The sequence below is a fragment of the Oryctolagus cuniculus genome, chromosome 19 (genome assembly GCF_051225735.1).
Source record: "Oryctolagus cuniculus isolate XC-2025 breed Fujian yellow rabbit chromosome 19, ASM5122573v1, whole genome shotgun sequence".
NCBI classification, from domain to species: Eukaryota; Metazoa; Chordata; class Mammalia; order Lagomorpha; family Leporidae; genus Oryctolagus; species Oryctolagus cuniculus.
In genome coordinates, this window is record NC_142885.1 from 2,318,528 (window position 1) to 2,389,774 (window position 71,247).

At 51.4% G+C, this 71,247-nt stretch overlaps 1 protein-coding gene across 1 annotated transcript; it reads left to right on the top strand.

The window, feature by feature from the left end:
• Positions 1-25,633: 25,633 nt before the first annotated feature.
• LOC149120295 (golgin subfamily A member 2-like) lies at positions 25,634-40,265 on the top strand (the record flags this gene model as incomplete). Its single annotated transcript, XM_089321937.1, is given in 13 exon segments — positions 25,634-25,702; positions 27,027-27,149; positions 27,995-28,067; positions 28,568-28,575; positions 35,892-35,999; positions 36,270-36,313; positions 36,434-36,497; positions 37,157-37,212; positions 37,374-37,452; positions 38,372-38,459; positions 38,813-39,141; positions 39,389-39,502; positions 40,008-40,265. Coding segments are annotated over 13 exon segments (1,413 nt in total), but the record flags the coding sequence as incomplete, so codon positions are not given.
• Between the last annotated feature and the right edge of the window lie 30,982 nt (positions 40,266-71,247).

Consider the following 71,247-nt stretch of genomic DNA (forward strand, 5'->3'; position numbering starts at 1 on the left):
TTGGGTCTTTTCTCTCTCTTGATGGCTAGTGGGAAAAATGTTTTGCCATTTTTGTTTATTGCATGAAAAAACAGCTCTTTGTTTTGCTTTTGTATTTTTTGTTTGAATTTTATGGATTTCCTCTCACTTTAATTTTTTTTCCTATTAGTTTTGAGTTTGGTTTCCTGCTGTTTTTCTAGGTACTTGAGATGCATTGACAGCTCATTTACTTGGTGTATACACCAATTGCTATAAACTTTCCTCTTAACACTTCTTTTGCTAAATCCCATAAGTTTTGGTATGTTGTATTGTCATCATCATTTGCTTTCAGAATTTTTTTTACTTCTTATTTTTTAAACTTTTATTTAACAGATATGAATTTTCAAAGTACAGCTTTTGGATTACAGTGGCTTTTTCCCCCCATAACTTCCCTCCCACCCGCAACCCTCCCATCTCCTGCTCCCTCTCCCATTCCATTCACATCAAGATTCATTTTCAATTCTCTTTATATACAGAAGATCAATTTAGTATATACTAAGTAAAGATTTCAACAGTTTGTACCCACACAGAAACACAAAGTGTAAAGTACTGTTTGAGTACTAGTTATAGCATTAATTCACATTGTACAACACATTAAGGAAAGAGATCCTACATGAGGAGTAAGTACACAGTGACTCCTGTTGTTGACTTCATAAATTGACACTCTTGTTTATAGTGTCAGTAATCACTCTAGGCTCTTGTCATGAGTTGCCAAGGCTATGGAAGCCTTTTGAGTTCGTCGACTTCGATCTTATTTAGACAAGGTCGTAGTCCAAGTGGAAGTTCTCGCCTCCCTTCAGAGAAAGGTACCTCCTTCTTTGATGGCCCGTTCTTTCCACTGGGATCTCACTTGCAGAGATCTTTCATTTAGTTTTTTTTTTCTTTTTTTTTTTTTTTGCCAGAGTGTCTTGGCTTTCCATGCCTAAAATACTCTCATGGGCTCTTCAGCCAGATCTGAATGCCTTACAGCTGATTCTGAGGCTATTTAGGACATCTGCCATTCTATGAGTCTGCTGTGTATCCTGCTTCCCATGTTGGATCATTCTCTTTTTTAATGTTATCAGTTAGTATTAGCAGACACTAGGCTTGTTTATGTGATCATTTTGACTCTTAATCCTATCATTATGATTGATTGTGAACTGAAACTGATCACTTTGACTAGTGAGATGGCATTGGTACATGCCACCTTGATGGGATTGAGTTGAAATCCCTTGGCACGTTTCTAACTCCACCATTTGGGGCAAGCCAGCTTGTGCATTTCCCAAATTGTACATCTCCTCCCTCTCTTATTCCCACTCTTATATTTTAAAGGGATGACTTTTCAGTTAAGTTTCAACACTTAAGAATAATTGTGTGTTAATTAAAGAGTTCAACCAATAGTATTAAGTATTAAGTAGAACAAAAAAAACTAAAAGGGATAAAGTATTAAGTTGTTCCCCGACAGTCAGGACAAGGGCTGATCAAGTCACTGTTTCTCATAGTGTCCATTTCACTTCAACAGGTTTCCTTTTTGGTGCTCAGTCAAAATCTCTTGATTTCTTCTGTGATCCACTGTTCATTCAGGAGCATGGTGTTCAGTCTCCATGTGATTGCATACGTTCTAGAGATTACTGAGTTGCTGAATTCCAGTTTCATTCCATGATGGTCCGAGAAGATGCATGGTATGATGATGACTTTTTGGAACTTGTGAGACTTGCTTTATTGCCTAGCATGTGGCTGATACTAGAGAAAGTTTCATACACTGGAGAGAGAGATCTGTTAGGTCCATTGGTCTATAGTATCAATAACCTCTTCTGTTTCCTTGCTGATTTTCTGTCTGGTTCATCTATCCATTGCTTAAGTGTGGTGTGAAGTGCCCCATTAATATTGCATTTGAGTCTATGTCTCCATTTAGATTCCTTAACATTTATTTAAATAGCCAGCTACCCTGAAATTGGGTGCATATACGTTTATAATAGTCACATCTTCCTATTGAATTGATCCCTTAATCATTACACAGTGCCCTTCTTTGTCTCTTAAGTTTTTTTGTTAAGGTCTATTTTGTCTAATATTAGGATGCCTACACAAGTTCTTTTTTGGTTTCTGTTAACATGGAATATCTTTTTCTATCCTTTCACTTTCAGTCTGTATGCCTCTTTGTTGGTGAGATGTATTTCTTGTAGGCAGCAAATAGATGAGTTTTGTTTTTTAATCCATTCAGCCAGTGTGTGTCTTTTAACTGGAGAGTTGAGGCCATTTACATTCAAGGTGATTATGGATAGGTAACAACTTTGCTCTGCCATTTTTCCAAAAATATTCCTGTTTTTTACTTTGGATTTTTTTGTACATTTACTGGGATATTTTCTCTTGTAGAGATGACTGTGTTTCTATGTTTCTGTGTGCAGCGCATTGTTAAGCATCTTTTGCAGGGCTGGATGGTTGGTGACAAATTCTTTCAGTTTCTGTTTGTTATGGAAGGTCTTTATTGCACCTTCATTCATAAATGAGAGAGTTTTGCTGAGTATAGTGTTCTGGGTTGACAGTTTTCTTATTACTTGGAATATATCTTGTCATTGTCTCTTATCCTCTGGGGTTTCTGATGAGAAGTCCACTGTGAGTCTAAGTAGAGATCCTCTGAAAGTAATATTGGCATTTCTCTTGCACATTTTAGTACATTTTCTTTATTTTACTGTGGAGAGTTTGATTACAATGCCATGGTAAGGATCTTTTCTGGTCATGTACATTAGTTCTGTGTGCTTCCTGTACTTGGAAGTCCCTTTCTTTTTCCTAATTAGGGACATTTTTTGTTACTATTTCACTAAACAGGTCTTCCAATCCTTTCTTTCTATGCCTTCAGGAACTCATAGAACTCATATTTTGGGTCATTTGATAGTATCCTGTAGATTTCCAACAGTGTCTTTTAGTTTTCTAACTTTCTCTTGTTTTTTGTCTGACTGTATAATTTCTTGTGATTTGTCTGCTAAGTTGGCTATTGTTACTTCTGCTTTTCCAATTCTGTTAAAGCTCTCCACTGCATTTTTATTTGTTCTATTGAATTCTTTTTTTTTTTTTGACAGGCAGAGCTAGACAGTGAGAGAGAGACAGGTCTTCCTTCTGTTGGTTCACCCCCTAAATGGCCACTACGACTGGTGCGCTGCGCTGATCCAAAGCCAGGAGCCAGGTGCTTCCTCCTGGTCCCCCATGCAGGTGCAGTGCCCAAGCACTTGGCCCATCCTCCACTGCCTTCCCGGGCCACAGCAGGGAGCTGGAATGGAAGAGGAGCAACCAAGACTAGAACCCAGAGTGCCAGCACTGCAGGCAGAGGATTAGCCTAGTCAGCCATGGTGCTGGCTCTATTGAATTCTTAATTTCATTTTGATTTCTCTTTTAAGGTATCAATTTCATGGGAGAAATTTTCTTTCATGTCATGTATGAATTTCAGTAGTTTATGCATTTGCTTCTGATTCTTTCAGAGTAATCAATTTTTGAATTCCATTTCTGGCATTTCTTCAGTATTATCATCTTCACAATCTAGTATTCAAGTGTTGTTTCATTTAGGTGTGTTGTTTTCTTCCTTACTGTTTCCTTTGGTGCATTTGTTAAATGGCATTTGTGGAGATGCCCAGTGGTTTCTTTTTTTTTCACTGTGGTGGCTTTTGTCTTTGTATTATGCCTCTGTAGATTAGTGGAGTATCTGCTTTCAATGAATAGATAGAGGCAGGTGGTAGGTGTGGCCAGGGAACTCTGTCAGTTCTCCATGATGAAGAGCATGTCTATGGTGACACACCTGGATTTGACTTGGTAAATTTGCTCTTTATCAGGAGAGAGGTTTATTCTACTTAGCTGAACTCCTCTCCTCAAAGGAGACTGGTGTCTGAGCGCTAGCCCCTGGGAGTATTATATTCATCCACTCTGCCACAGTGACCACACAAAGGATCTGTGCAGTCCTCAGAGTAAGCTCAGATTCTGCAGCAATGTCCCTCACCAGGTAACCAGGGAGTCCTAAGCCTGTGGGTTCTCCCACAGTGACATCCCAAAGTCCCAGCCACACCCTGAGCCCTCTCATGCACACATCTCAGCACACAAGCCTCCCGCAGTCACGAACACCCAGCTCCCTGTTAGCTCTCCCCACCAGACTCTGGAGTCTCTACTTGGCTGGTTCTGGCACTGAAAAGCTGGTGCAGCTATTGGGTATGTCTGAAATGGTGCCTGCTCTATCATCTTGTACAGGACACAGTTGCAGTGTGGTGGGGAGAGAAAAATGTGCCCTCCCTTTTTCTTCCTCTCCTCTAGTTTTGCAGGTATACTATTCCCCATGGAGCTCCAAGAAGGGTTCCCTCTAGGCTCTTCATGTAGCTTTATCATCAGTGACTTGGGATGTTGGTCATCTTAATCTAAAAGCAGATGCTATATATTCATCGATTAATTTCTGGGATCTGTATTCCACTCCATTGTGCTATATATATTTTCTTTACCAATACTGTGTAATTTTAATATATATGGCTTTGTAATATGTTTTGTAGGCAGGTCTTGTGATGCCTGCAGGTTGACTGACCCTGCCCCCCAAATCCCCATATACACCTTTGGCTAATCTGGGTCTTTTTTTTATCTCATGAATTTCAGGATCACTTTTCTAATTCTGTAAACAATGTTCTTGATATTTTGATAGTTACTGTGTTGAATCTGTAGACTGCTTTATGTAGTGTAAGTATTTTAATGATATTGACTCTTCTGATCCATAAGCAGAGGTAACTTCCCAGGTTTTTGTTTCCTTGTTGATTGCCTTCATGAGTGATCTGCAGTTTGCATCGTAGAAATCTTCCACTTCTTTGGTTAAATTTATTCTTATCCATTTGATTTTTGTAGGTATTGTGAATGATCTTTTTTTCTTGAATTCTCTTTCAAGGAGTTCATCCTTAGTGTATAAAAAAGCTAATTTCTTTCTCCTCCCTAAATGGTCTTGCTAATACTTCCTGTACCCTATTAAAGAAGTGTGGTGTAAGTGGACATTATTATCTTGGTCCAGATCTGATGGGAAGTGTTTTCAACTTTTTCTCATTCAGGATGTCATATACAGCCTTCATAATGATGAGTTATGTTTCTTTTTTAAAAAAGATTTATTTTATTTATTTGAAAAACAGAGTTACAGAGAGGTAGAGACAGAGAGAGAGAGAGGTCTTCCATCCACTGGCTCACTCCCCAGCTGCAATGGCTGGAGCTGTGCTGATCCAAAGTCAGGAGCCAAGAGCTTCTTCCAGGTCTCCCACCTGGTCAGGGCCCCAAGGACTTGCGCAGACCCTATGTTTCTTCTATATCTAATTTGTGTATTTTCTTAAACATGAAAAGGTGTTGAATCTTATCCAACATTGTCTTTGCCTCTATTGAGGTGGCCATATGCTTTTTTATTTTTTAGTTCTTGTGATTTATGTTGTTTATTGACTTGCTATTGTTGAAACACTCTTCATTCTTGGGATAAACTGAAGTTGATCATGATGTCTGATTTTTTTTATGTGGATTTTAATTGAGTTTTTTGAGAATCTCTGCATCTTTGTTCAATAAAGATATAGGTCTGTTTTCTTATTGTTTTGTCTTTTTTGTTTTTGATAAGAGTGACACTGGCCTTGTAAAGTCAGTTTAGTAGGGTTCCATCCCATTTAATATTTTGAAATGGTTTGAATATTACTGGAATAAGTTCCTATTCAAATGTTTAATAGAATTCAGTAGCAAATCCATCGTGTTTTCAATTTTTACTGGAAGGCAGATGTTTAATTACTGCTGCAATCTTGTTTCTTTTTATTCTTGTAGTTAGATTTATATCATCTTGATTTAATCTTGATAGGCTCTAAGAATCCTCATTTATCCACTTTCTCGAGGTTTGCCAGTTTATGTGCACATGCTTGTTCATAGTAGTTTCTTAGCATCCTCTGTTTCAGTTCAAATGTCTGCTTTTTCATCTCTAATGTTATTTGAATGTTTCTCTTCTTTTCTTTGCAAGTCTGGCTAAAGGAAAATCTATTACATTAATCAGCTCAAATATCTTTTTGTTTTATTGATCCTTTGCTTTTTTAAGTTTCAATTTCATTTGTTTCTGCTTTGGACATCATGATTTCTCACCTCTTTCTGGTTTTGCATTTGGTTTCCTCCTGTGTTTCTGTGTCTTTGAGATGCATCACTGGATCTTTGAGACCATTCTGTATTTTAATGTAAGTTAATGCTATCAACTTCCCTTTAAAACTGCTTTGGCTGTATCCCATAGATGTTGATAAGTTATGATTTCATTTTATCTCAAAGTTTACAATTTTACTTTTTTCAGTAACTCCTATATTGTTAGGGAACCATTCACAGAGAAAGTAATTGTAGCACCGTTTGAAGCAAAGTAACTGTAGCACCCTTTGAAAGAAAGTAACTGCACAGCTGCAGTGACACACAGCTTGAAGGAAAAGTAGAGTAGTAGCCACCCTAGCTGGTAAGATTTGAAAATGGATGGCCTAACTAGATGGCCTAACCACAAACTGTCATTGCCATGATGACAGGACCCTGGGGGGTGGGAATGTGGGCGGGGCTAGCCTCTAGAAACTGTATATAAGGGGACCCTCAGACGCTGTAAACCAGAGGTTGCTCAGTCTCTTTTCCCGGTCCCTCGTGCCTAGTGCCCACAGGGAGAAGCTCCTGGTCCATAGTGCCTAGTGCCTGCAGGAGTAGGCTTGAGTGATCTCTCCTCCTAGTCCCCTAGAGTATCCATAAAGTGTGTTTAGCTTGACCTTCCTCAGTCTCCTCAACTCTTCCTTCGTGGTAACCTGGCCAGTTCCCGAAGAGGGGAGATCCTGACAGCTGGTGCCCGAACAGGGACCTGAAGTCAGATGGTGGTGAGGAGACGAGCCCTTGAGGAATCGTCAAAAGGGTGAGTAGTGGTGGTTGAAAGAGACCATGATGGGTGGGACGTCCCAGTCAAAAGAATATAGACAGGCGCTAGTGAGTATAGAGAAGGTGAAGATCCTTCCAGGCCAGCCAACAAGATGCAAGAAAGTGAAGTGCTACTCACCAGGAAATGTAACATGGGCTTGTAAGCTGGCAGCAGCTTGTACAGGATGGGACCTCCAAGATCTGCAGACCTTGGAAGAGGTACAAAACCTCCTGGAGGAATTTCTACAAAAAGGAGAAGGCGCCACAACAGGGAAAGACTATAAATGTGCAGTAGACACCCTTAAGGTGTTAATTTGTTGTGGCAAGGAATTAAATCCAAAAAATACAGGAGATGCCAGTAAGCTCTATGATGCCATAGCAGAATGTAGGGAAAAACCTCAGGTTGTTCCCAGGGAGTTAAGCAAGGAAGAAAAAGCAAAAGAACAGTCAGCTTACCTGATAATGTTAAGAGGTGGTAGATGAGAATATGAGTCTGTGGGACGTGGACTAATAGCCGCTTGGCTTAAACAAGTTCAGGAAAATTGTCTCTTACACCCGGCTACCATCACTTATTTTGCAGTAATTTCAGTGAACTTTACATCGGTAGACATCAATATGCTACTGAATGTAACTCCTGGCTTTGCAGCAGAGAAACAGCTAGTCATAGATAAGATAAAAGAGAAGGCGATGCTATGGGATGAGATGCATCCCCCTCCCCCAGCCGACGCGGCTGGATTAGTGCCACTAACATCAGATCAGATAAGGGGAATTGGATTATCACCAGAAGAAGCAGCTGGCTCTAGATTTGCTGATGCCAGAACCCTCTATAGAACATGGGTTCTTGAGGCGCTTCAAGAATGCCAGAGAACTATCAGTGGGGCCCCTAAAGCAGTTAGCATCAGACAAGGGCCCAAAGAACCCTACCCTGAGTTTATTAATCGATTATTTACTCAGATTGATATGGAAACATCTAGAGAGGATTTGAGAACATATTTAAAGGACACCATGAGCATTCAAAATGCTAATGAAGAATGTAAAAAGTTGCTTAGAAATTTAAGACCAGGAGATTCATTAGAAGAAAAAATGTATGCCTGTAGGGAATTTGGGTCCACCTCCTATAAGATGGCCATGCTGGCAGAGGTCTTAAAGGCTGGAGATAGACAGCAAGGGTCAAGAAGTTTTCAGGGAACTTGTTACAGATGCGGAAAAAAGGGGCATATGGCAAGAAATTGTAGGAGTGGAGAAAAACTCCGCTAAAATGCTATAATTGTGGGAGAACAGGACATATTGCAAAAGTATGCAAACAGCCAAAAAAACGGGAAAGCAGGGGGCAATGCCCCCCGGACCATGATGGCATCTTCCCAGAATATCCACTCATCTATCCCACCATCAGCCCCACCCCTGGGGGAAGCACAGACAGAAGCCCCTGCGACAGCGATCTACCCAAAACTACCAAAGTAGAATTAAAACAAAGACCTACCTTAAAGGTAAACCTGGGGGGGAGATATAATAGGACTGTTAGACACAGGGGCTGATTTAACTATAATAAGGGAACAAGAGGCTAAAGGAATAAAAGAAGGGATAACAGAAGGATGGAAAAATATAGAGGGGGTGGGAGGGTGCTCTAAATTACAAAAAATATCACAGATTACACTGAAAGACAAAAAAGGAAGGAAGACAAAGACATCCATTCTAATATCCCCAGATATTCCCATCAATATATTTGGAAGGGATATCTTAACGAAGTTTGGGGTAGCCCTAATTATGGCGCAACTCTCTACCCAAATCACCCCAATAAAGATAAAAAGGAAAGATCCTAATAAAGGTCCCTTGATTCCCCAATGGCCTTTAACCAAAGAAAAATTAGAAGGAATTAAGGAAATAACAAAAAGTCTACTAGAGGAAGGGAAGATATCTCCAGCAGACCCAGATAATCCCTGGAACACCCCAATATTTGTGATAAGGAAGAAATCAGGCAAGTGGTGAATGTTAATAGATTTTAGAGAACTTAATAAATTAGTAGACAAGGGAAGAGAAGTTCAGTTAGGTATTCCACACCCTGGAGGATTACAAAGAAGAAACCAGGTTACTCTTTTGGATATAGGGGATGCTTATTTTACCATCCCTCTGGATAAGGACTTCAGGCAGTGCACTGCCTTTACCATCCCAGAGGTTAATAATCAAGGTCCAGGCCATAGGTATGTTCGGAATTGCCTCCCACAAGGTTTTGTATTAAGTCCCTTGATTTACCAAAGTATACTAAGGGACATACTAGAGCCCTGGAGACAACAACACCCAGAAGTAGATCTTTATCAATATATGGATGATATATATATTGGGTCCGATCATTCCATAGAAAAACTCAGAAAAATGCTTTTAGAAAAGGGATTCGAGACACCAAATGAGAAATTACAAGAACAATATTCCTATTCATGGATGGGGTACTTGTTGCACCCAAATAAATGGACATTGCAAAAACTAGAGTTGCCAGAACTTCAGAGAAGCCCACCCTAAATGAACTACAAAAGTTAGTAGGACTCCTTAATTGGATGACCCAAGCTGTTCCCGGAATTAAGACAAAACCTTTTACTCTTATGATGAAGGGAAACCAAGAGTTAAATAGTATCAGGGAATGGACCCCCAAAGCAAGACAGGAGTTAGGGACTATAAGGAGGCTATTACAAGAACACAAACCTTTAAGCTACTGGTACCCCAGCAAGGAAGTTTACTGTACAGTTATGATGGGAGGTAACACCATAAATTATAAAGTGCACCAAGGATCTGATATTCTTTGGGTAGGTAGACAGGAATTTCCAAAGGTATTAGCAGCATCTCCTCTAACTAGAGCCCTAAAATGTCTACATAAAATCAGACAAGAATGCATTATTCAAATAGGGCAAGAACCTATATATAGGTTACCTATTAAAAAAGAGGATTTAGATGTTATGATTCAGGAAGACCCCTACTTGCATTGGGTACCACAGATTGGATGTATCCATGTGCCTTTAATGCTTAGAAGGGTGCTAAGCAGTCTTCAAGGTCATCCCGTGCCAGGACCTACTTACTATGTTGATGGAGGAAGCAAACAGGGGCAAGGAAAATATGGCTTTTGGAGATCAGATGGAGTTAAACTAGTTAAGGAGAGTGAGGGAAGTAATCAAGAATTAGAAAAAAGAGCCATGTTACTAGCCTTTCAAGAAGGACCCCCAATAATGAATATAGTTACAGATTCTCAATATGTATATACATTAATTGAGGCCATACCCCTACCTGTAAATATTGAAGAACCCTTGCTTAGAACCATACTAGAAGCTATGGAAAGTAAAGAAGAGATTCATATCCAATGGGTGCCTGGACATAAGGGAATCCCAGGCAAAGAAAATATTGACAAATTAGTTTCACAAATAAATACAACTCAAATAAACCTGGTAGTACAAGGTGGCCACATTAAGGAAAAAGAACCAGAACAGATTGGATACTCCATAAGTGCCCCCAAAAGATCTGGTACTTATGCCAAAGGTAATAGAGACCCTTAACCTTCAAACACAAATTACCATAATCCCAGGACAGTGAGGGTGGATAACAGAAACATCAGAGATGACTGAGGCCAAAGTAAGGGTAGTTGGAGGTTTCATCAGCCCAGGAGATCAAAATCCTTTAAAGATAAGATTGGTTAACCCATCCCAAAAAAATAGTATATGTAAAAGCAGGACAACAGTAGCTGTTATTTTTAATGCCTGTCCTCCATGACATAAGTAAGGCACCAAACATCTTTTTTCTAGAACATATAGAGACAGCCACGGATGATCATGCTAAATGGCATAGTGATGTGTCATACTTGAGACAACAATTCAGCTTACCAAAAATTGTAGCAGAACAAACAATAAAGAACTGCCCCAAGTGTGTACATAAAAGAGGAACTACTCCTCATATTAGTAGATCAGGGTCAGGACTGTGGCAAATGGATGTGACCCACTATGAGGCCCAGCTAATTCTGGTAGCCATTGAGACATCTACTGGCCTTCTATGGGCTAAGCTAATTCCTAAGGAGACTGCTCAGGAAACAGTATGAGGAATATTAGAACTACAGAATCTATTTCATATCCAAGCACTCCCTACAGATAATGGCCTAACTTCACAGCAGAAAGGGTCATGAGACTGTTCCAATATTTAAATATTGATCATACCACAGGCACACCCTATAATCCACAGTCACAAGGAATGGTTGAGAGAGCCAATCAATCCTTAAATCAAGAAATGGATAAATTTGCCAATGTAGTTCAAACCATTGAAGCACGGCTACAATTGGCTCTTTTCACCCTTAATCAAAAGAAAAGGGGAGGAATAGGGGGCTATACCCCTACTGAAAGATATATTCATCAGAGATGGCAAGAACTAGAGCAAATGCTCCAACTCCAGAAATTTAAAGATAAAAAACTCTTGCTTTTATAGATTACCAAACAGTAAAGACTGGAAAGGGCCCACAACCATCCTTTGGAAAGGAGAAGGAACAGTAGTGATCGACACACTTGAAAAGGGGATTATTAGCTTGCCCCAAAGACATGTTAGGATGGTTCCAGCCCCAGGACCTCAAGACTTGGGAATTTCCAATTAGGCACTAATGGAATATCAATTGCAATTATCCTGTCAAAAGAACTCATATGTTTGTAAGATGCTTTTTACAGAAAGAATTAGGGATTTCATATTCCAGAGCTAGGACTAAAGAACTCCAGAAATGGCAGCAGCAGCAGCAAACGGAGATGGGACCCAGATAAAGGTAAGTTAATTGAAGGTGAGCAAATGCTTAAACAATTTAAAATATTAGGTAATTTAATGAGATTGTGGGAATCATCTTAATTATATTGCCAAGGATAAAAACAGAACAAGTGTTAGGCCTAGTAGAAAACCTACCAGCCTATACATATCCTGATATTAATAATTTGCTTTTATTTGTAAAAATGGCTCAGAGCAAAGATATACTATAGGTAGACCTCCAAGTAGCAATCAGTCAACACATTGTTTTTGGCAGGCAGGATATGAAATGTTTCACAAACATTTTGTAAAAATTCCAGTAAGGGAAGACCCAGGAAATTGGACAGGTAGAACAGAAGGGGAAGTATTGTATGCTAGATGCACACACTCATTAGATTCTAAAAAGGAGCTTGGTTGCTATATAAGAGGCCTGAAATGGGAAGAGAGAATGATAACATTCTTGGCTCCATATATGGTGGTAAAGGCAACTCCCTTCACATATGTACCAGTAAATATGTCTGATTTGACTATACCAATAAAACCTATGCACAAAAAAAGAGACTTTGGAGTAACAGCAGCTATTGTCACTATAGCAGTGTCAGCAGCCACAGTAGCTGGCGCTGTGACTGGAGCACTGGCTCTAAGCACTACCCAACTACAGGGAGATTCCTTGGAGTCCCTCCTGAAGGTAATTCAGGAGCAGCGGGCTCAGCTAGGTGACCAGTCAACACTGCTTAAGACACATGCTGGCCGGCGCCATGGCTCACAGGGCTAATCCTCCGCCTAGCGGCACCGGCACACCAGGTTCTAGTCCCGGTTGGGGCGCCGGATTCTGTCCCGGTTGCCCCTCTTCCAGGCCAGCTCTCTGCTGTGGCCAGGGAGTGCAGTGGAGGATGGCCCAGATGCTTGGGCCCTGCACCCCATGGGAGACCAGGAAAAGCACCTGGCTCCTGGCTCCTGCCATCGGATCAGCGCGGTGCGCCGGCCGCAGCGTGCCGGCCGCGGCGGCCATTGGAGGGTGAACCAACGGCAAAGGAAGACCTTTCTCTCTGTCTCTCTCTCTCACTGTCCACTCTGCCTGTCAAAAAAAAAAAAGACACATGCTATAGGGCTCCAGATGCTCGAAGCACGCACAGTACAAATAGAACAGATAATTACTATACTAGCTTTGGAAAGAGAACTCAAGTGTGAAGTGATTGGAAGAGTTTGCATTACTGTCGCTCCCCCATTCGTGGAGGAATGACACTAAACCCTGTACTGTTCTTTTGTCTGCTCGGCCCTTCCCGGGTTTGCTGCTGGTCCTTCCCAGGTTGGCTGCCGACCCCTCCACCTCTGTGGAGGGGCGGCTCCCCTGCCACTTTCCCCACTTCCGCGGAGGAGTGGCACACCACTGGCCGGCACTCTCGGGGGCTGCTCAGATGTTATCCGGATGTTCCCAGTGCATGTTGTCTCTCTCCTCCTTTATAGTCCTCTTCCACCAATCCCAACTCTGCTACCCACACGCCGAGCACGCTGCTCTCCTCCAATCAGGAGCAGGATCAGCTACTGCAGCTTGTCAAACTGATGAGGCAGCTGCGTAGAGGTTGTTTGGTCTCTTTCTCTCAGCGCCATATTGTGGGAGAGCAGATGCATAGAATAAGTCTTAATTCCAGTAACTTAGTCTAGTCTCAGTTGCTCCCCACACATTACCACCATTCTGTGGAACAATCTATCCATTCCTAACGCAACGCAACTACCTGATATGTTCAAACACAACCATTCTACCTGGCTAGAGTGGGTAAACGCAACAGCTCATCTTGAGGCTAACATTACTGAGAGCGCTCTACAGATAATACAGCTTCAACATATAGTGGCATTTAAGATAGGTCAAGTCAGAACAGTGGAACAGACAATAAATACTCTGACTGACACAGTTTCCTCTTGGCTCCCATCCTGGAAATGGTTTAAAATAGGAGCAATATTTTGTATGGTTCTTGTATGCTTGCCTATCTTACAGTACCTCTTCTCAATTGGACAGAATTTCGTGAAGGGATACCTAGCCCTCCGAAAGGAACCCAGCCTGCCAGAAATAGAAGAGGAAAAGGAAGATCCCGAATCTGGAAATCAATCTGGAATATGCTCAAGAATGTTCATCCCCTTGGCCCAGCGGCTCAATGGGCTTTGCAGGGCTACGAGCACATTTAAAGAAAAGAAAAGGGAGGACTGTTAGGGAACCATTCATGGAGAAAGTAATTGTAGCACCATTTGAAACAAAGTAACTATAGCACCCTTTGAAAGAAAGTAACTGTGCAGCCGCAGTCGCAGTTGCGCCCAGCTTGAAGGAAAAGTAGAGTAGTAGCCACCCTAGCTGGTAAGATTTGAAAATGGACGGCCTAGAAGGCCTAACCACAAACTGTCATTGCCATGATGACGGGACCCTGGGGGGTGGGAATGTGGGCGGGGCTAGCCTCTAGAAACTGTATATAAGGGGACCCTGAGATGCTGTAAACCAGAGGTTGCTCAGTCTCTCTCCCAAGTCCCTCGTGCCTAGTGCCCGCAGGGAGAAGCTCCTGGTCCATAGTGCCTAGTGCCTGCAGGAGTAGGCTTGAGTGATCTCTCCTCCTAGTCCCCTAGAGTATCCATAAAGTGTGTTTAGCTTGACCTTCCTCAGTCTCCTCGACTCTTCCTTCGTGGTAACCTGGCCAGTTCCTGAAGGGGGAGATCCTGACACAAAGGAAGCTCCTGGTTCCTGGCTTCAGATCAGCACAGCTCTGGCCATTGTGGCCATCTTGGGGTGAGAGAGCGGATGAAGACCTCTCTGTCTCTACCTATTTCAAATAACTAAATCATAAAAAAGAATCACTATGGTACATTGTGCACCTCCCTGTGTGCCACTCACCAGACAGCTGGCTGGGGAGTTTTGGATTCCACCCAAAGACTCTTCTTCTAGGTGTAACAATAGATTATTCCTAGAAACCAAAGAAACAATCTTCCTTCCCCAGAGAAGCTACTGTATCATTGCAACTAGATTTGGTTAGACAGGTCCCAGGGGAGCATGAACAATTTAGCTCCTCGATTCCAAGAGTATCTCACTGAAGCTGTGACCATGGATCTAATCTGGGATGAGAACACACTAGTACATCATCACCACTAGCAGTTCAGCCATCAGACAGAGAGCTTGGACAAACTATTTCAGCACCGTGCAGGGCATTTTGCAAGGAGAGAATCTAATGCCTGGCCAGACCCACAGGCTCAGGCAAGGCTGAAATGTGTTGAGATCTTGGGCTCATCACGGTTCAGGGGTCTACCCAGGTGTGGCTGATGGACATCCAACGTGGAGGAATCAGCTCATCTAAGGAAAAACCAGGGTGTCTTACTGCTCCTACCGATCCCGGAAACAGGTGAGTTAATTTCATTCTGACCACAATTGGCCCCATTGTGGATTACACAGGCACACATTTCAACTGTGCTCCTGTTCTGTGAGACAAAGTATCTCCCTGTGCTCTACTTTGATTTGTTCTTTGTCTTCTTAGGTGAGTTTGCTTTATCTACCCACCAAGCTTGTGCGTTCAGGGTACACTGCTGTTTCTTTCATCTTTACAAAACCACACTGCCTGACACCTTAGCATAATTCAGATCCTCAAGATTTCTGTGGAAATTAACCAGAAATGCCAATGTAAGTAGAAACAACAGAATGCAGAAGTCTCCATGTATGCATCTGTTGAATCTATTTAACCATCCATTCATCCCTCTATGTATCTGGCATTTGCCTGTATTGGCAAAGAAAGATGCATTATACAGCTACTGACACTCCTGAGCCATTTGGGGAGGATCCCAGGGACCAACATGTCCATGTCCCCATCTGGAGACCCAGGAGAGCCATTCATTCAATTCTAGGACACTATCAGAGTATTAGTTATCTAAGGCACTAAGGTAGGAGGGTCTGCTCCTGCTCATGGACTGAGTAGCCCTTTTGCTCCACTCAAACCTCACCAGGAAGGGCGATTTCCCTGACAAAGTCTACAGATGTTAAACCTAGCCAGAAGTACCCACACAGAAACATCAAATTTATGCCTGGCCAAATGTGTGGGCACTTGGTGGCCCCATTCAGTCATTACATAAAATCACCTTTCATACTAGGATCAAACATGAAATGAAACACCAGGAGTAAGGCAGGCCTTTGCATTCACAGCCATAACAGTTGATATGCATAGGCAGACAGGAGGAGGAGGGCTGGAGGGGAGAAGGGGTGAAAAAGACAGGCAAGGGGAGGGGCTCACTGGAGGACAGGAAGATGGAGAGTTTGGAAACACCAGGAATCAGAAGACAAGACAGGGCTGGCGCTGTGCTGCAGCGGCTTAATGCCCTGGCCTGAAGGGCCATATGGGCACTGGTTCAAGACCCGGCTGCTCTGTCGCTCCCCCTATTCACGGAGGAATGACACAGGACCCTGCGCTGTTCTTTTGTCTGCTCAGCCCTTCCCGGGTTTGCTGCTGGTTCTTCCCGGGTTGGCTGCCATCCTTCCACCTCCATGGAAGGGCGGTGCCCCCTGCCACTTTCCCCACTTCCACGGGGGAGCAGCACACCACCGGCCGGCTTTCTTGGGGGCTGCTCAGATGTTCCTCAGGTGTTCCTGGTGCATGTTGTCTCTCTCCTCCTTTATAGTCCTCTTCCACCAATCCCAACTCTGCTACCCACACGCCGAGTACGCTGCTCTCCTCCAATCAGGAGCAGGATCAGCTCCTGCAGCTCATCACTCAAGTTGGTGAGAGGCAGCTGCGTAGAAGCTGTTTACTCCTCTCCCAGTGCCATATTGTGGGAGAGCAGATGCATAGAATAAGTCTTAATTCGAGTAACTTAGTCTAGTCCGAGTTGCTCCCCACATGCTCCACTTCTGATCCAGCTCTCTGCTATGGCCTGGGAAAGCAGAGGAAGATGGCCCAAGTCCTGGAGGAAGCTCCTGGCTTCAGGATCGGCACAGCTCCAGCCGTTGCGGCCAATTGCAGATGGAAGACCTGTGTGTGTGTGTGTGTGTGTGTGTGTGTAAAACTCTGACTTTCAAATAAATAAATCTTCAAAAAAAAAAAAAGCACAACAATGTCATAAGGATGAACAGCACTGTGGCATAGCAGGTAAAGCCGCCACCTGCAGTGCCGGCATCCCATATGGGTGCCAGTTCAAGACCTGACTGCTCCACTTCTGATCCAGCTCTCTACTAACGCCTGGGAAAGCAGTAGAAGCTGGCCCAAGTCCTTGGGCCCCTATACCTGCATGGGAGACTCAGAAGAAGCTCCCGACTCCTGGCTTCAGATCAGCACAGTTCTGGCCATTATGACCAACTGGGGAGTGAACCAGTGGATGGAAGACTGACATCTCCCTCTCTGTCTCTGCCTGTCTCTCTATCTCTGCCTCTCTCTCTCTCTCTGCCTCTCTCTGCCTTTCCTTCTCTGTGTAACTCTTTCAAATACATAATAAATCTTTAATTTAAAAAAAGGCATCAGCAGAAAGAGTAAAACTTCAGACTGAGCACAGCTCCCTGAAGCGGAGCCCTGAGCTCCAGCTCAGTCCCTCACCCTCACCCCATCATGACCAGCACTGCAACCAGGGCCAAGTTTCCTGAACTCAGGAAGCAGCTAGCAGAGATGTGCAGCTATCTCCAAACAACCCTCTCATGTGGGCAAAATGTATGCTTTCATGGGCATCACCTCAGTTCCCACAGCAAGAAAACTGCGGTCCCTGCCTTCTCTCATCCCTGGGGGTCTTTGAAGCTCAGGACAGCCCAGGAAACCACAGGCACGTAATGAAGGCAAGGCCACGCATGTTTGCCTCTCAGGGAACACACACACTCACCACGGGCAGCCCTCCATTGGCTGACAGATGATTCCTAAAGCTTGGTCTGTGTGAGAAACAGCCTCACCCATCCACTCAAGCGATGGACTCGACTCAGTGAGTGCAACAAGAGCAAGACACGACTTCCGATCTTGCAACGCCTTGTGCCAGCACACCAGGAGCAGGTTCCAGAAAGCTATTTATTTCCTAGCAAGCAGATCCCTCCCCCAGTTCCTCATTGGCTGAGTAACAACAGCGTGACAATCTTCCTGGCATTTGCTTCAGCTGTTTGGCCACAACCTTCCTGGGTCCCTAAAAACTCAGGTGCATGGAATCTACCATTCTTACTTTGAAAATGCACCAAGTGTTTACTTCTCACAGGGAGGAATAGTGGTGAGGAGTTCTTGGGCAAGGCACCTTTGTGCAGAGCAGTGTGTATGAGGGGTGAACAAGGGCTTGTCTAGGAGAAGATATACTATATTGGCTAACACAAATCTGCACTCATGTAGAAAACTCACACTCTCATCTGTGGGAAATCACTAACCTCTCCCACTCCTGAATATGGCCCGGAAAGGGTCTATTGTAAACTGCCTGCATGTCTGTATCCTCTGGCAAATTACAAATTCCCAAACACACCCCCAACAGTCTTAGCCTAGTACTTCTCCCAGTGGTGGCACAGATTCCCAGAAGTAACTTGGGAGTTTTGCCCCCACATGCTTGAAACAATGGGATTCAGACTCATTTCTGTGCCTTGGTTGTCAGCTTCTAAGCAGCTGTGTTTCCAGCTCCCATTCCATGACAAGCAAAGTCCCCTATCATCCATGCCCACCCACACTCCAACACTGGAGCCCACAAAGAACTGTGGGCTGTGTTTTGGGCCCTTGTGAGACTTGCTGTCTCCCACAGTGCACATCAGGAGGAAGCTGAAATCAGGACTGGACCAGATGTAAGCACAGGAAATCCTATGTGGGATGTAGACGCCAGGAGGTGACTTATTGCTGCCCCAGGAATCCACCTTTTACTCCTATAACACTTAAGAGGGAATTACATAAAATTATACACAGGCAAGTTTGTGCACACAAGGCATGACTATGTTATCAATAACAAGAAAAGCAGTATTGGACCAAGGCACACAGGAGCAGAATTTGTGTATGCTATTGTAGGTGGCATCGACTCAGACTAAGGGGCTATATATTTAGGATGCTGTATGTGATCTCAGTATCAACATATTTGATAATCTTTTAGAGATTTATTTTTATTTATTTGAAAGGCAGAGTTATAGGGAGAGGGGGGGAGAGAGGCAGATCTTCTATCCACTGGTTCACTACCCAAATGGCCTCATGGCTGAAGCTGGCCCTGACCAAAGTCAAGAACCAGGAACCAGGAGCTTCTTCCAGATCTCACATGGCTGCAGGGGCCCAAACCCTTGTGCCATCCTCCACTAATTTGCCAGGTGCATTAGCAAGGAGCTGGACTGGAAGTGGAGCAGCCAGGACTTGAACTGGTGCCCATATGGGATGCTGGCATCACAGGCAGCAGCATTACCTGCTACATCACAAACACCAGCCCCTAGATAATTTCTGTGTACATGGAGGACAAGTTCAAGGGCATTTAACTAGCTGTGAGCCAAAGCTGCACCAAGGGTGCTCGAGGCTGGCCAGGACGCCACACGGCCCCTCAGGGCTCAGGCTGCGAGCACCTCCAGGCAGCAGTGGAGGTCAGGGCACATCAGAACGAACTTTGAAAAATGGATTTGAGGGGCCAGTACCATGGTGTAGCAAGTTAAGACTCTGCCTACAGCACCGGCATCCCATATGGGCGCCAGTTCAAATCCCAGCTGCTGCACTTTTGATCCAGCTCTCTGCTGATGCACCTGGGAAAGCAGCAGAGGATGGCCTAAGAAATGGAAATGCAACAAACACAACAATGCACCTCAAGGACCGCAAAAAGCAAGAAAATCCCAGAGTTAGAAGACAGAAATATCAGAACTGAAACATGAAATAAAATTTTTTTAAAAAGATGAGTTGCAGGCGTGCACCTTCCGGATAGGTTAATGCCGGAGAGACCTCGGAGAAACCAGACGCGTTTATCGGCTTTTCAGCTTCCACTTTATTTTTTAGCAGACTCGGGTTACATGTCGCAAACGCCCGCTGTCTTCGCCTCCTCCAACCCTCTTATATATCCCCCTCCCACCGTCCACCTGTTTATATATGATTCACGGAAAACATGTTACCAAATCAGCAAGAAACAAAACTTAGTAAATGTGGGAAACATGCAATAACAGGATGCTTAAAGTCAAAACAGGATCTTGCGGTTAGCAACGGGCAGGGTGGAAAAAGCCCAGCACTAAACTTCTTGTGCTTGTACATGTCGGGAGGGGCACAGCTGGCCAGGCTGTCCCATTCCCCGACATCTCCCCCTTATTTCTTTGCAAAATGGAGTGGTACTGTGCCTGTCTTAGGTGACCAACAGCATCTATCGGGCTTACCCGTCATTGGCACATGAACATGAGGTGTGGAGGGAGCGTTCATGCCCTGTCTTAGGTTGCCTTGAAGACCTCTCAGAACTTACCCATCTTTGACTACCGGTCCAGCAGATTCAGCCACACCTGAATCTGTCCATTTTGCATGGGGTACTGGTTATTGAATGTTAGCATGGCTTATTTAACCACCATTTGTGTATTACGCTGACGCCTGAACAGCCCTTGCAAGATCCGAACAATAATTGATCCTGTTATAAGCACAAGAGCCAGCCCTATAATAGCGGCCCATTGTTCAATTGGATTCCAACTACCATTTAACATGCTACCCAAAAGATGGGACTGATTAGCGGCAAATGAAAAGTGGTTGTAGGGGTAGGCGGTAACACAAACTGCAGTAGATCGAATAACACAGGGTATGCCAGCCAGGCCTGATCTTGCAATAAATCCGTTCATTGAGTTAACAGCTGAATAGCAGTATATCATCAAGTTCCTGGGCGGTAGATCTTGTGATGCTATCAAGTGTGGACAGTGTGGAGGTTTGGCTCACGGCCATGCCAATAGCGGCCACACCAGCTGATAATGCCGCAATTACTGCAAAGATGACCGCGGTGACTCCGAAGTCTCTCCTGTGTCGAACAGCCATTGAGAAGTCCTTCTCAGGCACCGCAACTGGTACAGGAACCCAAATGGGAATCTGCGCAACCACCAGTGTTTCCACTTCATTTAATTTTCCTTTAACACATGAGGAAATAACTCCTGTAGTGCAAGTATTATTAGTAGCATTACAGCAATACCAAAAGAAGGGAGGCTGAAGGCAAACAGGGGATGATACATGGGTTTCGTTGGGTGATGAAAAGGCAAATCAAGAAGGTGCAAAGAAATTAACATTAAGGAGCAACAGGGAATTGATCAGAGGTGGACAGGCATCTGGAGAATTGGGGGTGCCTGAGGAGTGCAAGAAGGAAGTGGATTGGTAGGAGGGTAAGGAGCAAATGGTCTGTGACACTCCTGGCACCTGAGAGGTAGCGACTCAGATCGAAAGGCTATAAGTTCCCCTGTAATATTGGCTGTGTAAGAACTACCTGACTCATTCCAGTTGATAACATCTCCCATGGAATAAGTGGCCAAATTAATACATGGCGTAGGAAAGCCAGTATAATTATAACCACAAAGATCTGCACCAAACTTGGGCTTATGGAAGCATAGCGCTCCCAAAAGGTGGATGGGTAAGTTAACCTGGCCCTGATGGGAAGAATTGACAAGACTGTTGTAAGGCACTCCGAATCTTTCACCTATGGTAGAGTTATGCAAATACACAACTGGCAGAAGGTTAGAAGAATTAGAAACAGGTAGAAGGAGAGGTAGGGCTCTCAAGAGACCCCAATACTCATCCAGCTTGGCCATCATTGGTGACAGTTGCGTCATTATTAGTAGGAGTAGAATCACGATCATCTTGCCACTCTATTGTTCTTGTCCGTCTTTCTGGAGTCCAGATTGGATTTTTTTCTTCCTGTGGGAGAAAACAAACAGCACCTCATACCCTTCTTATTAATGGGTATGGGCCTTTCCATTTGTTATCTTGTGGGTCTTTCCACATAATCATTTTTCTAATGGGTGGCTGAGCTTCTGTTGGTTCATGGGGTTTATTACTATTGGGGGTCTGTTTCGAGATTACATAACGTTCTGCCGGGGTGAGACCATCATCTTTTTTATTTAAAAAATTTATGGTAAGTAAGGCGAGGTTGAGAATGTCTTTAAGGGGAACGGGATAGTGCCCCTATTCCCCCTTTTTGTTTTAATACAAAATTTTTCAGATACAGATTAGTGCGTTCCACAACGGCTTGTCCAGTAGGGTTATATGGGATGCCGGTTAAATGAGAAATATGAAAAGTTGCTAAAAACTCAGCAAAAGCCTTAGAAGTATAAGCAGGTCCATTATCAGTTTTTATTATATTAGGAATTCCCCAAGAAGCAAAACATTGTAACATATGTTGCATTACATGGGAGGCAGACTCTTTGGCGGCGGCGGTAGCCATAACTACTCCTGAGTAAGTATCCACCATAACATGGACACAGGATAGCTTGCCAAAGGCAGGGATATGCGTTACATCCATTTGCCAAATGTGACATGGATAAAGGCCCCGGGGATTAGCTCCAGTGGGCATAGTAACAGGCTGATGAATAACACATTTTTCACAATTTTGGACAATAGATTTAACTTTACGAATATGGATATTAAACCTCATACTTAAGGTCTTACTATTAACATGCCAAAGTTTGTGATATTCCGTTGCCTATTCCATGGCAGTGCAAGCTAAAAGGAAGCGGGAATGTTGATCGGCAAGGGCGTTTCCCGCGATGAGAGGACCTGGCAGAGAGGTATGTGCTCTAATATGGGTGATAAAAATGGGATCTGATCTCCTAAATAAAGCGTGCTGAACAAGCTCAAAATAAGGAAACACTGTAGAACTTTTGGATATTAGCGAAGGGGAGCCTAGCCTCTTAACAGCATTAACAACATATAAGCTATCAGAAACGATATTAAGAGGACCCTCAACCATATTTTTTAATTTTTTAATTATTTTTTAACTTTTATTTAATGAATATAAATTTCCAAAGTACGACTTATGGATTACAATGGCTTCCCCCCCATACCATCCCTCCCACCAACAACCCTCCCCTTTCCCGCTCCCTCTCCCCTTCCATTCACATCAAGATTCATTTTCGATTATCTTAATATACAGAAGATCAGCTTAGTATACATTAAGTAAGGATTTCAACAGTTTGCTCCCACACAGAAACATAAAGTGAAAAATAATAGATGATTTTTTTAAATGATGATGAAATCAGATCAGACCTATTGTCATGTTTAATCCCAGTGAGAGTCAAGTTGGGAATTGATAATTTCTTTCTTTTTTTTTTTTACAGAAGATCAGTTTAGTATGCATTAAGTAAAGATTTCAACAGTTTGCACCCCCATAGAAACACAAAGTGAAATATACTGTTTGAGTACTCATTATAGCATTAAATCTCAATGCACAGCACATTAAGGACAGAGATCCTACATGAGGAGTAAGTGCACAGTGACTCCTGTTGTTGACTTTACCAATTGACACTCCTGTCTATGGCATCAGTAATCTCCCTATGCTCCAGTCATGAGTTTCCAAGGCTATGGAAGCCCTCTGAGTTCTCCGACTCTTATCTTGTTTAGACAAGGTCATAGTCAAAGTGGAGGTTCTCTCCTCCCTTCAGAGAAAGGTACCTCCTTCTTTGATGACCTGTTCTTTCCACTGGGATCTCACTCACAGAGATCTATTGCCAGAGTGTCTTGGCTTTCCATGCCTGAAATACTCTCATGGGCTTTTCAGCCAGATCCGAATGCCTTTAGGGCTGATTCTGAGGCCAGAGTGCTATTTAGGACATCTGCCATTCTATGAGTCTGCTGAGTATCTCACTTCCCATGTTGGATCACTCTCCCCTTTATTTATTCTATCGGTTGGTGTTAGCAGATACTAGACTTGTTTATGTGCTCCCTTTGACTCTTAGTCCTTTCATTATGATCAATTGTGAACTGAAATTGATCACTTGGAGTAGTGAGATGGCATTGGCACATGCCACCTTGATGGGATTGAATTGGAATCCCCTGGTATGTTTCCAACTCTACCAATTGGGGCAAGTCAGCTTGAGCATGTCCCAAATTATACATCTCTTCCCTCTCTTATTCCCACTCTTATGTTTAACAGGGATCACATTTCAGTTAATTTTCAACACTTAAGAATAACTGTGTATTAATTACAGAATTAAACCGGTCATATTAAGTAGAACAGACAAAAACCTACTAAGAGGGATAATGTATTAAGTTGTTCATTAACAGTCAGGGCTATGCTGATCAAGTCACCGTTTCCCATAGTGTCCATTTCACTTCAACAGGTTTCCTTTTGTCTCCTCAGGAAGACTGAGGAAGGCCCACCTGTGGGCTGTGGTTGGGGTGGGGGAGGGCTGGGGGTAGTCATGATGCCACTGTGTGTGGGGGGCACGCAGACATCCTCCCCACATTGGGTGGGCTCAGAAATCCTCACGGGATGGAGGGCGTTGGCACCCACACAGAATTGGGGGTGCTGGCACACTCACGGATTGGAGGCCACTGGCAACTTCATGCGTCGGGGGCACGGGCTCCCTCATGGGTCGGGGGGCACGGGCATTCTCACAGTGTTGGGGGCCCAGGCACACTCACAGGGTTGGGGTGCTGGCATCTTCTCTGATCGGCGGATGCTGGCACCCTCATAGGTCGAGGGGCCCAGGCAACCTCAAGAGGTCGGGGGTGCAGCCCCCCCATGGGGTTGGGAGGCGCTGGCACCCTCATGGGGTTGGGAGGTGCTGGCACCCTCACAGGGTTGATGTCTACTGCAGCCCCCCGCACGGGGTTGGGGTCCGCAGCCATGCTCACGGCTCGGTGGCCTGGACATCCTCACTGGTCGGGGGTCTCAGGCACACTCATGGGGTTGGGGGGCGTAGACTTCCTCACAGGTCGGGGGGCGCAGGCCCCCTCACGGTTCGGGAGGCACAGAAATCCTCACAGGGTCTGGGGGCTTTGGCACATGCACGGAGTCAGGGGGCGCAGGCACCCCCACTGGTTGGGGGCGCAGACATCCACGTGGATCTGGGAACGCAGGCACACGCACGGGGTCTGGGGGCACAGGCTTCCTCACGGGTCAGGGGGGTGCAGCCACCATGACGGGGTCGGGAGGTGCTGGCATCCTCACGGGGTCTGGGTCCGTAGCCATGCTCACGGTTCGGGAGCGCAAACATCCTCACGGATGGGGGGGCACAGGCTCACTCATGGAATTGGGAGGTGCAGGCACACATACGGGTCGGGGGCACAGACACCCTCACGGGATGGGGTCCGCAACCATCCGCACGGGTCAGGGGGGCGCGGGCTACTCACCGTGACCAGAAGGCCCCGAGGCAGCTGCGGCCGGGTCCTGCTCAGCCCTGGAGGGAAGCGTGGGAGAGGCTGAGGCCCCGGAGCTGCTCTGAGGGGAAAGGGGGCCCGTGGGGGCGCGGGCGGAGGAGCCGCCGGGACCTGGGCGCGCCCGACTGGATCCAGCTGGGCGGGGTCAGCGTGGGGCCCCTCGAGGAAGGGCTGGGTGTGAGAGGGCAGTGTCTGGAGGACGTGAAAGGGACCCTGAGGGGATTTCTGAAAGGAGAACGTCTGGGGCACATCTGGGAGGAGTCAGAAAGGAGTCGTGAACTGATGCAGTGTCCCCTGCTCTGCGCTCCGCGCACCTCCTGAGCCCTGGGGTCCGAGGGCCCCGGTTCGGGGGCGCCTGTGGAGAAAGGGGGTTCAGGGCGCGGGCCGGAGAGCGGCCTCTGGGGTCCGCAGACTAACTAGAATTCTGTGACGGACGCCATGAGAGGCTCCCAGAAAGGTGCGTGCGCACCCAAGGGAAATCGCCCCACCCCCAGAGTGGGCGGTGACAGAGCTGCACGCGCAGCTCCCATTTTGACGCCTCGGACCACGCCCCTCTGTTTCATCTTTCTCACTGACCAATGGGCTTGAAGTGTGGCGACCACGCCCACCCAGCCTCGCCTAGTTCTGCCCTGAAGCTGCTTCTCCTGGCTCAGTCACATACCTGCGCGGTAGCTGCCAGGAGGAACTCGCGTTGGTTGCTGGGATCGTGATGATGTGCCCCACCTCGCACCCTCCCCGCGGTGTCGGAGGAAACCTGACAGAGCAAACTGGCTGCGGCCAAGAAAAAGGTAAAACATCGGGTCGCGCCCCCCGGCCCAGCCCACTGCCCCTCTGACAGCCAGTCCGTGGCCGGGGTCTATGCGGCTACTCAGACACTCTGGTCGAGCCAGAACGCCCCTTTGGCTTCCCCCACCCAAGTCCTCTCAGCCAGCACCGCCCCCTCAGCACCCAGCCCCCGCCCTGGCTTGTCGCCCCTGGGTGACTTTGGGCCATTGGCTCCTGGGGCTCCTTGGCCCAGCCTCAGACCTCGCCTCCGGCCTCCCGAAGCCGGACCTCCTTGGGGTCTGTGGGCTCAGTCTCCAAGGACTCGGGTCCCTACCCTGCGCCCCACCTCCCCCTGCGCAGCGCATGGGTAGGGCAGAGTGGGATGTGGTGAGGTCAAATCCTCCTGGGGACTGGCATTACCTCCAGCTCGGGCTTTGATCTCCCGGCCCAGTCCCCTAAGTCCTCACCCCCTTTCTGCTTCCGCCTGCAAGGGGACTGGGGACTGGGGGACCCCCTTCCTCAGCTCAGACACTGACAGTGAGATGTGTCCCGTTCCCCGGGGGAGCTGGAAGTGTGGGCAGTGTTTCTGGGTGACCGCGGGAAAACAGGTTTGGTTTTCCCCCAGGTTTTTACTCTCCAGAGACTTACTTTGGGGGTGTGCGAGTTCTCAGGCTCCCATTCAATTTCCCTGACGCTGGGAGCAGAGTGCCCCACACTCAGGCTCTCTGGAGTGACAGCTGTGTGACCGTCTGTGGAACAGACTTTGGGAGACTAAACTTTGTAGCCTGAACCCTCCCCAGGGGAGTTTTTGAAGCTGGGTGAGGGCACTGCCACAGAGGAGCAGGCAGCAGCTTGGTGAGGCCACCCTGGGGCTTGGGACGGAACCTGTCGTGACGTCATAATGGGCCCTTGGCTGGAATAATGCCTGGGTTCTACTCTTCCTCCTCGGTTTCCAGGGTTCCTCGGGGTGCCCCTCAAAGTTCTGTGAGGTTCTGATATGGAAGGAAGGACCCAATGTCTTGTTTCCAAACCACACAAAGCGCAATTCCTGACCACATAATGTTTAACCTTCTATCTCTACCTCTGGTTTTGCTCCCAGCAGCTGCTGATTCTTGGCAGAACCCCAGAAGTGAGAGTTGGAAGCTGATTTTAAATTCCATCATTCCCTTTTATTGAAGCCATGTTGTCAGTTCTTCAGACATTAACTGATCGTTCCAGCCCCTTGAAGGGTTGTTGGTGGCATGAAGTCAGTGGTGGGCATGAGAGTTCTTGAGAACACTGTGAAGTAGGATGTGACCGCAGGGGCTTAGGGCATTCCAGAGAATCAACTGCTTTTCCTTTCCACAGTTAAGAGACTATCAGCGGAAGAACAGGCCTGGTGGTCCTGCAGGAGGAAAAAAGAAGAAAAACCTTAAAAACGGCAGTAGCCCTGAGACAACCGCTTCTCGGGGTTGTCACTCAACTGAGGATGTGAGTCTTGGCTGGCCAGGCTGCTGGGGGCTCGGGGGCTAAGGGGCAATGGGGGGTGGGGGGTTGGGGATCCAGAGGACAGTGGAAGATGGTGGAAGGGAGTGTTAGATACTGGTCAAGGACTCTGGGTCTGAATGCTCCCTTTCCCTCTGCTAGGGATATGATGTAAGGCAAACTGTTCAAGCTTTCTGGGCTTCTCTCTCCACATCTGTGAAATAGATAGGGCTGATGTTTTACTTACAAAGTTTGAGAGTTTTTGCTGTTCTTGTATTAATCCAGAATACAGGGTCTTGTAACATTCATAGTCGCTGGTATTTGCGACTTCCTCATCCCCGGCCTCAGGAAAAGCCAGGCCAGTGAGAGCAGCCCGGCCATCAGGCTGTCCCCTTAGGAAGCCCCAGGCACTGGGATGCGGCCTTGGCTCTGGGTGACCTCAGAAAAGTCACAGCCTCCCCTGGGCTTCAGTTTCAGGCTGTCAGATATTATTGGATTGGAACAGTGTCTTCTAATTGTTTAGCTGTAGCCTCCCTGTTCAAGAGAACCCTTCTGCAGAAGTCTGGTTTTAACATGGAGAGTGGGGGTCGTGTCTGGGGGAGGGTCTGAGAGCCGTGCTGGTCAGTGACTGCGCTTCCTGTGACTCTGGGGCCTGGGGACTTTTCCCTCTGTCTGGCGAGGCAGCAATGGCCAGTCTGAGAGGATGGCCTAGGGGCCACAGTGTGGATCTCTGCTCTTCCTCAGCCTCCGTTTCCTGACTCCACCTCTTCCTTCCCCGACATCCTCGCCTCTCTCTAAGCCACGTCTCTGTGTCTTCCCTGCCCTTGTTTTCCCCTTTTCACCGCCTCTAGATGCAGGACATACTGAAGGTGCTGGTGTCTGACCTTAACCATTCCAATGGGGTAGCGCTGCCCCATAGGACAAGTGGAAGGGGAGGCAGTGCCGAGACCCCCCCCTCTGGCTTGCTGCCTCCCAGATGTGCATGTCCCTGAGGCTTGTCTCATTTGGTGCAGACTCTGCCTCTGGCTTGTTTTAAGTTGCTGCCATTAACCCTCGGCCTGCTTATGTCTGCTTCCTCCCCTGCTTGGCTAATTGCATTTTTTCCCTTCCCTTGTGTCTTTTATCATCTTGGAGAGGGTAAGACACACCTCAAAGATTCGGTAATTTGGGAATAACTTCCAGAGCAGGTCTGTGGGGTTTTGGGCTTTGAATGCCCAGTGCGGTCAGACCAGGAGAAATTTGAAAACATACAAATGCTGTTACATTTTGCCCTCTGGGCAAGTAGACCAGATGGAAGTGAGTGATTTTTCAACTTGATGAATTCCATTTTGGTTTGAAAGTGAGAAGGTAGAATTAAGAGAAAATGAATTGGCTTTATAATCACAAGGATGGAGGTTAGCTTTTCAGAGGAACTAACCAGCAAGGATGTGAAGCTACCCAGACAGACCAGTGCTAGGACACTCTGCCTGCCCCTCGTCTCTTTGACAAATCAGATGGGACGCTCAACCATGTTCACTGGGCCCATGGATGGCAACGGCATTGGATGCACAGTGGTGGAAGTAGAAGAACAAGACAGGAGGTGCCATGGGGGTGGCAGAGTCCTCTGAGGGGGCAGGGGAAAGGCGGCAATAGGCCAGCTGCGTGGCTAGGTGAGGGAGGTGGGTTCCGAATGGACTTGCGGCTGGAGAAGGTGGCGTTTGAGGCCAGTGTGAAGATTAAAGGTGGGTAATATTCATCCACGTGGCGAGTGGGGGAGGCAGAGGGAGCAAAGAGGTCATAGGCAGCATCGTGAGGTCATAGAACACCTTTCAGGGCTGCAGGGAGCCTGAGTTGGGGGAGGGGAAGGGCACAGGCACATGGGGCTAGGTAGGCCATAACCTGCAGATAATGTTGGCACTTCCTGTCTAACTGCCCCAGGGCCTAGCCAGTGTAGCAGGGCTGATCTGCAGATGGGCCTAGGGAAAGGGACAGGTGGCTGGTCAACCATCATGGCAGCTCCCACCCAGGAAGGTCTGGCTAGGGGCCATGATCACTCTGCGGCCTCAGAGGAGACACAAATGGCATAGTCTGGGCGGGGCCCAGGCAAGGAGAAGTCCTGACAGCTGAATATTTGACTTCAAGTAGCTCAGTGTACTTGAGCCATCACAGTGTCTGCAAGGGTTGGCGTGAGGAGGAAGCTGGAGTCAGAGCTGGAGCTAGGAATTGGGCTCAGGCACTCTGAAGCCAGGTGCAGCCTTCTCATCTGGTGACCTGACGCCCAGGCGAAGCTCCACCTTCAGACTGAAAGCCAGGTGCAGGCTTCTCATCGGGTGTCCTGACACCCAGGCGAAGCTGGACCTTCTGATGTGAAGCGAAGGGCAGGCTTCTCATCTGGTGTTGTGACACCCATGCGAAACTCCACCTTCAGACTGAAAGCAAGGTGCAGGCTTCTCATCTGGTATCCTAACAACCACGGGAAGCTCCACCTCCAGACGTGATGTGAGCTGCTGGCTTCTCATCTGGTGTCCTGACACCCAGGCGAAGCTCCACCTTCAGACTGAAGCCAGGTGCAGGCTTCTCATCTGGTGTCCTGACACCCAAGAGAAGCTCCACCTTAAGACTGAAAGCCAGGTGCAGGCTTCTAACCTGGTGTCCTGACACCCAGGCGCAGCTCCACCTCCAGATGTGAAGGAGGTTCAGGTTTCTAATTTGGTGTCCTGACACCCAGGTGAAGCTCCATCTTCAGACTCAAAGCCTGGTGCAGGATTCTCATCTGGTGTCCTGACGCCCAGGCGAAGCTCCACCTTCAGACTGAAAGAGAGATGCAGGCTTCTCATCTGGTGTCCTGACACCCAGGCGAAGCTCCACCTTGAGACTGAAAGCCAGGTGAAGGCTCATTTGGTGTTCTGACACCAAGGTGAAGTTCTACCTCCAGATGTGAAGGAGGTTCAGGCTTCTAATCTGGTGTCCTGATGCCCAGGTAAAGCTCCCCCTTCTGACTGAAAGCCAGGTGCAGGCTTCTCATCTGGTGTCCTGACACCCAGGTGAGCTCCACTTTCAGACTGAAAGCCAGGTGAAGACTTCTCATCAGGTGTCCTGACACCCAGTCGAAGCTCCACCTTGAGACTGGATGCGAGGTGCAGGCTTCTCATCTGATGTCCTGAGACCTAGGCGAAGCTCCACCTTCAGAAGTGATGTGAAGTGCAGGCTTCTCATCTGGTGTCCTGACAGCCAGGCGAATCTCAACCTCCATACGTGAATGAGGTTCAGGCTTCTAATGCGGTGTCCTGAGGCCCAGGTGAAGCTCCACCTGCAGACTGAAAGCCAAGTGCCGGCTTCTCATCTGGTTTCCAGTTACACAGGCAGAGCTCTACCTTCAGACTGAAAGCGAGGTGCAGATTTCTCATCCGGTGTCCTTACACCCAGGCGAAGCTCCACATTCAGACTGAAAGCCAGGTGCAGGCAACTCACCTGCTGTCCTGATACCCAGCCGAGCTCCACCTTCACAATGAAAGCCACGTGCAGGCTTCTCATCTGGTGTCCTGACACCCAGGCGAAGCTCCACCTCCAGATGTAAAGGAGGTTCAGGTTTCTAATCTGATTTCCTGATGCCCAGGTGAAGCTCCCCCTTTAGACTGAAAGAGAGATGCAGGCTTCTCATCTGGTGTCCTGACACCCAGGTGCAGCTCCACCTTCAGACTCAAAGCCAGGTGCAGGCTGCTCATCTGGTTTCCAGACAAACAGGTGAAGCTCCACCTGAATAGGTGATGCGAGGTGCAGGCTTCTCACCTGGTGTCCTGTCAGCCAGGCGAAGCCCCACCTTCTGACTCAAAGCCAGGTGCAGGCTTCTCATCTGCTGTCCTGACACCCAGGAGAATCTCCACCTTCAGACTGAAACTGAGGTGCAGGCTTCTCCTCTAGTGTCCAGAACCCAGGCGTAGCTCCCCCTTCAGACTGAAAGAGAGGTTAAGGCTTCTCATCTGGTGTCCTGACACCCAGGCAAAGCTACACCTTCATAGGGAAAGCCAGTTGCAGCCTTCTCATCTGGTGTCCTGACACCCAGGGGAAGCTCCACCTTCAGACTGAAAGCCTGGTGCTGCCTTCTCATCTGGTGTCATGACACCCAGGCGAAGCTCCACTTTCAGACTGAAAGCCAGGTGCAGGCTTCTCATCTGGTGTCGTGACACCCAGGTGAAGCTCCACCTTCAGACGTGATGCAAGGTACAGGCTTCTCATCTGGTGTCGTGACACCCAGGTGATATCCACCTGCAGATGTGAAGCGAGGTTCTGGCTTCTAATCTGGTGTCCTGACGCCTAGGTGAAGCTCCACCTTCAGACTGAAAGCCAGATGCAGGCTTCTCATCTGCAATACTGACACCCAGCTGAACTCCACATTCAGACTGAAAGCGAGGTGCCGGCTTCTAATCTGGTGTCCTGATGCCCAAGAGAAGCTCAACATTCAGACTAAATTCCAAGTACAGGCTTCCCATCTGGTGTCCTGACACCCAGGCTAATCTCCACCTCCAGACGTGAAGGAGGTTCAGGCTTCTAACCTGGTGTCATGACGCCCAAGTGAAGTTCCCCCTTCAGACTGAAAGTGCGGTTTAGGCTTCTCATCTATTATCCTGATTCCCAACAGAAACTCCCACTTCAGACTAAAAGCGAGGTGCAGGCTTCTCATCTGGTGTCCTGACACCAAGGCGAAGCTCACCCTTGATGAAAGCCATGAGCATGCTTCTTATCTGGTGTCCTGACACCCAGGCAAATCACCACCTCCAGACGTGAAGGAGGTTCAGGCTTCTAATCTGGTGTCCTGAAGCCCAAGTAAAGCTCCACTTTCAGACTGAAAGCCAGGTGCAGGCTTCTCATCTGGTGTCCTGACACCCAGGCGAAGCTCCCCCTTCAGACTGAAAGCCAGGTGCAGGCTTCTCATCAGTTATCCTGATGCCCAACAGAAACTCCACCTTCATACTGAAAGCAAAGTGCAGGCTTCTCATCTGGTGTTCTGATGCCTACTAGAAGGTCTACCTTCAGACTGAAAGTCAGGTGCAGGCTTCTCATCTGGTGTCCTGACATCCGGGTGAAGCTCCACCTTCAGATGTGAAGTAAGGTGCTGGCTTCTCATCAGGTGTCCTGACACCCAGCTGAAGCTCCACCTTCAGACTGAAAGCCAGGTGCAGGCTTCTCATCTGGTGTCCTGACACCCTGGCGAAGCTCCACCTTCAGACTGAAAGCCAGGTGTAGGCTTCTCATCTGATGTCCTGATGTCCAAGATGAATTCCACCTTCAGACTGAAATCCAAGTGCAGGATTCTCATCTGGTGTCCTGACACCAGGGCAAAGTTCCACATTCAGATGTGAAGTCAGGTGCAGGCTGAAGCTCCACCTTCACCTGGTGTCCTGAGCCCACGCGTAGTTCCCCCTTCAGACTGAAGGCCAGGTGCAGGCTTCTCATCGGGTTTCCTGACACCCAGGAGAAGCTCCACCTTCAGACTGAAAGCTAGGTGCTGGCTTCTTATCTGGTGTCCCAACACCAAGGCGAAGCTCGAACTTCAGACTGAAAGCCTGGTGCAGGCTTCTCATCTGGTGTCCTGACACCCAGGCAAAGCTTCACCTCCACAGGTGAGGTGAGGTTCAGGCTTCTCATCTGGTGTCCTGACACCCAGGCGAAGCTCTACCTTCAGACGTGATGCAAGGTGCAGGTTTTCGTCTGGTGTCCTGACACCCAGGTGAAATCAACCTTCAGACTGAAAGCCAGGTGCAGGCTTCTCACCTAGTATCCTGACACCCCCCGAAGCTCCACCTTCAGACTGAAAGTCAGGTACAGGCTTCTCATCTGGCGTCCATATGCCCAGGCCAAGCACCCCTTTCAGACTGAATGCTAGGAGCAGGCTTCCCATCTGGTGTCCTGACACTCAGGCTATGCTCCACCTTCAACTGAAGGCCAGGTGCTGGCTTCTTATCTGGTGTCCCGACACCAAGGCGAAGCTCCAACTTCAGACTGAAAGCCAGGTGCAGGATTCTCATCTGGTGTCTTGACACCCAGGAGAAGTTCCATCTGCAGACATGCAGCAAGGTGCATGTTTCTCATCTGGTGTCCTGACACCCAGGCGAAGTTCTACCTTCAGACTGAAAGCCTGGTGCTGGCTTCTCATCTGGTGTTGTGATGCCCATGTTAAGCTCCACCTCAGACTGAAAGCCTGGTGCAGCTTTTCATCTGGTGTGACACCCAGGCGAAGCTCCACCTTTAGACTGAAAGCCTGGTGCAGGCTCTCATCTGGTGTCCTGACACCCAGGCGAAGCTCCCCCATCAGACCGAAAGCCAGGTGCAGGCTTCTCATCTGGTGTCCTGACACCCAGCCGAGCTCCACCTTCAGAAGTGATGCAAGGTGCAGGTTTTCGTCTGGTGTCCTGACACCCAGGTGAAATCAACCTTCAGACTGAAAGCCAGGTGCAGGCTTCTCATCTAGTGTCCTGACACCCACCGAAGCTCCACCTTCAGACGTCAAGCGAGGTCCAGGCTTCTCATCTGGTGTCCAGATGCCAGGCCAAGCACCCCTTTCAGACTGAAAGCTAGGTGCAGGCTTCCCATCTCGTGTCTTGACACTCAGGCAAAGCTCCACCTTCAGACTGAAATCCAGGTGCAGGATTCTCATCTGGTGTCCTGACACCCAGGCGAAACTCCATCTTCAGACGTGAAGCGAGGTGCAGGCTTCCATCTGGTGTCCTGACGCCCAGGCGAAGCTCCACCTTCAACTGAAGGCCAGGTGCAGGCTTCTATGCGGTGTCCTAATACCAAGGAGAAGCTCCAGCTGCAGACTAAAAGCTAGGTGCAGGCTTCTCATCTGGGGTCCTGTCACCCAGATGAAGCTCCACCTTCAGACTGAAAGCCAGGTGCAGGCTTCTCATCTGGTGTCCTGATGCCCAAGAAGAATTCCACCTTCAGACTGAAATCCAAGTGCAGCATTCTCATCTGCTGTCCTGACACCAGGGCAAAGTTCCACATCCAGATATGAAGTCAGGTGCAGGCCTCTAGCTGGTGTCCTGACACCCAGGCGAAGTTCTACCTTCAGACTAAAGGCCAGGTGCTGGCTTCTTATCTGGTGTCCTGACACCCAGCGGAGCTCCACCTTCAGACTGAAAGTCAGGTGCAGGCTTCTCATCTGGTGTCCTGACACCCAGGCGATGCTCCACCTTCAGACTGAAGGCCAGTTGCAGGCTTCTCATCTGATGTGATACCCAAGAGAAGTTCCCCCTTCAGACTGAAAGTGAGTGGCAGGCTTCTCCTCTGGTGTCCTGACACTCAGGTGAGCTCCACCTTCAGACTGACAGCCTGGTGCAGGCTTCTCATCTGGTGTCCTGACACCCAGGCGATGCTGCAACTTCAGTCTTGAAGTGAGCTGCAGGCTTCCCATCTGGTGTCCTGATGCCCACACCAAGCTCCACCTTCAGACTGAAATCCAGGTGCAGGCTTCTCATCTGGTGTCCAGACAACAGGGGAAGCTCCACCTTCAGAAGTAGAATTGTGACTTGGTTGTTCACAAAGTAATCACAGTACATAGATTCTATTTTTATTTACTTATTTATGTATTTGAAAAGCACAGTTATAGAGAAGACGAGATGAGAGAGAGGGAGAGAGGGAGAGAGGGAGAGAGAAGTGTTCCATCTGCTGGTCCACTCTCTAAAGGTATAACTGCAGAGTCAGCACGCCTTTTTCTCATGTAGGCTTTGCAGCCTGGACTCTAAGGAGGCATCCGATTGGGGTTTTCAGAGGCCAGGGCTGAAGGATCCAGAGAGCAGGCAGCAACTCCCTGCCTCCACTCAGCTTCTCTGGCTGCTGTCACTTGTTCAGCCATCTTGGCTGTGTGCGGCCGTCTGGCCTGCTGACATGAGGTGGTCTCTAGAGCCAGATGCGTGGACCGAGAGTTAGGCCTGAGCCTGGGGAGAAGCTGGATGGGGCTGGCCGAGGGAGGGGGTCCCACTGCGGCAGAAGGAGGAGAGGCTTCTCCACATCTCCAAGCACTAGATCCCCGCATTGTTCCCTAGCAGTTTTTCTGGCAATGAGGCGCCATGACCTCCATGTGCCAAATCAAAGAGCAGACGTCTTACCTGTGATTTCCTGGCTTCTTTTGGTAGAGTAGGTGTTTCTGGAGCTGCGAGATGGGGCTGAGAGGTATGCCCATGAGGCGGCTGTGGTTGATTTTATCTCCAGAAAGCAGGGAGGGGCTTCTTGGGCAACATTTCTCCTTGGAAAGGCCTGAATCAGAGAACTACAGCTGATGGTTGAGGCAGAGAGGAGGGCAGGGAGAAAGGGCGGAGAGCAGGAGAGGGCAGTGGCAGAGAGCTACCTGGAGGGAGCCCCGTCACCACCAGTGGCCTCAGCCCAGCAGGGGCCTAGAGTCAGGGTCACTGTGTGGCAGAGACTGGCTTCCTGGAAGAACACTGCCATGCTCCCTGATGTTGGTGCCCGTTCCTTCTGCCTGCTGCGGCTGCCGGAGGTCAGAGCCCTTGCTGAGGTCCAGGGAGAACCAGGGCCTCGTGTCCATGGAGGTTGTAGCCCCCTTCCTTTGAGCTTTGGCCACCTGAAAAGATGTCACGTGTCCCCAAGCCTGCGCAAGCCATTCCCACAACCCCTGTGGTTCCCAGCATGTGTGACTGTCACTCTGACTGCTACGACATCTTCCTACCTGCTCTGCGCCCTTGTGTCCATGGCAGCGAGGCACCTCCTCTCCTGCACGGCCCCCTAACCCCCTGCTCTGTTCCCTGACAGGCGCCCAAAGACCGCACTGCTCCTGCACCACCCTCTGCTGATGCCACCGTGTTACTTGGCTGTTTAGCGCCCCCTGGCGCTAGTCTAACTAGCATGGCACCAACTCAGGTTTGCCTCCATCCTTCTGCCTGCTACCCCTGTATGCTTGCACAATCTCCCTTCCCAGAGGACTGTGCCTGCTGTGCCTTCTCTTCTCCTTTCTTCCCGCAGCTTGGTTCCCAATGCCAAGCACCCTTCCCGGCACTGGGGTGGGGGAGGCCAAGATGGGGCTTTCTCTTGAGCTTGTGGCAGTGGCAGGTTGCTGGAAGGAGCTGGGCTCCTGCCACCCCTGGGTGGTTCTTACTGGAAATCAGGTGATCACTCTCTCTTCTCCCTCAGATCCATGATGCTGACCATGGCCCTGTCCTCATAGATGAGACCAAGTGAGTGTCTTCCTGTGCGGGCAGCAGTCCCTAAGCCATGGGAGTAAGGGCAGGCCACGGCCCAAGGACCTCTTTTGCATCAAGCCCCTGCACCCCTGACCTCTGTGTGCCTGTCCCTAGGACATTGTCCTCCACGGAGAGCCTGCGTCAACCTGCTCAGCAGCTCCATGGTCTTGTCTCCGAGGTACCCCAGACACTGGGACTCAGGAAGGGAGGAGAGAGAGGAGAGGACAGAATGGAGGCTGGGATTCCTGAGAGATGGGGAGATCCTGGGATAGACTGACCTGCTGGGCCGTGTTGGGCAGGCTGGGTGACGGCTTCTTCTTGGAAGCCATACAGATGAAGGACATGGCCATGAGAACGGTGACAATGTATCTCAGCGCAGGAAGCATAGGGAGAGCATCACTCAGGAAGGGAGGGGTATGGTGATGAGACCCAGGAGAAGCTGGCATAGAGGGTGATGAGAGGAAGAGGCCAGGCTGGGCAGAGGAGTTTTCCAGGTGGAGGTGGGGGGCAGAGAGGTAGTCTGAGGGTAGGCATAGAGGGTGATGAGAGGAAGAGGCCAGGCTGGGCAGAGGAGTTGCCAGGTGGAGGTGGGAGGAGAGGTAGTCTGAGGGTAGGCATAGAGGGTGATGAGAGGAAGAGGCCAGGCTGGGAGAAGAGTAGCCAGGTGGAGGTGGGGGGGGAGAGGTAGTCTGAGGGTAGGCATAGAGGGTGATGAGAGGAAGAGGCCAGGCTGGGCGAAGAGTTGCCAGGTGGAGGTGGGGGGGGAGAGGTAGTCTGAGGGTAGGGACTTGGCGGTGGAGGACGTAGCATCTCCATGGGAGCTCTTGTCTCTTCTAGTCAATGTCCTACATCAATGGAGAGGGCCTCACATCTTCCTACATGAAGGTCTGGAGGTGAGTGGCTCTGCAGGGCCAGCCCCCCTCTTCTCCCACAGCGGGGGCTGAGTGCCCTGCTGCCAGCTGAGACAGCCCGTGCCACCCCAGCCCTAATGACTGCTCTCTCTGCCTCTCCCCAAACCCTCCTGCAACTCCTCCTCTCTGCATGCGCCTCAGAGCAGGTACCAAGAGCTGGCAGTAGCCCTGGACTCCAGCTATCTAACAAACAAACAACTCAGTAACACCATAGAGGAATTGGTAAGAGCCCAGTGGGGTCCCCTGATTCCATGCTGCCCACCCTGGGCTTCTGTTTCCCCGTGGGCTATGAAGAAAGGGGCTGGGGGCCCCTGGTGCTGAGGGAGAGTGGGGTGCTGGGTGGGCCAGGTCTCAGCTGGAGGGACCCCAGAGCATGGAGCATGCAGCATGGCTCTCATCCTGTTGCTGCCCTCTCCACCTCCTCTCTTCTCCAGACACCCCTGCTTGCACCCTGGCCACACAGCCCTGGGATTGTGGCCTCTCATTCAGCACTGGCCATGAGCCTCGTGTCCCCACCCTGACTCAGGCCCTGACTTGAGCTTTGAGTTTGGACAAGCGCCTCTCCACCCTGGGCTTGAGTTTCCCAAGGAGGTGGAAATGGCAGTTGTCAAAGGTCTCTTTTAGCTCTAAGAATCCAAGATTTCCAGGCTTCCTGGGACATCAACCTCAGGGAGAGAAGGGATCTTACCTGTGCTTTTCATTCCTGTATCCCCGCTGTTAAGAGCAGCCCCAACCCCTATGTAGCACGTGCTGAGCTGTCCAACGATGTGCACACCCCTGTAAATCCAAACCTAGCGGAAGGCCTGTCTTTTCTCACATTCTGTTTCTGGAGGCTCACCTTACTGTCCCCTAAGAAGAATCCCAATTCAGACGCGGTTCCATAGCTGTGAGCAAAAACCAGCAAAGACCCACATGCTCTTTCCTTGGGAGCCTCGGGACAGGTCCTGTGCCCATAGGGTCTGAGAATGTGCCAATCCCGCCCTGGCCCCCTGTGCACCCCCTCTTGCTCTGGGAGTGGAGTAGAGGGGACATCCTTAGTCACCTTCCTTTCTTTGACTCTCCCCACAGAAACAACAGCAGCATCGGTTTAGAGGGAGGCAGTGGCCCCTGCTCATGGCTCTTTTCCCTGTGCTCTGGGCAGCTCTGCACACTGAGGGAGGAAAAGGAGTGCAGCCTGAGTCAGGTGTGGGAGTTGGAGACCACCTTGGCCGAGCTCAAGAGCCAGATGGGTAAGCAGGGGCAGAGGTGGCCTGGGAGCAGGATGGGTGTTGGGTGCCCCGGTGAGTGGTGTTGTGGCAGAGGGAAGCAGGTCTGTGCTGGTGGATGGCGAGTCTTGTCATCTCTTTGAGCATAGGTGACCTCATCTGTAAATAGGGGTGGCGCACCCACTGTCCACCATGCACGGTCAAGCACTCTGTGTCCTGGCTTGGAAGGGTAATGACCATCTGAATATGGAAAGTTGTTAGCCAAGAAGCCAGCACCGGGGTGGGGGCAAGCCGTTGGCCTGAGGAGCTAAGGACCAAGACAGGAGCTTTTTGAAAACCCAGAGGCCAGGGCCCCTGATGGCTGCTTCCTTTCTCAGCTGAGCCTCCCACCCCAGAGTCCCCAGCTTCCCCCGCGGGGCCGTCGGAGGTGGAACAGCAGCTGCAGGTGCAGGCTGAGCAGCTGCAGAAGGAGCTGGAGAGCCTGGAGGGACAGCTGCAGGCCCAGGTGCAGGGCAACGCAGGCCTGAGTCGCCTGAACCAGCAGGAGGAACAGCGGCTGCTGCAGCTGGAGCGGGAGGCGGAGCTGTGGGGCAGCCAGGCTGAGGAGCACAAGCAGAGCGACCACGTGACCATCAGCCGTGCGCTCCTGCAGAACCGGGAGCTCAAGGAGCAGCTGGCCAAGCTGCAGGATGGCTTAGTGAGACTGGTATGTTTGGCCTCCCTGGACAAGGCCTCTGGTACAAAACACTTCCCTCTGGGCCTTCACTCCCCCCCACCAAAGGGGACGGTGATGACCTAGGCAGGCGCCCTGTGAGCCAGGACCCTGCTCAAATGTCTGTTGGAGGAGAGGGGCTGAGCTTCCAGCCCTCCCAGCACTGTGGGAGGTGGGCACCTGGTGCTGGGATCCGGATGCAGCCACTTTGGGTGGCAACGGATTGCTTCTCTCTGTGCAGAGCAATGACAACATGCGGCTCACCCTCTCGCTGCAGGCAGAGCAGCACATCAAGAACGAGCTGGCCAGGGAACTCGGCCAGCTGCAGGAGAAGCTGGGGGAGCTGAAGGAAACGGTAACGCTCAGCCCGACTGTGAAGGACTGGGCCATGGGGACAAGTCTCTGGGGAGGGCAGTGCTAGGCCCAGGAGGGAGGCTGCTCCAGTCTGGAGTGACAGGTGACCTCCATGTCGACTGTCCTGCCTCTCTTAGGGCTGGTAGCCCCGGGCTCCTCCCAGGCCTGGACATCATTGTCCCACGAGAGGTGTTTCACCCACCTTAGCTACCCTTTGCTAAGCCTCAGATTCCTGACAAAGGAACTTAGCATTTTTTCCTTACACAGGTGTTGAGGATGAGCTGAGATTGTGCATGTAAAGTATTAGGCACGAGTGTTCCCCTAACAGCTGATGCCTTCCCTCTCGCGTGTGGCCTCAAGTTAAAGTGATGGGAAAGAAGGGGATGAGGTGTGAGGCTGGGTGCAGGAGACATGGGGCTCTGGGCCACTCTCCTGCAACCAGTGGAATTGGTTAGCAAGCCACCACCTGCCCTCATGCTCCCCCCACCCCCCTTGGTCTTCCGCAGATGGAGCTGAAGAGCCAGGAGGCTCAGGGTCTGCACCAACAGCGCGACCAGTGCCTGTTCCACCTGCAGCAGCACGTGGCCGCCTACACACAGCTGCACTTTGAGAAGAAGGCGCTACACAAGCAGAACCCTACTGTGCAGCAGCTCAGGAAGCAGCCACAGAAGATGCAGAGCCCCCAGGAGCGCCCAGGCTTGGGCACCAACCACTGCATCCCCTTCTTCTACCGGGCTGACGAGCATGACGACATTATCGTCTAACACCAGATGCCGTCAGCCCAGAGAGCCCCAACCCCATCCTTGCCACTCCACCCCTGCTAGCCACCCTATCCCCTGCCGTTCCTTCCCAGTTCCCTTTCCTCCTTAGCAAGAACCCCTGATGGGGAGAGAAAGGCCTCTTTAGGCTGCCTCTCTGGAGGACCCCGGGGGCTCCTGGGGCCTCCTCATTTCCAGCTCCATCCTCAGAGGCCGTGATCAACACAGGCAGCATTTGTGTGGCCCCCAGAACAGCCGAGACCAGGGGGTGCTCATCCACTTGGGAAGTCAGCCAGGCAGTTTTCATCACCCCTCTTGGGGCTAAGTGTCAGCCTGGCTGGCATAATCTGGCCGGGAACATCACGTGGGGGCATCAGCAGGCACAGACATGAGGGCATCAGGAGAGGAGGGCAACTGAGTGAGGGTCATTGCTGGGCGGGGGCACCCAGGCTAGGGCATCGCTGGGCAAGGGTCACTTCTGGGGCAGGGGCATCATCATGGGCAAGGGTCACTTCCAGGACAGGGGCATCATGGGTAAGGGTCACTTCTGGGCCAGGGCATCATGGGTAAGGGTATATGGGTGAGGAGGGCACAATAGGATGAGGGTCCTCTCTGGGCGAGGGCAGTCCCTTATTCAGGGAGGCTCCCGGTGCCAAATAACAGGGTGGCCTGGGCAAGCTGAGGCGAATGGGAGGCCGGGTGCTTACCACACGTGGCGCTCATGGTAGGCCATGCATGGTCCAGCTCTTCACTCCATGCTTGTGCCCCCAGGCAGCCCAGCTGGGAGGCACGGTCAACAGTCCTCAAACGGTCGGCTGCGGCAGGTGATGCAGGGGCACCTGTCCCCTTACTAAGAGGCACACCAGCCAGGCAGGGCCGAGGCAGGCTAGGCAGGCATTCGGGGGACTGCCTTTTCTTTAGAGGCACTTTGGGGCAGGGCAGTAGGCAGCATTCTGTCAGGCCCTAGGACAGTTGGGGCTAACTCTAGGCCTGATGAGGGGAAGAGGCTGCCTCCAGTGGGCCTCCCCACCCCCACCCCCACGTACATATTGTACTTGTGTATATTTTGTATATTCTGGGGGTAGGGCCTCCCCTGTATCATATCTGAGGCTGGAGCGTGCAAATGAGGAGGAGGTCTTAATAATTATTTGGGGCTGGGAAACGTATTTATTGACAGTCTATGGCCCAGGAAAGAGGCGGAGACAGGGTTGTGGCACCATGGTGATGTGGCTCCTGTTATTATCTTGAAATAAAGAGATTGAGTCATACTGCTTGGCCCCGTGTGTGGCAGCTTTGTTGCAGGGCCCAGGGTCTGCTGTGCTGCGGGTGGGCACTGCACAGGGCAGCAGGGCCTGCCAGCAGTGGGCAGCCTCTGTGCTGTGCTGAGTGTTCAGTGGGGTGAAGAGGCCTCTTCCAGGCTGGTCTCCTTACACCGCAACTCCAGGGGCACTGCCACCTGTGTGTGTGTGTGTGTGTGTGTGTATAGATATAATATGAGTTTTTATAGATATTTATAGAACAGGGCAGGAGCAGGACCACAGAGGGGCACACATTTTCACCAAGGTCACACCTGGAGGTGTGAGCTCACCACACAACAGAAAGTCACAGAAGAAGGGGAGGCTTTGGGGCTGAGGGGCCACTGTCAAGTCACAGAACAGCTCTCTGGACAGACTGGCAAAGGGAGGTCTCCGAGGAAGAGGAGGGATCTGGTTAGAGGTTGAAGGGGGGCCTGGGGCTCTCAGGACGGGACGGCCTTGCCTGACCCAATCGTCTGGCAGTGGGAGAGAGAGCAGAGAGAACAGTGGAGAGAGAGGAGGGAGACAGGTGATAAGCCAGGCCACGGCACTGGTGGGCAGGGCGGAGGTGGGAAGCAGCAGGAGGTGGGCATGTGGGTGAGCTTTCTGGAAAAGGCCATGGACAGGAAGGGGAAGGAAGATGGGAGGAGGAGCTGGAGTGGGTGACCAGAGCTTCCAGGGAGTCGGGGTGGAGGCTGGAGAGGGCCTCCCCTGCCACTCAAGCCACCTCTCACACAGCACCCAGGCAGCACAGCCAGAGTCCTGACACAAGCCTGGCCCTCTCGGGCTTCCCTCCTCCCTGACGGCCCTGCCTTTGGACCCACTGGCCAGGGCCAGCACTAGCCTGGGAGGCCCATGTGGCAGCCAACAGGCCTGATGGAGAAAGACAGGAAGAACCACCCTGCTTGAACCAGGAGTGGGCAGCTAAAACTGATGGCTGGAGGGGGTGCAGGAGGCACCTCAGGTACTCAAAAAGCCCAGCGTCCTCAGAGGGGACACTGGAGAGGCAGGGCGGGCAGGGGGCCACAAACTCACAAATCTAAGAGAGGAGCCTCAGCTGGTTGGGGGGCTGCAGGTCATGTAGGTGAGTCTGGGCCCTCCCTGCTGGGGAAAAGCAGAAGAGGGAGAGTCAGAGGCCAGCAAAGAGTGGTAGGTGGGGCCCTGGGCCAACTCTGCGGTCCAGCCAGGCGGAACTCAGAGTAGCTGACCTGTCCTGGCTACGGGGCTTCATCTGGGGCTGAGGACCCTGCCTTCAGCCAGTAGCAGGTGTGACAATGCCCAGGTGGGAGGCAGGAGGCTGAGTGTCCCTGCCTCGCCTGGGCTGATTGGTGCAGAGGTTTCTCAGGCTTTGAGGTCATCAAGCAACCGAAGGCTTCACCCCCGGCCACTCTCAACTGCACACCCAAGGGACAAGGTGACCCTTGGCCTGTCACCCTGGCCTGTGCTGGGGCTCCCAGGCTGGGGGGCTTGATACCCCCTGCCCCTGCCCCCTGCCCCCAGCAGCACAGCTCCGATTGGGGCAGGTGTGGCACGCCCAGGAGGAAGTTCAAAGACCTCTGGCTGCCCCACAACACCCCCCCAAGTTCCCAGCCCCTACACCATCAACCACAAGCCCCTGGCCTTTCTGGCAGCTCCAGAGGGCACCCACATCTGCCAGTGGTGCGGATCCTGTCCCGAGAACCCCCAGGCTCAGCCACGGAGGCCCTGGGCAGCTGCACTGAGTCCCGAGGCTGGCTGGGAAGGGAGAGGAGAGAGCCAGCTGGCCCAAGGACAGAAACAGGAAAGAGGGAGCCTGGCGCTGCAGTAGGGAGAGGGAGGGGCCTGGCCCTCAGGTCCCAGGGGTGCCCCCCAGTGCGGGGCTGGTGCAGTGGGGCAGATGCGGTCCTGAGGCAGGCAGAGTGGCAGGTGCCTACCTTGGCTGACGCTCCTCAGGGGGCACTGAGAGGGATTCTGAAAGACAGCTCGGGAGCCTCCCAGAGTTTTGTCTGCTCAGGAAGACTGAGGAAGGCCCACCTGTGGGCTGTGGTTGGGGCGGAGGAGGGCTGGGGGTAGCCATGATGCCACTGTGGGGGGGGCACGCAGACATCCTCCCCACATTGGGTGGGCTCAGAAATCCTCATGGGATGGAAGGCATTGCCACCCACACGGAGTCAGGTGGTGCTGGCCCACTCACAGGTTGGGGGTCACTGGAACCCTCATGGGTCAGAGGGCACGGACACCTTCACGGGGTTCAGGGGCGCTGGCAACCTCATGGGGTTGCTATCTGCAGCCATTCTCACAGTGTTGGGGGGCCCGGGAATACTCACGGGGTTGGCGGTGCTGGCACCCTCACAGCTCGAAGGGCCCTGGCACCCTAATGTGTTCAGGGAGCACAGGCACTCTCACGGGTCGAGGGGCCCAGGCACCCTCAAGAGGTCAGGGGTGCAGCCACCCTCACAGGGTTGGGAGGCGCTGGCATCCTCACAGGGTTGGGGTCTGCGGCAGCCATCCTCATGGGGTTGGGGTCTGCAGTCACACTCACGGTTCGGGGGCGCAGACATCCTCATGGGTTGGGGGGCACAGGCACCCTCACAGGATGGGGTTCACAACCATCCGCATAGGTCGTGCAGCCCAGGCATCCTCACGGGTCAGGGGCACAGACATCCTCACGGGTCTGGGGGTGCAGCCACCATGACGGGGTCGGGAGGTGCTGGCATCCTCACGGGGTCTGGGTCCGTAGCCATGCTCACGGTTCGGGAGCGCAAACATCCTCACGGGTCGGGGGGCGCAGGCACACTCATGGGGTTGGGCGGTACAGGCACACACACGAGTCAAGGGGCGCAGACATCCTCATGGGTCAGGGGCGCAGACATTCTCACGGGTCGGGGGCACAGACACCCTCACGGGATGGGGTCCGCAGCCATCCACACGGGTCGGGTGCGCAGACTTCCTCACGGGTTGGGGGCGCAGACATTCTCACGGGTCGGGGGGCATAGACACCCTCAAGGGATGGGGTCCACAACCATCCGAACGGGTCGGGGGGTGCGGGCACACGCAGGGGGTCGGGGGCACACGCACTACTCACCGTGACCAGAAGGCCCCGCGGCAGCTGCGGCGGGGTCCTGCTCAGCCCTGGAGGGAAGCGTGGGAGAGGCTGAGGCCCCGGAGCTGCTCTGAGGGGAAAGGGGGCCCGTGGGGGCGCGGGCGGAGGAGCCACCGGGACCTGGGAGCGCCCGACTGGATCCAGCTGGGCGGGGTCAGCATGGGGTCCCTCGAGGAAGGGCTGGGTGTGAGAGGGCAGTGTCTGGAGGACGTGAAAGGGACCCCGAGGGGATTTCTGAAAGGAGAACGTCTGGGGCACATCTGGGAGGAGTCAGAAAGGGCTCGTGAACTGATGCAGTGCCCCCTGCTCTGCGCTCCGCGCCCACCTCCTGAGCCCTGGGGTCCGAGGACCCCGGGGCGGGGACGCCTGTGGAGAAAGGGGGTTCAGGGCGCGGGCCGGAGAGCGGCCTCTGGGGTCCGCAGACAAACTAGAATTCTGTGACAGACACCATGAGAGGCTCCCAGCAAGCTGCGCCCGCACCTAAGGGAAATCGCCCGGCCCCCAGAGTGGGCGGTGACAGAGCTGCACGTGCAGCTCCCATTTTGACGCCTCGGACCACGCCCAGACTCCCTGGCAAAGCTCCACCTCCAGACGTGAAGCCAGGTGCAGGCTTCTCTCTGGTGTCCTGACACCGAGCCGAGCACCACCTTCAGATGTGAAGCGAGGTTCAGGCTTCTCATCTGTTGTCCTGACACCCAGGTGAATCTCCACCTTCAGAATGAAAGCCAGGTGCAGGCTTCTCATCTGGTGTCCTGACACACAGGTGAGCGCCACCTTCAGACTGAAAGCGAAGTGCAGGCTTCTCATCTGGTGTCCTGACACCCAGGCAAAGCACCACCTTCAGACTGAAAGCCAGGTGCAGGCTTCTCATCTGGTGTCCTGACACCCAGCCGAGCTCCACCTTCAGACTGAAAGCGAGGCGCAGGCTTCTCATCTGGTGTCCTGACACCCAGGCGAAGCTCGACCTTCAGACTGAAAGCGAGGTACAGCCTTCTCACCCGGTGTCCTGACACCCAGCCGAGCTTCACCTTCAGACGTGATGCGAGGTGCAGGCTTCTCATCTGGTGTCCTGATGCCCAAGAGAAGTTCCACCTTCAGACTGAAAGAGAGGGTAAGGCTTCCCATCTGGTGCCTGACTCCCTGGCAAAGCTCCACCTCAAGACGTGAAGCCAGGTGCAGGCTTCTCCTCTGGTGTCCTGACACCCAGGCGAAGCTCCACCTTCACAAGTAGAATTGTGACTTGGTTGTTCACAAAGTAATCACAGTACATAGATTCCATTTTCATTTACTTATTTTTTTATTTGAAAAGCACAGTTATAGAGAAGCCGAGATGAGAGAGAGAGAGAGAGGGAGAGAGGGAGAGAGAAGTGTTCCATCCCCGGTCCACTCTCCAAATGTATAACTGCAGAGTCAGCACGTCTCTTCCTCATCTGTAGGCTTTGCAGCCTGGACTCTAAGGAGGCAGCCGATTGGGGTTTTCAGAGGCCAGGGCTGAAGAGTCCAGAGAGCAGGCAGCAACTCCCTGCCTCCACTCAGCTTCCCTGGCTGCTGTCACTTGTTCAGCCGTCTTGACTGTGCGGCCGTCTGGCCTGCTGAGATGAGGTGGTCTCTAGAGCCAGATGCGTGGACCGAGAGTTAGGCCTGAGCCTGGGGAGAAGCTGGATGGGGCTGGCCGAGGGAGGGGGTCCTGCTGTGGGAGAAGGAGCAGAGGCTTCTCCACGTCTCCAAGCACTAGATCCCCGCATTGTTCCCTAGCAGTTTTTCTGGCAATGAGGCACCATGACCTCCATGTGCCAAGTCAAAGAGCAGACGTCTTACCTGTGATTTCCTGGCTTCTTTTGGTAGAGTAGGTGTTTCTGGAGCTGCGAGATGGGGCTGAGAGGTATGCCCATGAGGTGGCTGTGGTTGGTTTTATCTCCAGAAAGCAGGGAGGGGCTTCTTGGGCAACATTTCTCCTTGGAAAGGCCTGAATCAGAGAACTACAGCTGATGGTTGAGGCAGAGAGGAGGGCAGGGAGAAAGGGCGGAGAGCAGGAGAGGGCAGCGGCAGAGAGCTACCTGGAGGGAGCCCCGTCACCACCAGCGGCCTCGGCCCAGCAGGGGCCTAGAGTTAGGGTCACTGTGCGGCAGAGACTGGCTTCCTGGAAGAACACTGCCATGCTCCCTGATGTTGGTGCCCGTTCCTTCTGCCTGCTGCGGCTGCCGGAGGTCAGAGCCCTTGCTGAGGTCCAGGGAGAACCAGGGCCTCGTGTCCACGGAGGTCGTAGTCCCCTTCCTTTGAGCTTTGGCCACCTGAAAAGATGCCACGTGTCCCCAAGCCTGCGCAAGCCATTCCCACAACCCCTGTGGTTCCCAGCATGTGTGACTGTCACTCTGACTGCTACGACATCTTCCTACCTGATCTGCGCCCTTGTGTCCATGGCAGCGAGGCACCTCCTCTCCTGCACGGCCCCCTAACCCCCTGCTCTGTTCCCTGACAGGCGCCCAAAGACCGCGCTGCTCCTGCACCACCCTCTGCTGATGCCACCATGTTACCTGGTGGTGTAGCGCCCCCTGGCGCTAGTCTAACTAGCATGGCACCAACTCGGGTTTCTGCCTCTGTCCTTGTGTCTGCTACCCCCGTATGCTTGTACCATCTCCCTTCCCAGAGGACTGTGCCTGCTGTGCCTTCTCTTCTTCTTTCTTCCAGCAGCTTGGTTCCCAGTGCCAGGCACCAATCCCAGAGGACTGCGCCTGCTGTACCTTTTCTTCTTCCTTCCGGCAGCTTGGTTCCCAGTGCCAGGCACCCTTCCCAGCACTGGAGTGGGGCTTTCTCTTGAGCTTGTGGCAGTGGCAGGTTGCTGGAAGGAGCTGGGCTCCTGCCACCCCTGGGTGGTTCTTACTGGAAATCAGGTGATCACTCTCTCTTCTCCCTCAGATCCATGATGCTGACCATGGCCCTGTCCTCATAGATGAGACCAAGTGAGTGTCTTCCTGTGCGGGCAGCAGTCCCTAAGCCATGGGAGTGAGGGCAGGCCACGGCCCAAGGACCTCTTTTGCATCAAGCCCCTGCACCCCTGACCTCTGTGTGCCTGTCCCTAGGACATTGTCCTCTACGGAGAGCCTGCGTCAACCTGCTCAGCAGCTCCATGGTCTTGTCTCTGAGGTACCCCAGACACTGGGACTCAGGAAGGGAGGAGAGAGAGGAGAGGACAGAATGGAGGCTGGGATTCCTGAGAGATGGGGAGATCCTGGGAGAGACTGACCTGCTGGGCCATGTTGGGCAGGCTGGGTGATGGCTTCTTCTTGGAAGCCATACAGATGAAGGACATGGCCATGAGAACGGTGACCATGTATCTCAGTGCAGGAAGCACAGGGAGAGCATCACTTGGGAAGGGAGGGGGATGGTGACCTTTCTTTGACTCTCCCCACAGAAACAACAGCAGCATCGGTTTAGAGGGAGGCAGTGGCCCCTGCTCAGGAAACTGGCGCAGTTGGCTGCATGGCCCAGCTACCTGAGCCAGGCTCCACCCCCATCCTAATGGGATTGGCTGCTCCTGCTTCCCTGCCCGCCCTCAGGCAAAGTTTTAAAAGGGCCTGTTCCTGAACACGTGCTCTCTTGCCCCTTCTCCCCTGCTCTCTCTTGCTCAGTTCCTCTCTCCAGCCTCCTCCTCTGGGCTCTTGGCTCAGCTCTCCTCTCTCCTCTTCTCTGCTTTATTTTCTCTCCTTGCTAGCTCTTCTCCTCTCTGTCTTTCTCTCTTACAGTCTCCCTCCCTTTTTTCCTTTGCCGCTCCTTCACTCCAGTCTGTAGGTTGTTCCCCAATAAACCCTTTCCCTTACTCCGGTGTCCGGTGTGCTTTGCGACAGCTAACATTAAGATATAACAGTGAGACCCAAGAGAAGCTGGCATAGAGGGTGAGGAGAGGAAGAGGGCAGGCTGGGCAGAGGAGTTGCCAGGTGGAGGTGGGGGGCGGAGAGGTAGTCTGAGGGTAGGCATAGAGGGTGATGAGAGGAAGAGGCCAGGCTGGGCAGAGGAGTTGCCAGGTGGGGGGGAGGTGGTCTGAGGGTAGGCATAGAGGGTGATGAGAGGAAGAGGCCAGGCTGGGCAGAGGAGTTGCCAGGTGGGGGGGGAGAGAGGTAGTCTGAGGGTAGGCATAGATGAGAGGAAGAGGCCAAGCTGGGCAGAGGAGTTGCCAGGTGGAGGTGGGAGGAGAGGTAGTCTGAGGGTAGGGACTTGGCGGTGGAGGACGTAGCATCTCCATGGGAGCTCTTGTCTCTTCTAGTCAACGTCCTACATCAGTGGAGAGGGCCTCACATCTTCCTACATGAAGGATCTGGAGGTGAGTGGCTCTGCAGGGCCAGCCCCCCTCTTCTCCCACAGCGGGGGCTGAGTGTCCTGCTGCCAGCTGAGACAGCCCGTGCCACCCCCACCAGCCCTAATGACTGCTCTCTCTACCTCTCCTCAAACCCTCCTGCAACTCCTCCTCTCTGCATGCACCTCAGAGCCAGTACCAAGAGCTGGCAGTAGCCCTGGACTCCAGCTATCTAACAAACAAACAACTCAGTAACACCATAGAGGAATTGGTAAGAGCCCAGTGGGGTCCCCTGATTCCATGCTGCCCACCCTGGGCTTTTGGTTCTGTGGGCTCTGAAGAAAGGGGCTGGGGGCCCCTGGTGTGAGGGAGAGTGGGGTGCTGGGTGGGCCAGGTCTCAGCTGGAGGGACCCCAGAACATGGAGCATGCAACATGGCTCCCGTCCTGTCACTGCCGTCTCCGCCTCCTCTCTTCTCCAGACACCCCTGCTTGCACCCTGGCCACACAGCCCTGGGATTGTGGCCTCTTGTTCAGTGCTGGCCATGAGCCTCATGTCCCCACCCTGACTCAGGCCCTGACTTGAGCTTTGAGTTTGGACAAGCGCCTCTCCACCCTGGGCTTGAGTTTCCCAAGGAGGTGGAAATGGCAGTTGTCAAAGGTCTCTTTTAGCTCTAAGAATCCAAGATTTCCAGGCTCCCTGGGACATCAACCTCAGGGAGAGAAGGGATCTTACCTGTGCTTTTCATTCCTGTATCCCCGCTGCTAAGAGCAGCCCCAACCCCTATGTAGCACGTGCTGAGCTGTCCAACGATGCGCACACCCCTGTAAATCCAAACCTAGTGGAAAGCCCATCTTTTCTCACATTCCGTTTCCGGAGGCTCACCTTACTGTCCCCTAAGAAGAATCCCAATTCAGACGCGGTTCCATAGCTGTGAGCAAAAACCAGCAAAGACCCACATGCTCTTTCCTTGGGAGCCTCGGGACAGGCCCTGTGCCCATAGGGTCTGAGAATGTGCCAATCCCACCCTGGCCCCCTGTGCACCCCCTCTTGCTCTGGGAGTGGAGTAGAGGGGACATCCTTAGTCACCTTCCTTTCTTTGACTCTCCCCACAGAAACAACAGCAGCATTGGTTTAGAGGGAGGCAGTGGCCCCTGCTCATGGCTCTTTTCTCTGTGCTCTGGGCAGCTCTGCATGCTGAGGGAGGAGAAGGAGTGCAGCCTGGGTCAGGTGCGGGAGCTGGAGACCACCTTGGCCGAGCTCAAGAGCCAGATGGGTAAGCAGGGGCAGAGGTGGCCTGGAAGCTCCAGTAAGGGGTGTTGTGGCAGAGGGAAGCAGGTCTGTGCCGGTGGATGGAGAGTCTTGTTATCTCTTTGAGCATAGGAGACCTCATCTGTAAATAGGGGTGGCGCACCCACTGTCCACTATGCACGGTCAAGCACTCTGTGTCCTGGCTTGGAAGGGTAATGACCATCTGAATATAGAAAGTTGTTAGCCAAGAAGCCAGCACCGGGGTGGGGGCAAGCCGTTGGCCTGAGGAGCTAAGGACCAAAACAGGAGCTTTTTGAAAACCCAGAGGCCAGGGCCCCTGATGGCTGCTTCCTTTCTCAGCTGAGCCTCCCACCCCAGAGTCCCCAGCTTTCCCCGCAGGGCCGGTGGCGGTGGAATAGCAGCTACAGGCTCAGGCTGAGCAGCTGCAGAAGGAGCTGGAGAGCCTGGTGGGACAGCTGCAGGCCCAGGTGCAGGACAACGCAGGCCTGAGTCGCCTGAACCAGCAGCAGGAATAGCGGCTGCTGCAGCTGGAGCGGGAGGCGGAGCTGTGGGGCAGCCAGGCTGAGGAGCGCAAGCAGGGCGACCACGTGACCATCAGCTGTGCACTCCTGCAGAACCGGGAGCTCAAGGAGCAGCTGGCCGAGATGCAGGATGGCTTCGTGAGACTGGTGTGTTCGGCATCTGGTACAAAACACTTCCCTCTAGGCCTTCACTTCCCCCGCACCAAAGGGGACGGTGATGACCAGGAAACTCGGCCAGCTGCAGGAGAAGCTGGGGGAGCTGAAGGAAACGGTAACGCTCAGCCCGACTGTGAAGGACTGGGCCATGGGGACAAGTCTCTGGGGAGGGCAGTGCTAGGCCCAGGAGGGAGGCCGCTCCAGTCTGGAGTGACAGGTGACCTCCATATCGACTGCCCTGCCTCTATTAGGGTTGGTAGCCCCGGGCTCCTCCCAGGCCTGGACGTCATTGTCCCATGAGAGGCGTGTCACCCAGCTTCACTGGTCACTACACAAAGGCTACCCTTTGCTAAGCCTCAGATTCCTGACAAAGGAACTTAGCATTTTTTCCTTACACAGGTGTTGAGGATGAGCTGAGATTGTGCATGTAAAGTATTAGGCACGAGTGTTCCCCTAACAGCTGATGCCTTCCCTCTCGCGTGTGGCCTCAAGTTAAAGTGATGGGAAAGAAGGGGATGAGGTGTGAGGCTGGGTGCAGGAGACATGGGGCTCTGGGCCACTCTCCTGCAACCAGTGGAATTGGTTAGCAAGCCACCACCTGCCCTCATGCTCCCCCCACCCCCCTTGGTCTTCCGCAGATGGAGCTGAAGAGCCAGGAGGCTCAGGGTCTGCACCAACAGCGCGACCAGTGCCTGTTCCACCTGCAGCAGCATGTGGCCGCCTACACACAGCTGCACTTTGAGAAGAAGGCGCTACACAAGCAGAACCCTACTGTGCAGCAGCTCAGGAAGCAGCCACAGGAGATGCAGAACCCCCAGGAGTGCCCAGGCTTGGGCACCAACCACTGCATCCCCTTCTTCTACCGGGCTGACAAGCATGATGACATTATCGTCTAACACCAGATGCCATCAGCCCGGAGAGCCCCAACCCAATCCTCGCCACTCTACCCCTGCTAGCCACCCTATCCCCTGCTGTTCCTTCCCACTTCCCTTCCCTCCTTAGCAAGAATCCCTGATGGGGAGAGAAAGGCCTCTTTAGGCTGCCTCTCTGGAGGACCCCAGGGGCTCCTGGGGCCTCCTCATTTCCAGCTCCATCTTTAGAGGCCGTGATCAACACAGGCAGCATTTGTGTGGCCCCCAGAACAGCCAAGACCAGGGGGTGCTCAACCACTTGGGCAAGTCAGCCAGGCAGTTTTCATCACCCCTCTTGGGGCTAAGTGTCAGCCTGGCTGGCATAATCTGGCCAGGAACATCACGTGGGGGCATCAGCAGGCATGGACATGAGGGCATCAGGAGAGGAGGGCATCTGAGTGAGGGTCATTGCTAGGCGGGGGCACCTGGGCAAGGGCATCACTGGGCAGGGGTCACTTCTGGGGCAGGGGCATCATCATGGGCAAGGGTCACTTCCAGGACAGGGGCATCATGGGTAAGGGTCACTTCTGGGCCAGGGCATCATGGGTAAGTGTATATGGGTGAGGAGGGCACAATAGGATGAGGGTCATCTCTGGGCAAGGGCAGTCCCTTATTCAGGGAGGCTCCCGGTGCCAAATAACAGGGTGGCCTGGGCAAGCTGAGGCGAATGGGAGGCCAGGTGCTTACCACACGTGGCGGTCACAGTAGGCCAGGCGTGGTCCAGCTCTTCACTCCATGCTTGTGCCCCCAGGCAGCCCAGCTGGGAGGCACGGTCAACAGCCCTCAAAGGGTCGGCTGGGGCAGGTGATGCAGGGGCACCTGTCCCCTTACTAAGAGGCACACCAGCCAGGCAGGGCCGAGGCAGGCTAGGCAGGCATTCGGGGGACTGCCTTTTCTTTAGAGGCACTTTGGGGCAGGGCAGTAGGCAGCATTCTGTCAGGCCCTAGGACAGTTGGGGCTAACTCTAGGCCTGATGAGGGGAAGAGGCTGCCTCCAGTGGGCCTCCCCACCCCCACCCCCACGTACATATTGTACTTGTGTATATTTTGTATATTCTGGGGGTAGGGCCTCCCCTGTATCATATCTGAGGCTGGAGCGTGCAAATGAGGAGGAGGTCTTAATAATTATTTGGGGCTGGGAAACGTATTTATTGACAGTCTATGGCCCAGGAAAGAGGCGGAGACAGGGTTGTGGCACCATGGTGATGTGGCTCCTGTTATTATCTTGAAATAAAGAGATTGAGTCATACTGCTTGGCCCCGTGTGTGGCAGCTTTGTTGCAGGGCCCAGGGTCTGCTGTGCTGCGGGTGGGCACTGCACAGGGCAGCAGGGCCTGCCAGCAGTGGGCAGCCTCTGTGCTGTGCTGAGTGTTCAGTGGGGTGAAGAGGCCTCTTCCAGGCTGGTCTCCTTACACCGCAACTCCAGGGGCACTGCCACCTGTGTGTGTGTGTGTGTGTGTGTGTATAGATATAATATGAGTTTTTATAGATATTTATAGAACAGGGCAGGAGCAGGACCACAGAGGGGCACACATTTTCACCAAGGTCACACCTGGAGGTGTGAGCTCACCACACAACAGAAAGTCACAGAAGAAGGGGAGGCTTTGGGGCTGAGGGGCCACTGTCAAGTCACAGAACAGCTCTCTGGACAGACTGGCAAAGGGAGGTCTCCGAGGAAGAGGAGGGATCTGGTTAGAGGTTGAAGGGGGGCCTGGGGCTCTCAGGACGGGACGGCCTTGCCTGACCCAATCGTCTGGCAGTGGGAGAGAGAGCAGAGAGAACAGTGGAGAGAGAGGAGGGAGACAGGTGGTAAGGCAAGAGCAGCCAGGCCATGGCACTGGTGGGCAGTGCGGAGTGGGAGCAGCAGGAGGTGGGCACGTGGGTGAGCTTTCTGGAAAAGGCCATGGACAGGAAGGGGAAGGAAGATGGGAGGAGGAGCTGGAGTGGGTGACCAGAGCTTCCAGGGAGTCGGGGTGGAGGTTAGAGAGGGCCTCCCCTGCCACTCACGCCACTTCTCACACAGCACCCAGGCAGCACAGCCACAGTCCTGACACAAGCCTGGTCCTCTCAGACTTCCCTCCTCCCTGATGGCCCTGCCTTTGGACCCACTGGCCAGGGCCAGCACTAGCCTCGGGAGTCCCACATGGTAGCCAGCAGTCCTGATGGAGAAAGACAGGAGGAAGAACCCTGCTTGAACCAGGAGTGTACAGCTAAAACAGATGGCTGGAGGGGGCACCGGAGGCCCCTCAGGTATTCAAAAAGCCCAGGAGTCCTCTGAGGGGACACTGGAGAGGCAGGGCGGGCAGGCGGGCACAGACTCCCAAATCTAAGAGGGGCACCTCAGCTGGTCGGGAGGCTGCAGGTTGTTGAGGTGAGTCTGGGCCATCCCTGCTGGGGAAAAGCAGAAGAGGGAGAGTCAGAGGCCAGTGAAGAGTGGCAGGTGGGGCCCTGGGCCAACTCTGTGGCCCAGCCAGGCGGAACTCAAGAGTAGCTGACCTGCCCTGGCTAAGGGGCTTCATCTGGGGCTGAGGACCCCACCTTCAGCCAGTAGCAGGTGTGACAATGCCCAGGAGGGAGGCAGGAGGCTGAGTGTCCCTGCCTCACCTGGGCTGATGGGTGCAGAGGATTCTCAGGATTTGAGGTCATAAAGCAACCGAAGGCTTCACCCTGGCCACTCTCAACTGCACACCCAAGGGACGAGGTGACCCCCGGCCTGTCACCCTGGCCTGTGCTGGGGCTCCCAAGCCAGGGGGCAGGACACCCCCCTGCCCCCAGAAGCACAGCTCCGATTGGGGCAGGTGTGGCATGCCCAGGAGGAAGTTCAAAGACTTCTGGCTGTCCCACAACAACACCCCCCAAGTTCCCAGCCCCTACACCATCAACCACAAGCTCCCTGGCCTCTCTGACAGCTCAGAGGTCACCCACATCTGCCAGTGGTGCGGATCCTGTCCCGAGAACCCCCAGGCTCAGCCACGGAGGCCCTGGGCAGCTGCATCTGGAGCTGCAGTAGGGAGAGGGAGGGGCTTCACCCTGAGGTCCCAGGGGTGCCCCCCAGTGTGGGGCTGGTGCAGTGGGGGCAGATGCAGTCCTGAGGCAGGCAGAGTGGCACGTGCCTACCTTGGCTGACGCTCCTCAGGGGGCACTGAGAGGGATTCTAAAAGACAGCTCAGGAGCCTCCCAGAGTTTTGTCTGCCCAGGAAGACTGAGGAAGGCCCACCTGTGGGCTGTGGTTGGGGTGGGGGAGGGCTGGGGGTAGCTGTGACTGCCACTATGTGGGGGGGCACGTAGACAACCTCCCCCATTCGGTGGGCTCAGAAATCCTCATGGGGGATGGAGGGCATTGGCACCACAGGGGTTGGCAGGTGCTGGCAACCTCATGGGTCGGGGAACAGAGGCACCCTCACAGGTCAGGGGGCATGGGCACCCTCACGGGGTTGGTGGCCACAGTGACCCTCACCAGGTTGGGTGGCAGCCATCCTCACAGGGTCAGCGGCAGCTACCACCCTCATGGGGTTGGTAGTTCAGGCACACTCATGGGGCTGGGAATGCTGGCACCCTCATGGCTCAGGGGGCATTGGCACCCTCATGGCTCAGGGGGTACTGGCACCACATGTTGGGGCCCCTGCACCCTCAAGGGATTGTGTGGTATAGTGAGAAGGCCATGCCAAGATGGCCACAGCAAGAAAGTGTCAGTTACTCAGGAATTGCTTCAGAAACTCCCTGGGAAACCACCTGGCAATGGAGCCTGCCTGGCAACAGGCTGTGATTGGTCAGGGCATAAACCGCCCCTTGACAAAATTGGCTGCCTCGGCTATATTAGCTGCTGCACCAACTGAAATATACAAGTCTGCTGGCTGCTCACCTCTGGCCTGCTTTCACCCAACTCCCGGCATCTGTGTGGTGACTCTGCACCTCTTGCCCCCACCATGCTCCTCCTCTCAGAATGAATCCACAGCATCATCTGGCACCAACGTGACTGAGAGAGAGACAGTGTGTTGGACTCGGTGAGGTCCCCCCTTGATTTTGGCAAGTAGGCCCCTCAGTGTTTTGTGTGCTATTCGGTTCTGTGAGGGTGAGCACAGAACCCCCTCCTACGCCCCTTTCCTTGTCCTTGTACTCAGTCTAAGTGACCCCAGGTTAGTCACACACCACCCAGAAACCTAATGCCGCTTCTCAGCTCCTCCTTTTACTTCTGGATCGCCTGGCGAATTCACATAAGGGACCAATCATCCCAGAATTTGTAACCAAGTCATCTACCCTCCCTTGAGAGAGTTGACACTCTGGAGACACCGTGTGGACATACGGCCTTGACCTAACGAATCAAGGAAGTCCCCCACTAAGCACAGGACAAACATACGACCTGATACACCACTGTCTGTCTGTCATGTAGGGAACCCCTGCATAATGCCATCAACCATTGAGGTGCTAGGAATTTGTTTTGTTATGGCAGCAGTGCTGTGCGTGTCTTTGCTTTGGCTAGAGTTGGCGTGCCATGCCGCTCTTAAGCACTCAAACATGGGAAAGATACCCCCTCTCAGAAACCCACACAGATGACCAAACATAATGAATCTGTGAGTGATGAGAGCCTGTCACTCCAGGTCCCTGTCTCACAGGCATCAGTTGATGACTTAGGGAGAGAGCGCTCTGACAGTGAAAATGACGTGCCAGCAGACAACGCAGCAATGCCTAGTCAGACACCCCCCAGATACCCATGGGATGAACTTAGACGACCTCAAGGCAATAACCCATGTGAGGTCATCCCATCCGCACCCAGTGAGGATCCCCATGTTTGTGGCAGTCCCCAGGTACCCCAGGCTCTCAGAGCAGCTGCTAGACCCCATCCCACCTGCATGTTTGCCCTAAATGTAGGAGCAGATATGGAATTCAGGCCCTGGATTCCAACACCCATAGAAAGGCTTTTGCTGACCAAGGGCCAAGGATATGCTTGTGTCTATCCAGAGAATGCGGGACAGCCCATTTGGGTACCAGCCAGAAACATCAAGCCTGCAACTGATAGTCAACCAGAACCAGCTGAACAAGACAGAGTCCACTTTGTCAGTGGACGCACCTGCTGCCAATTGTTGAGCTGCTGCCCTATCATCCTACCCTGAGGAACTGCCCATAGCCATATTTGCTACTGTTTTATACCCCCACTAGCTCTGGTCAGCCACTCAAATGGCCCACAGCCTGCATGCAGTTAGCATTGTTCCTTATTCCTACCCCCATCTGAGCAAGCACTCCCATGGTCTCCCATTTTGAGCGCTGCTTAGTCAATGATGGGTAAGATCCCCTGGGGGATAACTTAAGACAGGCACAGCCATGAATAGAGACCACATGGAAATGGGGTCAACAATGGTATGGCCAAGAATCATGCCTCCCGTTGCTCAAAAATAAACAAAAAGGGGCAATGTGGTGGAACAAGAAGGCCATGCCAAGATGGCTGCTGGCAACGGAGCCTGCCTGGCAATAGACTGTGATTGCATGGCTTCCAAAACCACATGGCAATGGAGCCTGCCTGGCAACAGGCTGTGATTGCATGGCTTCCAAAACCACATGGCAATGGAGCCTGCCTGGCAACGGGCTATGACTGGTTAAGGCATAAATTGCCCCTTGACTGGATTGGCTGCTTCGACTATATAAGCTGCTGTGCCAACTGAAATAGACGAGTCTGCGGGCTGCTCACCTCTCACCTGCTTTCACCCGACTCCTGGGACCTGTGTGGTGACTCCACGTCTCTTGCCCCCACCGCGCTCTTCCTCTCAGAACGAATCCACAGTAACAATTAAGTTCAGGGGGAAGCAGGGGCTGCCTCAGAATGTGGATTAAAACTCGAGATTTGCACTCTGGCCCAGGGGTGCCTCTTTGAGGACAGCCAGGCCTGGATGCAGCTCCAGGAGCCCTGCAGGAACACACCTGCCAGAGAGAAGCTGCAGGGTGGCTCCTGTTAGTTACCTGATAACCCACCCTTAATTAGCTTGAAGGGTCTTACCCTGCTACTTCATTCCCCCAGCCAAATTTTTATCTTCTCTCCTTTATTTAAAGAGAAACTGCATTCTGCACCTGGATGTTGTTAACCAAGAATTCATACTCAGCTTCCAGTCCAAGCCACGTCTCCAGGTGTCACTTGGGGGGTGCCTGACAAATGAACAGGTATCCACACCACACAGAAGAGATGTTCCAGTTACTGGTCTTACTTCTCTAACAATGAGGTGGTTTGGGCCCCACGTGAATACTCATGAGCTTTGCACACACTGATACATAGACCAGCCCGGAGCTCCCCAAGGCCTGGATCCAGAAAGAGGATTCTCTCTAGTGCTTTGTACTTGGCTAGAGTTGAGGATGCCTGAATTCATTTCTGCCCACTCACACAGCCCCACACCCTGGGTGCCTAAGATTCATTCTCAGGCCTGTCTCACCACCACTGACCAGCATCAGGATATTCTGAGACTCCCCACAAAACCTCTGGAGGCTCTGAGAGTACACAGGGAGGGCAGGATGACTGAGCCAGAAGAGACTTTTACCTATGGGGGCCTGGGGCTGCAAGAAATTGTTTTTTTTTTTCTCCCTCAGGCTATGGATTAATTGAATCTAGGAGTAGAGATGCCCCTTGCAGCTCAGTGACTAGAGAACAACCTCTCTTTCATCCTTCCAAAAGGTCAGCACCTTCAAGACCAGAATGGGCTCATCCTGGCCCCCACTTCACATATGATCTCAGTGACAGCTCCAAGGCCAGCAGTCAGGCCTCTTGGAACCTGTCTGGGGCATGTAGGAAAAGAAGGGGCCTCTTGGGAGAGAACATGATGCCTTGGGCCACCTGGCCAGGTTTTCTGTGATTGCCAGGACAATGGCAATCTCAAAAGCAAAAATAATCAGGTTTTGCAAAGAATGATATTCATTTGGGAATGGTAGGGCAACGCAATGGTTGAACATGTGTCATAATAGACTATGAATGCACTCAAAGGGTCTGAGGGAGGGGGAGTTCTTAAAGGAAAACATAAGGAATGCTATAACAAATACTTGGAAACAACAATATTGGATCACAATGGATAATATCTAGGCTGAGTCCTTTACAATAGTTACTATTAGACAACCAAGAGTTTAGCATCAGCTCCAGGGCTGCAGCAGGTTGGACAGGACAGGAGCTGAGATGGTGCTACGGGACTCATGGTTGTTAGTGACCATACAGGAAGTGCCCCTAGAACGGTGGTAAATGCCCAATTAGGGTGAGCCCAAGAAAGAATGGCAGAAGCATGGACAAGAGTATACACACGAGTCCATGCTTCCTGCTGAAAAGAGAGTCGAGTGTTTACAAAGACATGTGATGCAGAGGTTTTGTCTCACAGATGAACATTGCATACGATGCTCAGACCATGCAAAGAGATTGATGTGAGACACTGGTAGAAAATCAACATACAAGGGACTTCGGAGTGCACTTACTTTAGAAATGAGAAATATCAACAAACAATTTCTCTTTGGTTTGTCTGTGCTTTGATGAGGGAAGATTGCCTTTCATCTGAGAGCCATTTTTCATTGTGTGCTATGCTGCAATCGCACCAAATTAAAATATTTTTCCTAGTTGTTTTTCTCTGAAAATGTTCATCTTAAGGATGTATTTACAATAAGATTGCATTTTGGGGCTGGTACTGTGGTGCAGTGGGTTAAACCACTTCTTGAGGTGCTAGCATCACATACAGGTGCCAGTTTGAGTCCTGGCCACTCCACTTCCAATTCAGCTCCCTGCTAACGTACCTGGGGTAGTAGCAGAAGTGCTTGGGCCCCTGCACCCACGTGGGAGACCTGGAAGAAGCTCCCAGCTCCTGGCTTTGGTCTGGCCCAGCCTTGGCCATTGCAGCCATCTGGGGAGTGAAGCAGATAGAAGATACCCCCTTTCTATCTCTCTCTCTTTCCTCTCTCTCTCTCCAACTCTATCTTGCAAATAAAGTAAATAAATCATCTTAAAAGATATTGCATGTTATATACCTTATTACCATCAGATAGCTGAATAATTTTGGGGCTCCTAAGCTTACTGGGGATGCATTGAAGACCTGAATTTAAGGCCTATGACTAAATTTGCTAGGAAAAAATATAGGGGAAACACTTCAAGACATTGGTGTAGATGGTGACTTCTTGGTTAAGGTCTCCAAGGCATAGACAACGAAAGCAAAACTAGACAAATGGTATTATATCAAAACTCAGAAGCTTCTGCATGTCAAAGGAAAAGGTAGAGTGAAGAGACGTTCAACAGAAAGTGCAAAAATACTTGTGAGCTACTTCTCTGATAAGGGGTTAACATCCAGAATATATCAGCAACATAAAAAACTCAACAAGAAACAACCAATCGAGTTAAGAAATGGGGAAAGGACCTCAGAAGACAGTTCTCTGAAGAAGAAATGCAAATGGCTAACAAATATAGTGAGGGAATTCTTAGGGGATAATAATTTAAACCAATCCAAGCATTTGGTATATGATTGTCCTTGAATTCAGAACATCGCAATCAGGAGGTAATTAGTTCTGACAAAATGATACTACATTATTGGTTTTGTAATAATTGTCAAATATCATCAGTTTCTCATAGTGGATTCCAAAACATTTGGAGAGGCTTATTACTCTAGACATTTGGGAAAGGAAGGAGAGACTGTTCAGTGCTCAGAAAGGTGTTCTTTAAAACCACCACAAGAGAGCAGTAAGACATAGGCTTTAGTATCTGCACCCCTGTTTCTCAGAGGCTTGGGAATATGTTTATTCCACCTTTCTTGTGTTAATGTCTCCTTTTCTTCATTTTAAAATTCTCAAACATCTTGAGATAAATTTACTCTCTCTGGAACCTTCTGATTGTACATCTGTGTATCTGTGTGCACATGTGCATGAGTATATGTTAATGTTCATACATGCATTGTGATGTGTGTGCTTATCTAACATATGTATACATCTCTGTTTGTGTTGCTATTGTATATCCTCATGTGTACCTTCATCTGTGTGTACTATGTAAGTGCGTGAGGGTTAAGTGTATGAGTGTGTGTACCTTTATGAAATATATTTTTGTGTATACCCACTCACATCAAATACTATGCACATGTATGTGTGTGTGTGTGTTAGATGTGCACTGTGGTGTGTCCATTTGTGTGGCTCAGGCCTATTCAAGTGTGGGCTAGGGTATGTGACATATGTGTGCCTGTGTTCATGTGTGTGGGATTTTATTGGATGGGCAGGGAGATTTCAAATAGCATTTATATGTGTGTGTAATGACAAGGAACTAAACCAACTGCCCTCTTTTTAAAAGATTTATTCATTTATTTGAAAGTCAGAGTTACACAGGGAGAGGAGAGGCAGAGAGAGGGGGAGAGAGGTCTTCCATCTGATGGCTCATTCCCCAATTGGCCACAACAGCCAGAGCTGTGCCGATCTGAAGCCAGGAACCAGGAGCTTCCTCCATGACTCCCATGTGGGTGCAGCGACCCAAGGACTTGGGCCATATTCCACTGCTTTCCCAGGCCATAGCAGAGAGCTGGATTGGAAGTGGAGCAGCCAGGTCTTGAACCAGCACCCATATGGGATGCCAGTGCTTCAGGCCACAGTGCTGTGCCACAGCGCCGGTCCCACAAACTGTCCGTAGAACTTTCTTCCCAATTGAACACCTCACTCTGGCAGTGTGCTGTCTGCACTCTCTGGAGAGATCAGAGGAAACCTTTGACTCCCATGTTGAGACCACTACTCTGTCTGTGTTTCTCTGTCCTGCACAACAGTTACATTCACTGGATTGTGTGGGGGCCATCGTAAGCCCCCAGACCCACCGTTAATTATTTGTTTGTTCTGTGTAGAAGCTCTGAGTCTAAAGAGCACTTTAGTATTTATTTCTATCACCACACAGTCTTACTTTCTCTGATATTTGACCATTTCATCTCTAATGATTGACTTTCTTAGGAAAATACAGGTGTCAACTATCCTCTCAAATAATCTGTTTCTAATATGACCATTTTCTTGGCTTCAGCAGATTCTTTTGAAGGAAAACTTGTCAGCTTATCTTCCTAAAGCTTATTTATGCACGCCTTTATTTTAAACTCTGTATTCCTTTGCAAAAATGCCAGAGGAACCTTCACAAGCTCTGTTTTCTTAGAAAGAGTTGATTACTTGCTTTTGAGGTTTGTCTTGAAATGGTGTTCTCTGATCTTAGTGCCTGATATGTAGTCATTTTTCATGTTTTCCCACCTAGCATTTTCTTTTTATTTATTTATTTTTTGAAAATAACACACAGAGAGAAGAAGAGGCAGAGAGGCAGAGGTCTTCCATCCACTGGTTCATTCCCCAATTGGCTGCCATGGCTGGAGCTGCATCGATCCGAAGCCAGGAGCCAGGAGCTTCTTCTGAGTCTCCCACATGGGTTCAGGGCCCCAAAGACTTGGACCATCTTCTACTGCTTTCCAAGGCAATAGCAAAGAGCTGGATTGGAAGTGAAGCAGCCTGGACTCAAACTGTCACCCATATGGGATGCCGGTACTGCTGGCAGCAGCTTTACCTACTACACCACGATGCCAGCACTCCCACCTAGCGTTTTCTAACTTCATAGCATTCTGAGAGAACAATGACTTTGCAGCCAGAGTATCCCAAGATCAAACCAGGGGCCAAGTCAAATCACTTGGCCTTTACAGTAGTGGCTTTGGCTATAGCCTGCACACTAAGTTATATAGTAGATTACCCATAAACTCCTACTAATTTTCATTTAAATTTTATGAAGGAAATGTTTTAAAAACAGTTTCTCAGACAAATTATAGTTGAAAGATGTTAATGTATGGTGGAATGAGAAGGCCATGCCAAAATGGCCACTGGCAAGCAAGCATCAGTTACTCAGGAGTGGCTTAGGAAACCCCCTGGGAAACCCCCTGGCAACAGAGCATGACTGGCAACAGGCTGTGATTGATGGCTTTGGATACTTCCTGGCAACAGGCCAGGATAGGCTTTCTTGGCTATTTAAGCTGCTGTTGCAACTGAAATAGATGAGTCTGTGGGCTGCTCACCTCTGGCCTGCTTTCACCTGACTCCCGGGGTCTGTGTGGTGACTCCACGCCTCTTGCCCCCACCATGCTCCTCCTCTCAGAATGAATCCACAGCAACAAATGTAGCTGATTTCCTGCATAAGAGTCAGAAAATATTAATTCTACATTATTCAAAATGGAGAACTTTATGCTTCAAAAGAACTCTAAAGCTACTGACCTAAAAAATATGAGGGGGTCTTCAAAAATTCATAGAAAGTGCATATTTTAAAAAAAACTATGCATGGAGTTGAAACAGTTTTGCATCAAAAGAAACATATCTTAATTTTATTTTTCCACAATTTTTGAAGCCCCCTTGTATACAGACTCTATAAATATTTCTATCAACACTTTTTATCCTACATAATGTTCAGTACTTGTTGACATCACAAGAAACAAGATTTGGGTGAGAAGACATTGCTCAAATAACCGAATCTTCAAAAAATTCCAAAGATTTTCAAATTATATCACTCCGAAGACAGATAGACATTTAAGCTATTTTGTAATTACATTCAATAAAAACACAAGCTATTGCTTTGGAAGATTATGTTTATCAGTTGACAGTATCAAATCAGCGTCAGCATAGGCATTTGGTTCAGTGGCTACGCTGCCTCTTGGGACACCTGCATTGCATACCAGAGCGCCTGGGTTGAAGTCTTGTCTCTGCTCCTAATTCCAGCTTCCAGCTAATGCAGACTCTCAGAAGGGATCCAATACTTGGGTGTGGGAGACCTGGATTGAACTTCCAGCTCCTGGCTTTGGCCTGGCCCAAGCCTGTCTGTTGCAGGCGCTTGGTGCATGAACCAGTGCATGAGAGTTCTGTCTGTCAGTCTCACTGCCTCTCAAAAAAAATCTGCAAAAAATATAAAAAAAGAAGCAAAATCAAGAGTTGGAAATGTGAATTGATCAGGAGGACACCTTCCCAACAACTTGATTTGCGCTTCCTGATCCGTGGTTATTCTCTCCATTCTTCCCATCCCCATTCAAGCTATGTCAGTGAACACTTCCCCCACTGTGAGATTAATCCATCCTTGATCCCAGTCCCTTCTTATGCTACTTTTTACCCTATAGTTAATCTGGCAGTGAGATCTCACCTATCTGAAATATGGCTTTTCAGAACTCAGGTCAAGTTCACTGATGTCTAAATCAAGTTCTTGTATACAGTTTTATACTCTGAAGATAAACAATAATAATTCTCTACCCTATACTTATGTGGTTATAAGTCCTTAGGGTAACCACAAAAAACTAGAATATCTATAAATTTTAATTAATTATCTAACTTAGCTGCTTAAGAAATACTCAAATGTGAAAACAAGCCAAATACATAAATCTTAAAAAAGAAATTATGACAAGCTGTCATGAGGGAAAGGGGGCCAGTGCTGTGGCATAGCAGGTAAAGCTGCTGCCTGCAGTGCCAGAATCCCATATGGGCTCCAGTTCAAGTTCCAGCTGCTCCACTTCCGGTCCAGCTCTCTGCTGTGGCCTGGGAAAGCACTGAAGGATGGCCCAAGTCCTTGGGCCCCTGTACCCACATGGGTGATCCAGAATAAGCTTCTGGCTCCTGGCTTCAGATCAGCACAGCTCCAGCCCTTGCAGCCAACTGGGGAGTGAACCAGTGGATGGAAGACCTCTCTCTCTCTCTCTCTCTCTCTCTCTCTCTCTCTCTGTGTGTGTGTGTGTGTGTGTGTAATTCTGCCTTTCAAATAAATAAGTAAATAAGTATCTTTAAAAAAAAAAGAGGGGGGCAGCACTGTTGTGTAGCAGGTAAAGCTGCCGCCTGCAGTGCTGGCATCCCATACGGGCACCCGTTCGAGTCTTGGATGCTCCACTTTTGATCCAATTCTCAGTTATGGCCTGGGGAAGCAGTAGAAGATAACCCAAGTCCTTGGGCCCTCACACTCATGTGGGAGACCTGGAGGAAGCTCCTGGCTCCTGGCTTCAGATAGACTCAGCTCCTGCCATTGTAGCCATCTGGAGAGTGAACCAGCAGATTGAAAACTCTCTCTCTCTCTCTCTCCCTTTCAAATGAATAAATAAATCTTTTAAAAACAGGAATATCAGAATCTGTATCTATAAACAGCTAAAATCTTTTTTTAAGATTATTTATTTGAAAGAGTTACACAGAGAGGGAAGGAGGCAGAGACAGAGAGGTCTTCCATCCGCATCTTCTACTGCTTTCCTAGGCTGTAGCAGAGAGCTGGATTGAAGTGGAGCAGCCAGGTCTCGAACCGGCGCCTATATGGGATGCTGGCACTACAGGCAGTGGTTTTACCCACTATGCCACTGCACCTGGCCCATTGCTAAAATCTTTTAAAAGAAACAGTAGCAATTGCAATAAGAACTTGCATTCAGCACTGTCCCACCCTCCCTGTAGATTTGAGAAGGAAATTGCTTTTGAAAACAATCATGTCAACACCATGCAGGAAAAACAGAGACCATCCAACTTTATTTAACACAGTAAGCCCACCAAGTCCAGTGCAGCCACCTGCCAAACCAATCAACCTTGTAGGATGTCACTATGCAGACATGATAGAGTAATACTGGAAGCCACACAGGGAACATCAAGTTAGTTTCAGAGATCAGATATCACACCATATTACAGGTCATCATGTGGACCTAAAAATCAGTATTACAGGTCACTGTCCAGGCCTCATACTAGTTTCAGTGGCCATCTTTTTTTTTTTTTGACAGACAAAGAGTTAGTGAGAGAGAGACAGAGACAGAGAGAAAGGTCTTCCTTCCATTGGTTCACCCCACAAATGGCCGCTATGGCCAGCACTGCGCCGATCCGAAGCCAGGAGCAAGGCACCTCCTCCTGGTCTCCCATGCAGGTGCAGGGCCCAAGCACTTGGGCCATCCTCCACTGCCTTCCCGGGCCACAGCAGAGAGCTGGACTGGAAGAGGAGCAACTGGGACTAGTACCCAGCGCCCCAACCAGGACTAGAACCCGGGGTGCCAGCTCCACAGGTGGAGGATTAGCCTAGTGAGCCACGGCGCTGGCCATGGATATCTTATTGGTAGATATCTTGTGCTTTAGGTGGAATTTCTTCCCCCGTCCCCCCAGACCTTTCTGTGTCCAGCACTCTGAAGACCTGTCAGCCAGAGATTGGAAGCATTTTACAGAGTGCAGATCTGAGATTTCATCCTTGCTGGGAACCCGGCGCACTTCTCACACCCTTGATGGCTACAGTCAGAAAAGGCAGGCTCGCGTGCCCTCTGGCGCACTTCTCACACCCTTGATGGCTACAGTCAGAAAAGGCAGGTTCCCGCGCCCTCTGGCGCACTTCTCACACCCTTGATGGCTACAGTCAGAAAAGGCAGGCTCGCGTGCCCTCTGGCGCACTTCTCACACCCTTGATGGCTACAGTCAGAAAAGGCAGGTTCCCGCGCCCTCTGGCGCACTTCTCACACCCTTGATGGCTACAGTCAGAAAAGGCAGGTTCCCGCGCCCTCTGGCGCACTTTTCACACCCTTGATGGCTACAGTCAGAAAAGGCAGGTTCGCGCGCCCTCTGGTGCACTTCTCACACCTTTGATGGCTACAGTCAGAAAAGGCAGGTTCGCGCGCCCTCTGGTGGCTTCTAGGACTCGGCACAGGACTCGCGGCCGTTTGCCACAGACTCCATCTCCCAGTGGTCCCCATGGGCATCCTGCTTCAGAGGACCGCGTCTCCCAGAACACCTCACAGGCTCTGGACTCAGACTCCATTTCCCAGGGTCCCGTGGGCGCCCGCCTCAGACTCCATCTCCCAGAGCCCCATGGGCGCCTGCCTTAGACTGCATCTCCCAGAGCCCCGTGGGCGCCTGCCTCAGAATCCATCTCCCGGAGCCCCGCGGACAGCCGACTTCCAGGTACTCCTCTCATGGAGGGCCCTGCGGGGGTGCCCTCTTTGAGGAGCCCGTCTTCCGTCTTCCAGAGCACTCTGCGCAAATCCCTAAGACCCCATCTCCAAGAGCCCCATGGGCGCCACAGACTCGAACTCCCAGAGCCAGCGAGCGACAAGCCTCAAAGGACTCCATCTCCCAGAGGTCCCCGCGGGTGTCACGCATCAGAGGACCGCGTCTCCCAGAACATCTCACGAGCTCTGGACTCAGACTCCATTTCCCAGAGTCCCGTGGGCGCCCGCCTCAGACTCCATCTCCCAGAGCCCCGTGGGGGCCTGCCTCAGACTGCATCTCCCAGAACCCCGTGGGCGCCTGCCTCAGACTGCATCTCCCAGAACCCCGTGGGCGCCTGCCTGAGACTCCATCTCCCAGAGCCCCGTGGGTGTCCAGCTTCCTAGGACTCCGTCTCACGGAGGGCCCTGCTGGGCTGCCCTCTTTGAGGACCCCAGCTTCCAGAGCCCCCTGAGCATGAAACCCTCAGAAAGCCATCTGCGAAATCCCCGCGGGCGCCCCCCAACTACCAGGCCACTCCAACTACCAGAGCCCAGCCAGCGACAAGCCTCGGAGGACTGCATCTCCCAGAGCCCCGTGGGCGCCCGCCTCAGACTGCATCTCCCAGAGGCCCGTGGGCGCCTGCCTCAGGCTCCATCTCCCAGAGCCCCGTGGGTGTCCAGCTTCCTAGGACTCCGTCTCACGGAGGGCCCTGCTGGGCTGCCCTCTTTGAGGACCCCAGCTTCCAGAGCCCCCTGAGCATGAAACCCTCAGAAAGCCATCTGCGAAATCCCCGCGGGCGCCCCCCAACTACAAGGCCACTCCAACTACCAGAGCCCAGCCAGCGACAAGCCTCGGAGGACTGCATCTCCCAGAGCCCCGTGGGCGCCCGCCTCAGACTGCATCTCCCAGAACCCCGTGGGCGCCTGCCTCAGACTGCATCTCCCAGAGGCCCGTGGGCGCCTGCCTCAGGCTCCATCTCCCAGAGCCCCGTGGGTGTCCAGCTTCCTAGGGCTCCGTCTCACGGAGGGCCCTGCTGGGCTGCCCTCTTTGAGGACCCCAGCTTCCAGAGCCCCCTGAGCATGAAACCCTCAGAAAGCCATCTGCGAAATCCCCGCGGGCGCCCCCCAACTACAAGGCCACTCCAACTACCAGAGCCCAGCCAGCGACAAGCCTCGGAGGACTGCATCTCCCAGAGCCCCGTGGGCGCCCGCCTCAGACTGCATCTCCCAGAACCCCGTGGGCGCCTGCCTCAGACTGCATCTCCCAGAGGCCCGTGGGCGCCTGCCTCAGGCTCCATCTCCCAGAGCCCCGTGGGTGTCCAGCTTCCTAGGGCTCCGTCTCACGGAGGGCCCTGCTGGGCTGCCCTCTTTGAGGACTCCAGCTTCCAGAGCCCCCTGAGCATGAAAACCTCAGAAAGCCATCTGCGAAAGCCCCGCGGGCGCCCCCCGCGACTCCAACTACCAGAGCCCAGCCAGCGACAAGCCTCGGAGGACTCCATCTCCCAGGGGTCCCCGCGGGCATCATACGTCAGAGGACCGCGTCTTCCAGATCGCACTGTGGTCTCCCGCTTCAGACTCCATCTCCCAGAGGTCCCCCGCGCACTGTGTATCAGAGGACCGCGTCTCCCAGAACTCCACGCCATCTCCCAGAGCCCAGCGGGCAACAAACCTCAGAGGACTAAATCTCCCAGGGTTCCCCGCGGGCATCAGACGTCAGAGGACCGCGTCTCCCAGAATGCACTGTGGTCTCCCGCTTCAGACTCCATCTCCCAGAGGTCCCCGCGCTCACTGTGCGTCAGAGGGCCACGTCTGCCTGAACACCTCGCGGGCGCTCATCTCAGACTAACTTTCCAGGGTCCTGTGAGCGCCAGCCTCAGACTCCATCTCCCAGAGTTCCTAGCAGGATGCTCACGTCAGAGGACCGCTTCTCCCAGAACACCTTGCAGGCGCTCGCCTCAGACTCCATCTCCAGCGGCAAGCTTCAAAGGACTCCATCTCCCAGCGATCCCCGCGGGCGCGCACACACACACACGCACACACACACACACACACACACACGTTGTCCTCAGAACGATGGAGCCCTAGAGTGTGGAGTGCAGAGCACGACAGGACATCTGTCACAGATGCGTGGACACTCACGACGCGTGGTGGGAGACGGCGCTTGTGTGGAATCCACAGGCCGGAATGAAAGTGGAATGCACACGAGCAGTGCACCGTCCTTCTTACAGGGCCAACAGAGGCTTCGGGCGTCAGGTGTTGCGGCACAGCGGCTTAAGTGGCTGCCTACAACGCCGGCATTCCCTATGGGCGCTGCTTAGATCAAGCTACTGCACTCCCAATCCAGTTCCCCGCTGATGTGCCTGGGAAAGCCTTGGGTGGCGGACAGAGTCTTGCACCCGTGCCACGCCCATGAACGACACTGGGGGAGTTCCAGGCTCCTGGCTTCAGCTTGGGCCGCCCCACCATTGTCGCCATTTGGGGAGTGAACCAGCAGATGGAAGATCTGTCTCTCCCTCTGTCACTGTAGCTCAAGAAAGAAAGAGGGAGGGAGGGAGGGAAGGAAGGAAGGAAGAGAAAAAAATTAATTTAAAAAGAAAAAAGAAAAGGAGTCTGAGGGAGCCTGTTTCACCGTCCCGCCATTCAAGGCCACAGCTGCAGACCCATCAGTGAAGAGCAGGTCTGCACCAGAAATATCCAGAGCTTCAATCTTTGTCTGCTGTCCAGGGCCACGGGCAATATATTACTGTTGAGATCTACTTCCTGAAAACCCATAACCGCAGGCCCATTGTGAGGAAAGTCAGAAAAGAGAAACTCATGGCATAGAGCTGGAGACCTAGAAGCCATGAGCGATTTTCTAGTAAAAATACATAAAAGTTGGGGCCAGTGCTGTGGTGTAGTGGGTTAAACCACAACCTGTAGTACCAGCATCCCATATGGGCACCGGGTAAGTCTCTCCCTGGTACTCTGACACCATCAGAAGCACATGTCCTGCCTCTCCAGTCTATGCATATCCTGGAGCCTGTGTGAAGTGGCACAGACCCTAAATGCCTCCCTTCCACTTTTATCTTCACTCATTTCCCAGCGTGCAATCTTTTCCCTGAGGGCATGGATTGCAGGGCACACAGTGCACATCTGCTCTGGGAGATAAGTAGGAAGTGAGAGAAGCCTGGAAGGGGATTCCCTGAATCTGAGGTCCCCAGAGGCGATCTCCAGCTCTGCCCTCCACTGCCTTCCTCTACAGTGGAGACTCCCTGGGTTCCTACAGCCACGGGACAGGTGTGGAGAGTCCTCCCCTTTGTGGTGCATCCTGCAGAGCAGTGCAGTCATGCACATTTATGTCTCAGCAAAACTGAGTTCCCATCTCCATGGAGAACCTTAGGAAAGGTCATGTGGGGTAAGCTCCTGTTTCTATGTCAGCTTTGCAACACTGAATGTAAAAATGGTCACTGAAAAACCCAGGAAGCTTGCTTATTGTGAGAGTTGAAGGATCAAATTCCACTGCATATTAACTGTAAATTTCAAGATTTAGAGGTGACTAGTTCTTTTTTTAGTTGTCTTAAAGATTTTAAAATTTATATGAGAGTTACAGAGAAAGGCAGAGAGGTCTTAGATCTACTGGCCCAGTCCCCAAAAGGCTACAATGGCCCAGACTGGTCCAGGCCAAAGTCAGGAGCCCAGAGATCTTTCCCAAGTCTCCTGCATGTGTGCAGGGGACCAAGCACTTGGGTCGTCTGCCACTGTTTTTCCAGGCAAATTAGCCCAGAGCTGGACGGGAGATGAAACTGTCAGGTCCTGGACTTGTGCCCATACTGGATGCCAGCATCACAGACGGCAGCTTAACCTGCTATACCACAACGTCAGCCCAAAGTAGTTTTATTTTTAAACATTGCCTTGGTTAATGAATTAATAAATCTATTCATCCTTGATTTTTCCAGTCATTTCTTTATTCTCTGTGAATTTGCATTTGCTCTTTGGGATACCAACCCTTCTGCATTGTTGACTGCAAACATTATATGAGGTTCCCTCTGTCATTCATGAAGGGATGAAAGCATAAACTCATTTTAATGTGAACCTAAGGAGATCGTTTTAACATTAGAGACAGATAATCTGTTTATTTTTTTTTTTTACAGGCAGAGTGGACAGTGAGAGAGAGAGACAGAGAGAAAGGTCTTCCTTTGCCGTTGGTTTACCCTCCAATGGCTGCCACAGCCGGCACGCTGTGGCCGGCGCACCGCACTGATCCAAAGGCAGGAGCCAGGAGCCAGGTGCTTCTCCTGGTCTCCCATGGGGTGCAGGGCCCAAGCACCTGGGCCATCCTCCACTGCACTCCCTGGCCACAGCAGAGAGCTGGCCTGGAAGAGGGGCAACCGGGACAGAATCTGGCGCCCCAACTGGGACTAGAACCAGGTGTGCCGGCGCCGCTAGGCGGAGGATTCTCCTAGTGAGCCGCGGCGCTGGCCGAAACAGATAATCTTGAGGTAGTTTCCTTTTTCCCTTCATTTGCTCGATTTTATTTATTTCCCCACCTCTCTGGTGTAGGCATGGTTTTAATAGCACAAG